The 71,040-nt window shown below is 42.8% G+C and overlaps 6 protein-coding genes across 6 annotated transcripts in view; 2 read left to right on the top strand and 4 right to left on the bottom strand.

The window, feature by feature from the left end:
• The window catches only part of LOC136945348 (solute carrier family 26 member 6-like), a 10,945-nt gene extending 5,856 nt beyond the window's left edge, over positions 1–5,089 (bottom strand). The window contains exons 1-8 of the mRNA XM_067239118.1: positions 4,922–5,089; positions 2,857–2,996; positions 2,420–2,530; positions 2,145–2,320; positions 1,816–1,980; positions 1,274–1,426; positions 796–878; positions 41–188 (exon numbers count right to left, since the gene is read on the bottom strand). Coding sequence (XP_067095219.1) covers positions 41–188; positions 796–878; positions 1,274–1,426; positions 1,816–1,980; positions 2,145–2,320; positions 2,420–2,530; positions 2,857–2,996; positions 4,922–5,055 — 1,110 coding nt within the window. The 5' untranslated portion in view covers positions 5,056–5,089. The remainder of the gene's footprint in view (positions 1–40; positions 189–795; positions 879–1,273; positions 1,427–1,815; positions 1,981–2,144; positions 2,321–2,419; positions 2,531–2,856; positions 2,997–4,921) is intronic.
• A 5,807-nt stretch (positions 5,090–10,896) lies between these two features.
• LOC136945347 (prestin-like) lies at positions 10,897–20,376 on the bottom strand. Its single transcript, XM_067239116.1, has 18 exons — positions 20,052–20,376; positions 18,325–18,464; positions 17,954–18,064; positions 17,679–17,854; positions 17,328–17,492; positions 16,798–16,950; positions 16,008–16,090; positions 15,342–15,489; positions 14,537–14,650; positions 13,630–13,707; positions 13,424–13,519; positions 13,177–13,283; positions 13,014–13,083; positions 12,799–12,891; positions 12,353–12,718; positions 11,915–11,969; positions 11,483–11,637; positions 10,897–11,366 (listed from the first exon to the last, which is right to left on the bottom strand). The coding sequence occupies exons 1-18, from the start codon at positions 20,183–20,185 to the stop codon at positions 11,340–11,342; spliced, it is 2,271 nt and encodes a 756-aa protein (XP_067095217.1). The 5' UTR covers positions 20,186–20,376; the 3' UTR covers positions 10,897–11,339.
• Positions 20,377–23,989: 3,613 nt separating this feature from the next.
• On the bottom strand, positions 23,990–33,842 carry LOC136945351 (solute carrier family 26 member 6-like). The gene is made up of 19 exons (XM_067239121.1): positions 33,675–33,842; positions 31,871–32,010; positions 31,515–31,625; positions 31,240–31,415; positions 30,888–31,052; positions 30,539–30,691; positions 30,039–30,121; positions 28,866–29,013; positions 27,709–27,822; positions 27,533–27,610; positions 27,326–27,421; positions 27,081–27,187; positions 26,918–26,987; positions 26,665–26,757; positions 26,443–26,553; positions 25,975–26,358; positions 25,491–25,545; positions 25,054–25,208; positions 23,990–24,940 (listed from the first exon to the last, which is right to left on the bottom strand). Exons 1-19 carry the CDS (start codon positions 33,806–33,808, stop codon positions 24,914–24,916), a joined length of 2,400 nt encoding a protein of 799 aa, XP_067095222.1. The 5' UTR covers positions 33,809–33,842; the 3' UTR covers positions 23,990–24,913.
• Positions 33,843–40,494: 6,652 nt separating this feature from the next.
• On the top strand, positions 40,495–46,655 carry LOC136946047 (kelch repeat and BTB domain-containing protein 12-like). The gene is given in 11 exon segments (XM_067240225.1): positions 40,495–40,633; positions 42,060–42,389; positions 42,651–42,832; positions 43,089–43,221; positions 43,336–43,569; positions 43,825–43,959; positions 43,961–44,184; positions 44,736–45,009; positions 45,268–45,418; positions 45,601–45,798; positions 46,013–46,655. Coding segments are annotated over 10 exon segments (1,851 nt in total). The 5' UTR covers positions 40,495–40,633; positions 42,060–42,218; the 3' UTR covers positions 46,162–46,655.
• Positions 46,656–47,050: 395 nt separating this feature from the next.
• Positions 47,051–57,398, top strand: LOC136946164 (NUAK family SNF1-like kinase 1). The gene is made up of 7 exons (XM_067240402.1): positions 47,051–47,539; positions 51,621–51,741; positions 51,916–52,067; positions 53,294–53,359; positions 55,166–55,285; positions 55,373–55,505; positions 55,730–57,398. The coding sequence occupies exons 1-7, from the start codon at positions 47,198–47,200 to the stop codon at positions 56,968–56,970; spliced, it is 2,175 nt and encodes a 724-aa protein (XP_067096503.1). The 5' UTR covers positions 47,051–47,197; the 3' UTR covers positions 56,971–57,398.
• Positions 57,399–61,775: 4,377 nt separating this feature from the next.
• LOC136946551 (deoxynucleoside triphosphate triphosphohydrolase SAMHD1-like) lies at positions 61,776–69,925 on the bottom strand. Its single transcript, XM_067240928.1, is given in 15 exon segments — positions 61,776–61,883; positions 62,231–62,323; positions 62,650–62,789; positions 62,976–63,091; positions 63,523–63,614; positions 63,709–63,817; positions 63,922–64,022; positions 64,130–64,282; positions 64,836–64,906; positions 66,326–66,441; positions 66,544–66,704; positions 68,358–68,430; positions 69,112–69,178; positions 69,753–69,904; positions 69,906–69,925. Coding segments are annotated over 15 exon segments (1,533 nt in total). The 3' UTR covers positions 61,776–61,814.
• Between the last annotated feature and the right edge of the window lie 1,115 nt (positions 69,926–71,040).

The following is a 71,040-nucleotide window of genomic DNA, read 5'->3' as shown; positions in this document are numbered from 1 at the left end:
TATGCATGCACCTGTGTGTGTGTCTGTGTTGAAGGCTCACCTGGTTACTGTCTACCTTGTAGCCATGTTTGAGGCCAAAGGTTTTGCCCAAAGAAATGACAATGGCATAGCCAACGACAGCTATGGCAAACGCATCGCCTATTAAGTCTGGGAAGAGACTCAAATCAGGGACCTCAGGGGCATTCATCCTGGTGGGGGAAGAGGGAAAGGAGAACATGGATGGGAGAAGGGGGGTTGGGAGACAGGAGAGATGGGCAGGGTGGAGGGGTGCAGAATATAGGTTATGTGGGTGAAAAGCAGACGTAGTAAATGGTGATGATTACAACCTCATAATTTAAACTTTTTGACTGCTTGCACTAATATACTATACCTAATATACTGCGCCATAGTGCACTGTGCTGTTATAAATATAACGTACTGATACTGAATGATACCGAGACTGACGCACACACAGACAAGCAACAGTGTATCTCTGTACATATTATCTCCATATTTTGTTTTGAGAGCGTACTCTGACCTTATATTGGGTAACCTTATGACCCATACAGACGCACACTATAAAAACACGCACTAGAACAGTAAGCTGTGTGCTGGTACGGTCTGTTTCTACCTTTCTCCAGAATAAAAAGTCCCTGTGAACTCCTACTGTCTAGATCCTTAGAGATCATTCTGACTCAGGCCTCTGTGTACCACACAGTACAGCATGATAAGGCCAGAACCTGATACTGTATCAATCAGTTTGGATCCACTGAACATATGTACACCCCACATACACACACATACACACAAACTTACCCGCTGGGTATTTCTCCTACAACACTAATATGATATTGCTCCTTCAGTTTGGTGTAGTATGATATGATTGTTGCCGCAATAACCTTTTGGACAGGCAAAAGGCAAGATGGTCTTTACATGCATGAAGTTGGCATGCAGTTGTGCGTACAAATATTAGCTCATGTAAATGTGTGTCCTTTTGGGTCTGTTTCATGAATCTCCATTTACAACACAAGATGCTTGACGTGTAGAGCAAGATAACAGGAATTCAAGTGTAAATTAAGGGCAATCATTTCCTACAGGTCATCATTTCCCCCCAAACCTGTAGATTAATGAGCAACCAAGCATCACAGAGGTTAACAGAATCCCCATGACGTTCCTTTGCACTGGATATGCAGCAACAGACAGACCGTGGCCCTTTAGTGGTCACTCAATCACAGATCATTGCAGGGAGGGAGGGAAGAGAAGTTATAGACAAAGGGAAACGTTATGGACTAACCGCTATGAGTTCTATGGGGATGGGCATTGGCAACTTTTTCCTGTAGCAGGAGTTGAGTTCTTTGACCAGAATGAGGAAGGGCAGAGCTACCAGACTGACCACAAGGGTCCCGATGTTGGTCTGAGGAAGCAGCGAACAGATATTCACCAAGCTCTGGGGAAGAAGGGAAGGAAATGGAGGAAGACACTTCAGGAGAGAGATTTCGGTCAGCACCACACACAAGACAAGCACACACTAACAACTTCTAAAACCAAATATTTTGACACAACTAGTTTAAGGCTGAACCATGATAATATTGGCTTAAATATTACCAGCCGTCAACAATAGTACAGAAAGCTAACTGTCCCTAAACTGGTTTCTCTGATCCGAACCTTTCAGGGTTTATAGCTTTCAAGTCAAAGATAATGTGAAGATGATCTTCTACCAAAGGGAGGGACAGTAACATACAAACTACAACTTTTAATTGTCCCGGTAATAATCACATTCAAGTTTTGTGTTTGTGTTTGTCCAACAAATGTGCATGAATGTGTATGCATACTCACATAAATTTGAGAGAGCGGTCCATTAAACTTAGTTTGATCAACTCCAAATATGAATTTGAGCTGTGAAAGAACCACTTGGATGGCTGCAGCGGTTGTGTAGCCACGAACCAGAGGCTCAGAGAGATATGTTGCTAAGAAGCCAAACCTCACCAAGCCCATAAGGATCTGTGTGTGTGTGTGTGTGTGTGTGTGTGTGGGGGGGGGTTGGACAGGAGAAAGGGGCAGGGTATTGGGAGGAAGACGAAGAGAAATGGCTCATTTAAATATAGCGTTCGGTATTTTGTCTGGGGCAGTAAATAGATATAAAAGGAGCTTTGAAGGAAACACACCTGGAAGATTCCCACCAGCAGACTGAGAGAGGATGCCACCTGTACCTTGTAGGCATCCTGCATCACTGTATCTAACACCGCAGTTCCATTGGTCCCATTGTAATTCATGAAGTCGCTGTTTGGTGCCATCCTTTCTGTCACACTGCCAACCATAACACTGATCACAGCAAATGTACCTTGGGGACAAACACACACATTCTAATACTATGTTTTTCATCAGTCCCGCGCCGCTCACTCTCACTCTTTCTCTCACTTCTTCCAACTCTTTCTCTTACCTATGGATATGTGTCTGGACGTGCCAAAGAAAAAGTAGACAAGAACCGGGTAGAAGGAGGTGTAGAGGCCAAACACAGGAGGAACTGATGCCAGAAGTGCATAGGCCATACCTTGAGGAGAAAGGCATGTTAATAATATATGGGATTTATAACTGGACATAAGAAGCCTTAACTAATTCATTTGACTGTTCGGGAAAAGTTTGATTTTCGTGCTAGCTCCGTTAGTGGTTAAGGAGTTGGCTAAGGCGAATGCTAGCCATTGGTTATGGCAGATCCAGAGGGGCTCTGGGCAGATCCAATAGTTTTAAACTTCAACAGAGTACCCGCCTACAAGGAAGTCAACGCTTGTCAATGGAGCAAACCCAGACTCTGTACAAATTTGTGTCCCTGTGTGTGTGTGTGTGTGTCTATGTCTGTGTGTGTGTGTACAGACGGACCCTGAGGCATGTGCATAATGCCCACACTGATGCCCGACACGATGTCTCCCATAAGATTCTCCCTGATGGGGTACAGGGGCAGCCAGGACAGGACAGGTATACAGCCCAGCACAGTGCGCTTCAACCTGGGCACTGAACATCTGACACCAGGGGGTAAGGGGTGGTGGATGGAGGAAGAGGGTGAGGAAGAGAATGAGAGAGGAGGGTTAATCAATGTTTCTATAGTCCCCGCACACTTAATTTAATTCAAGTACACTAATCCTGTCCAAACATCATTGTCAAGTTATCAGAAGATTGAATCAAGTATGTCTGTACTAGGCTGTGATGCAAGCCAGTACTCTCCTGATTCACTGAGGTAGCCAGGGTCCCATTAAAGCCGAGAGAGAGAGAGAGAGAGAGAGAGAGAGAGAGAGAGAGAGAGAGAGAGAGAGAGAGAGAGAGAGAGAGAGAGAGAGAGAGAGAGTGTGAGTGTCCATCTGTAGTTTGAGTGATAGACCAGCTGCAGCATGACCTTTATCTGCTGGCAACCCTGTGGGCTGTGTTTAACCCTACAACCCTACAATAACAAGCTCCAGATCCACAACAGGGAAGGTGACAGCGTAACCATGACACAGATATGATCAGATATGACAAATGAGGAAATTTAACATACTGTACTCTATATTCATGGTAAGAAACGTTGGCAGCAGATGAGTGTAAAACAGATTACAGTACAAAATGAAGTTATCAAGTAATGTAAACAACTATTGAGACACTTTTAAAGTTATTTTTTATGAATGAAGTCATTTTTAGTTATGTGTTATGTGTAAAAAATATTTTCTCTTCCGTCTTTGATACAGTAGTTTTTCGGTCAGGAAATTTTACACACTGGTTTCTGTTTGGTAGCTCCCCACGTCATATCACCATGAACACTATGTGAAGTGGTGGACGATGTTTCTGTCACAAGAGTGCTGCGCTGGCTCTGATCCAGAGGATTATACGCCTGACTTGAACAAATGACCTAGACGAACCTGGACATTTCTCTCTTTCATTCATAATGTCACTTCCTCTCAGCTTCCTTCCTTTCTTATCCCATCCCTATCAATGTATCTGAATTGCATAATAATATACATTCGTATGTTAATTAATAAGTACACTTCAACATCAATTGAAATGTATCCCGACTGTTAGCCCAGCCTTGCAACTAATTTAATTTTGGTAGAAAATGGAACTAGGCTACATAGGGTACCTAGTATGTTCAACCAGCCAATCATCCATAGGCTACAGGTCAAGCAGTATGCAAAGGAGCAGTGGGTTATGCTGATAGCATGCCTGTATGCACATAGTGGGACTGCAGTCTATGCCTCCCTAAAATGTTATTATTTAAAGTATAGCCTAGATAGGCAACAGTAGGCTATAACGACCAATATTGCCCAGTTCATTTCTACGACAGTTTTCACTTCCAAAAGTGCCCTCGTTGGAGATAGACTGAAAATTAAATGTCTACAGACATTAAAATCATTTAAGCTGTTAATAGGCTACTCAATGTCATTTCATTGTTGATACATAGTCTAGACATTGTCTTTCGATGTGGGTCTCGACTAGTTGAAGCAAACTAAATAAGCCACACAGTGCTAGAAATTAATTATTCCGCGGGAAGAATTATGGTTGTTATGCTGACATGACGGTCCTCATTTGATATGCTGCGATGATTGTTATACTGGCTAGCCAAATTTTTGTTTTGTTTTGGCTATCTTGGGTCAATCAGCTTCAAATGGCGCAAAACACGACAACGCAATAGGCTATTAACGGGCGATAGGCCTAAGCAAAACAAGCAGGTTAAAGATTGATACATTTTCAGTAAAACAAAAAAGCATAGGCCACAATAATGTTAAGCAGTCTATGATAGTACTAGGCTATTTATTACAATAACAAAACTTGTAACACGTTTAACAAAACCAATTCTTATAGTAGCCTGTCTGTAGTTTTATCAGTCTAATTCGTGGGAGCGACTAAACACCTCTGCTTCCCGGTATAAGAAAAGTCCCTCCCTCTCTTCCTCTCTTATCCAGCGTCCCTCTCTTACCTCATGGAATCTTTTAACCGTTGTCTCAGGGGGGGTTTGTTAGAGTGTGTCCTCTTCCGGGCTTTCTCGTCCAGACAAGGCTCATCCAGAACGTCTCTCTCCACATAAAACTCTTTAGTCCCCTGCGCCACCATGGTCAACCTGTCCTGGTTCTCCTTGACTTTGTCTATCTATAACTACAAGAAAGATTGCTGCGATGAAAGTGAACAGGTCTGTTAAGAAGCTTCTCTCTTTCACAGGTGTTTGTCCAGGTTTGTCTGAGAACAGTGAATGAACAGGTGTGACGGTCTCTCCCCTGTTCTTATGAGGGAAGACACACACACACATTTATACACCACGCCTCCCCATACAATTGTGAGTATATGTTTTTGTGTGATCTCTTGATGATTGACCTTGGGAAAACTCCAGCATGACTCAGCACACACATTTATACATAAGTGCATAGATACATACATGCATGCATGCATGCATACATACGCAAATGCAAAATTAAAACTCTCATGGACCAATTTTAAAGTCTATATATACAATGATTATATAATAAATACAGAACAAATATGTTTTGTCTCAGTTACTATGTTTTTTTATATTTGATATTGAGTTCAAGTCTTTTATTGTCAGATGCACAGAACAATACAAGGTCAGACTGGGCACTGAAATTCTTGGAACAAGACAAAGCAAAGCAACCTTGCATAACATAACATAAGTATTCAGTTTAACATAGATTACATCTATGATAAGCTAAGATATAATAAACCTCCTAAATATACAAAATAATATACAATATACAGTACCGTATACTAATCTTTAATACACATAATAACCTATACTAACCTTATAAACCTATACTAACCTAGAGACAAGTGGGGTACAATTAATGCAATAGTGCAATTTTGCCAAAAGTGCAACCAGTAGCTGAAAGTGACAGTTTGTAAAGTGGCTAGTGAGTAGTGTATCAATGTCCATTCAGAAGCCTGATGGCCCGAAAAAACTTGTCCAGTCTGCGTGTGCGTGACCGAATGCTTCGGTATTGCCTGCCAGAAGGCAACAGGGTAAAAAGACTGAAGGATGGGTGGTAACAGTCTCTTAGGATCCTGCCAGCTTTCCTGAGGCATCGTGTGTGACCCTAACCCTTCCTGCCAATGATGAACTCAGCAGACCGGACTATACTACTTCAGGCCTTGTGGTCCCTGTCTGTGCAGCTCCCATACCACACTGTGATGCCACCAGTCAGTGTGCTCTCTATAGTGCATCTGTAGAAGTTAGTGAGGATGACTGAGTCCATGCCAAACTTCTTCAGTCTCCTCAGGAAGACGAGCCGTTTCCGGGCCACTTTGACCACCTTGTCTGTGTGAGCAGACCAGTAGAGGTCATTGCTGATGTTCACCCCGAGGAACCTGAAGCAGCTGACCTTTTCCACTTCGGATCTGTTTCTTGTACCAACTTATCAAGTTGGTTTACTGTCTCACATGTATATGTACGACAATTACATTCTCACTGGCTTTCAACAATAATAAACTAAAAAGATTCAAATGAATTTAATAATTACATATATCAATAATGATACTGAAATAATTGAAAAAAAGTGAGGTCAAAATTGAAGACACAAGGAGAAACGAGAACAAATGAAGGACAAACTGTGGACAGAGAACAGTAAAGTAATACTTATCTTTCTTGTACCTGTATGGTATCTTGAAAATAACTTATACGTCCTCCAGCAATTGCAGAAAGTAATTGTTACGCAATATGGAAGATTATAATATAGAGCTGTGCTGAATTGGACAGACTGTTCAGGGCGAGTTTAGACATCCATAAACTACCTCAGCAAAACAGATCCAAAGTTTTATGCATTTTCAAACACACTAAGACACCAACTGTTGATGCACCTTTTCCAAACAATTTGTTTAACCTCTCAATTTCACATCCATTGATCACAATCTAAATACGTACCTATATATCTTTGAGAGATGTATTGTTTACTGAGGTAAAATATTTGGTGTACAGAACATTTTGTTCCGCTTTAGAATTATGTACTTTCAGTGGTGTGTGGGTTGTTGGTTTAGATGTTGCTTTGAGATGTTTGCTTTGAGAATTAAATATTTAGAAATGTTTTAATGGTCTGGATGTTGTTGGTTTAGATGTTGCTTTGAGGTGTTTGCTGTAGAATTAGAATACTTAGGAATGTTTCATTTTCAGTCAACAGGGATGGTAGGGATGTCAGCACAGAGTGTATATCCTTTCAATTGAATAAAATAAACCATGGTTTATGAAGTCTACACAAAGCAGTACTATTTGTTGTAAACAAAGATGTGGAAGATCATTTAAAAGCACTGGATGTTGGAAATGAAGGAGCTTACTCAATGAATGTAATATCTTTTTTTTTTTTTACAATTAGGATGTTACTGTTTAGGCATGCAGGTCTGGTATCTTTTTGGCAGTACATTATGAGGGGAAAGAATCTCCCCACTTGAAACTGGCCCTTATATAAATAATTATATATACATATAATACAAATTCACTTCATCATAAGTTCAAGGTCATAGTCTGTAGACAACTGTGAAACTGTGAATTTTCCGGTAACTATCCCTTTCCACTAACCACTGAAACTACTATATCTTCTCAGAATAATGATAAAGGAAATGTTAGTGCTAGGGTTGAGTCAAATATGGAATTTGCTAAGACTGGTTACCCTGTTTAGAAGCGTATAAAGAGTTCATTGGCCTTAGTTTGGACCCTCCAGACATCTCTCCCAGTCTCTGAGTAACTAGCATTCAAGGTTAGGAAACAATTCTTTCAGGAATTACCTGTTTTATTTATCCCTGGGGGATCAATAAATTACACGTTACTCTGTCCTAACATGGACTAGCTTTGATAATTGTAATGCAACTCCAAAGGGCTCCAGACCGCGACCAAACGGTCGCATTTTGCGATCAGTTTTTGAGAAAGTGTGAGCACTTTTAACAAGCACTCGCGCATGTGCAACCTTCAGATTTGGAATTAATTGGGTGTGCACAACGTCAACACACGTTAGTGTAACGGGTGGGAATCCGTGACACTCACTTCTCAAGTATATAAGAGGACAGCTGGTAGTGGTCGCGCTTGGCAAGTCAGAGGTGGCGTGTTCGAGCCCAGCGAATGGCGAACATCGGCTCGTAGACCTTGTGGCGGAGCGTGGCCAAGTCTGTTACATACCTGTCACATTAGCAACGACGCACCGACAGCGATATCAGCGAGCCCTCAGAATTAGTACCGTAGCTAAAATTCTAAGAAAGTTTAGGCTATTTTTCGCTAGGTAGCCTATACCTAGTTAAAAGTATTGGAAAGTTTAGGCTATTTTTCGCTAGGTTCCTACAAACATGTCTTAAACTGCCAGACAAGTGGGTTCCCGTTCGTTCTTTTGGTGAGCAGTCTCACGAGCCCTTCTTACCCGGCGTCATGGAGCCGAGCAGCTAAATACTTATTTAGCACTAGCTACTGTATCACTGCCTGTGTTTGCGCTGTTGCGCTGTTATACTCAGCAAGTATCGTGTCGTGGTGTAGGAGGACTGATCGAAAAGCACATCATACATTTAAGTCATTTAGCTAAGACTTGCATGTATAGTACGTAAAAAAAACTTCTGTAAAAAAACGAACCCATCTGCAACCGGGGCAAGCACACCCCACAATTTACCCAGAAATTGTACCCTCTCTAGTTACAGTAATAATTGCATTGCAGGTCGATATAAGGTGTGCCCCTAAATGGTCTGCTTGCAGATTTTCAGTCAGGGGCTATACTCTGCTTCTCGTTAAAAAAAGTCTGGAGCCCTGAAAGGCCCCTGATACCATACCCAATACTTAGAATTGGCTTTACAAGGAGACAGTGTTCACAATACACACACAAATGCTTGGTCTACATACTTTTTAACATGAGTAAGCTATGCAACAGCAGAAAGAATAAAAGGGCGAATGAAGGCTGTGTAAACAAAGCAAGATCAATAATCCCATCCATTTACCCTCGGCAGGTACTTCTCCCTAATTCCTTGTTCTACTTGTGTATATTGAATGACCTCCAGCATCATAACTCATGATTACTTGGCAGTTCTTCTCTACCTTCTTACATAAGCAGTTTGTCTATAACTTATGTTACTGTCACTACCAGTAATATATTGCTGAATGATAACTAACTTTTTAATTTGTATATGGATGATCTTTCTAGGACATTATAAGTGTGTAAGACTGGCTGTATGGTGGGGGATAGGTGTATTAATCATCTGATGTATGCAGATTACTTAGTTATTATGTCTCCATATAGTGCGGGCCAACAGCAACTGCTTAGAGTCTGCTCAAACTATGGACTACAGTATGACATCAAATTCAATATAAAAAAGAGTGTTGTAATGATTGCCAGAACTAAAGAGGACAGGAAGCTATGCCTTCCCTCTTTTTACTTGTCAGGACAAGAGCTGAATGTAGTTGCTAAAGCAAAATACCTGGGCCACATCATCAGGGATGATTTTTGTGACGATGATGACATACAGCGCCAATGCTGTAAATTATATGGACAAGCAAATATGCTGGCACGCAAATTTCATATGTGAAATGACGAAGTTAAAATATCTATTTTTAGAGCATACTGTACTCCACTGTATACAGCTCACCTATGGTGCAGCTACAGTAAACCAAAGTTACATAAGATAAAAGTGCCATACAATGATGCACTTAGAATCCTGTTGAAGTGTCCAAGATGGACCAGTGCCAGCCATTTGTTTGTGATGAATAATGTTCCCACCTTCCATGCTGTGCTGAGGAATTTTATGTACAGATTTATGTGCCGATTAACAGAGTCAAAGAATACCATTGTAACCGCCTTAACCAACCCTGCACTTAGTGATACCAGATATACCTCCCAACTCTGAAAACACTGGAACACGCATCTATACTTGTTTTAATTATTGTACATATGTATGAGCTATATGTTTGTATGTATGTATGTTTTGTACATTCCCTTTATGTAATATGTGGTAGTCAGTATGTCTGTATGTATTTATGTTTGTGTGTACCCCTCTTGTAATATGTTACGTGTACTTTTATATCTGGACCTTGAGTCTGCAAAATAAAGTTATATATACTGGCTAATTGAGCTGCCACCCAGTATTTTAAAATGTTTTTTTTGAAAGGCCCCTGTAAATTTGGTTTAGGTCAGGGGAAAGACGATCTTTAGGGGATAGTTTTGATGCTCCTCCTAATATGGAAATTCCTGCAACGGCTCAGCATCAAGTCCCGAGATCTAATACTTAAAATACATGCCGTTGTAGAATCTACACATCTCAGCTCTCCAGCGGCAGCCATGTTTGTTGAAAATGAATTCAAACCAAGCGCTCTTTGGTGACGTGGTTGATTACTTTACTGTTGATCATCTGTCCATCATCGTATAAACTCCGCCCTGACAATTTGATTGGTACGAACAGCTCTTGTTTGGGCATAGTTGCGCCCCAACGGAGCGATGCCAGACCGAACTTCCCAACCTCAAATGTTGTGGGCGGGGCTAAGTTCGGCTGGCACCCAGGCTACTGTACCAGAGGACAGTAAAATACTGTAAGGTCTGATTCTTGACCAAGTACCAACTAGTACTAATTAGTGAGTGAATTAGAGTCAAGCAATAAAAGACAAAAATAAGTACAAATCAAGTATCTTTATTTACACAAAAGTCGATCATCTTTTTTGTGTTTGTAAAAAAGAGAAATGAATAAATGTAAATAACAGCAACAGATACATGTATCTTGATATTGTACTGTACAGTATGTACGTCTTTAGTTCTTGTTTTATAGTGACAAATATTAAGACCTTATTTTATAGTGACAAATATTCAGACTTATCAAGAGAAGAGCAAACCATCTTCATGGCGAGTCGATATAAAAGTCATTTATCCATTATGTTAAAGGTAAAATGCTTCTGCCAAAAGATTGTAACTCACAAAGGTATCACTTGGCCTAAATGACAATGAAAAACATATTTTGCAAATGCCTTCCATAAACAGTTCCAGTTTCGTCCTCACAATCAACCTCTCACTTCCTCTCTACACTTCCTCCCTTGTTATAAATACAGATTTCTAGTCATCTAGTGCTACATTCTCTCTTGCTATAAATACAGATTTCTAGTCATCTCGTGCTACATTCTCTCTTGTGCTTCCCATCCCTCCCTCTCTCTCTATTTCACACATACACATGAGGAGGACTGCAGACTTGTTGTGTGATACCTCATTATTACCTCATCATAAAAAGACAGTTTCTAAAGCAATGGCTCTGTTTATCTCTATGGCAACTGACCACTGTGTCATAGTGGTGCATGCTCCTCACAAGAGATGGGGCTGAGAGGACAACCAATGCGAAGCAGGAAACGAGCAACATGAGGAAGGTGGAGGAAAGCTGACCCCTATTGGTCACATCTTGGTCCCATTAAACATATCCTAGACAAATGGGGACCATTTAGAAACTCGTGAGTGTCACTAATTTGAAAATTCTTTATTGATCCACATGTACATGTATAATAATAAACAATTACTGCTTGTGTGTGTATACTTACTGGTGGATACTCGTGGTTCTCATAGTTGTACAAGGCTGTTCCCCCCCTCAGTCTGAGGCTGTGTAACACGGCGTCGTGAATGGTGGGGAAGAGGAGACTCTTGGGAATGGACTCAGAAAACAAGCCTGCGGTTTCCAACTGCTCCACTACGCAAACTGACAACATTAGGAAACGAGGTTAGCTCATACACACACATCGATGAAAGGTCATATTAGAGGTGGAAATGTAGTAGATAATATATATATAGGTAACATGTTTTAAAGCCTGAAGTGTTAAATACGTGTGTGTAGCTTAAAAAGGTCTGGACCAGCGCTGGTCTCTGTACAAAATGGTGCTATCTAGGTCAGGAGAGACATGACCTTGATCCAGTTTACAGGCTCTACCTTTCAGAATGAGTCAGAGATTTTCTGGTATAATGGGATGATGTCTCACCTTGGCAACCTGCTATATTCATGTCAACGCCAAGCTCTCCAAAATCTCTGATTAGCTATTGGAAGAAGAAAAAGGAGATGGAGATGGAAAAAAAGATTTTATCGTTTGCCTCTCGGCCACTTTTTCCTCTCTTCTCAAATTTAGGATTCTAAATTTGCCAGACTATTCCAAGCATGAAGGCTCTTTGTATGCCTTGAGCACAACAACATTTATGAATGTGACAACATAATGTTACCTAAGGACAAAAACCAAACCAAAATAGTTTCAAATATGTTTTGGGGCTACCCTCTCTCTTACTTGCTCTTCCCCTTTTATATCTCTTTTTCTATTTGTCACATGCTCTTTGTCAATCCATTCAGATTACATATTCACCTCCCTCAGAATGTGACTCGTAGTTAATGTTTCTCAACCAACCACACACACAACCACCCCACATACGTTTTTCAGTGTTTTCACTGTTACAGTGTCTGCAAAGCTGGATGTGGAGAAGTCCAGTATGATGGTGTGTGTGTCCAGTCTCCGCCAATCCTCTCCATCTCGCTCTACTGCAGGGATGATCGTCTGGTTCATGTCCACGGTGGTCCCAGTTTCAGAGATAATGCTGTCTCTCCTGAAAGCCCAGTTGAAATGCCCGTTGGTGGGTACCCCGATAATGGACAGGGGTATTCCGTTCCCCTGGTCTGTTTGCATGTTGTCAGGCTGGTCTTTGCCACTGAACTTCTTTTCCTCGTTCTTTTTCTCACGCTCCATCACTGCTTCCTGCTGCCTCTTCATGGTCAGCATCTCCTTGACGTCAATCCCGCTCTGTAATACAAGACATCACAGTCTGCTGTCAGAGGACACCGGAGAGAGTACGATAATGAAAGGAGTCATTTTGCACACACCTTCTCTTCCAGGGCTGTCTTGTAGAATTCTTCATTAGCATAGTAGAGGGCGGTGGATGATTGGAAGATGGTGATGCCTGCTATCTTTTTAGTCTGCAGGGATAAACGGGAGATTGGCTATGGGTCATTCTAAATATTGACACACTGATTCCTTTTCCCGGTGTAATGGTATAAACTTGACAGTGACAACATAGGGGTCCGTGTCTCTCTCTCACTTCCTCATAGGTGTCCATGTCCAGGTACAGCTCTGTCCCAGGGACGTGGCCCAGGACAGAGTACCTCGGCCTGGGAGAACAGAAAGAAGGAGCAAACACTGAGGACTTGAGCAGACACAACAGCACTGTGGTGACACATGGAGGGTGGCTGGTCTAGACTCACAGTTGGCTCCTGAAGATGACAGTGAGCAGGGCAAAGATGATGGAGGCGATCAGCCCCAAACCCAGGTTTAATAGAATGGTGCACACCAGAGTTACCACCCACACCATCTACGGGAGAAGCACACAGAGAGTCTATTAGGTGTTTATTAATCAGTGGCTTAACGATGTCCTGGTGTATAATATTTCTATCTAGTCCTTCAATGTAGACCTTCTACAGGTGTAAGTAGCCTGTAATGACTGCGTCTTACCAGATCAACCTTGTTCTGTTTCCACAGAACTGGAATGTCTCTGAACTGCATGAACATGCCCTTTAGGTTTACGAACAGAATGACGGTCAGGACAGCCTATTGGACGGAGGACACACAGACAGTCAATAGTGTGTTAGTGTGTGTTTGTCAATCAACACTAACAGAAGGTACAAATGTGCGTGTGCACAGGCAGGGGGAGGAGTTACCTTGGGCAGTTCTTCAAACAGTGAGCCCACTTTCAAAATAATCACCAGTATAAGGACTGATGAGAACACGCTAGCCATCTGACGAAACACAAGCAACACGTGAACAATAACCTGTGTGTGTGTGTCTATGTGTTAATGGGTGTTTGTAAGAGTGGGTGTTGTTCATCCTCATGGAAGATGAGCTCTCCCTCACAGCCCACATTGCTGCAGTCTCCCGGTCGTGTAGATTCTCCCTCTACAACATCCGGAAGATCAGGAGATACCTGTCTGAGCATTCCACCTAGTTGCTAGTCCAAGCACTTGTCCTCTCCAAGTTGGACTACTGCAACTCGCTTCTCGCCGGTCTCCCAGCATGCGGTCTCCCAGCATGCCACTGGCTACCCATCACGGCCCGTATCAGATTCAAGACCCTGGTACTGACCTTCCGAGCAGTGAACGGGACTGCACCAGACTACATCCAGTCTCTCCTCCAGCCTTACACCCCCACCCGGCACCTACGGTCTTCTTCTGACCGTCTGGTAGTCCCACCTCTCAAGAGCGCCCGCTCCCAACCCAAGCTCTTGTCCTGTCTGGCCCCCCAATGGTGGAATCAACTCCCCACCTCCATCAGAGACACTGAGGGCCTCATGTACTAACGCTTTTGCACCCACTTCATGTGTTTTGCAATTTGCGCGTAAAAGCATGGCGAGGTATGTACAAACATGCCGCACTGAGGTAAAAGCGCAGACTCCGCTGGTTGCGGGAACTGAAAATGGCAAATTGCGCTTTTCCGTGTCATGCATATGCATTTAAAAAGTGGGAGTTTCCCATAAATAGATGGGAGGGGAAGTCGCTTTGAATAAAAGTGTCTGCTAAATGAATACATGTAAATGTAATGTAAGAGTGTATGTGTCTGTGTGTGTCTTACCTGTGTCTTTCCCCCTGTGCTCTCCTGGACCATACTGCGGGACATGGAAGAGGTCACAGCGTAGCATTGGAAGAACCCACCGACTGAGTTACTGACACCCAAAGCCACCAATTCCTATGAGGAATGGGGGGTAGGGGAGAGACATACTACAGTATATATTTGTGTACAACAGCATGACAGGACAAGTATGGCAGAAGAGATGGACCATTTTGGCTAGTAAAACCACTTGGTTTGTAATCATTTTTATTTTTTATTTGATGAAACCCTAAACTTCAAACCATAACCCACCCTACATGGTTCTAGTTCCAGTCGGTAATGAGGGTAAAGAGATAAATGAGACAGTGACAGTGGGACTAAGTGTGATGGTACATGCTAAACACAGTCTGACATAAAGGCTGGATGAGTCTGGTTGTGCTGGACCTGTACCCAGGTTACTATGAGCAGTATAAATGACGTAAATGACGTAAAGTTATGCGTATTGCAAGTTTGATCCAGATGTATATAAACTACTTCAAACACCTAGTTTATGTGGAGGGTGCATTAACAGTGCAGGAATTTCCATTTCACTGAAATCCCATTAGATGGTGCTATTTTCACTAGCACTCAAATTGTCTTTTTATGTGTATTTGACTACAAATAAAAATGTCTGTGATAATCTGCATTGTTTACTGAATGATTGTACAAGGAAAACAATAGAAAACATTTACAGTGAAAGATCATAATGGAAATCCCCATGGAGTTACCATCTCTCTGCAACATTATGCATGAACCTGTGTGTGTGTCTGTGTTTGTGTTGAAGGCTCACCTGGTTACTGTCTACCTTGTAGCCATGTTTGAGGCCAAAGGTTTTGCCCAAGGAAATGACAATGGCATAGCCAACGACAGCTATGGCTAACGCATCGCCTATTAAGTCTGGGAAGAGACTCAAATCAGGGACCACAGGGGCATTCATCCTGGTGGGGAAAGAGGGAAAGGAGAACATGGATGGGAGAAGGGAAAAAGAAAGTCAAAAAGAAACTGACTGCTTGCACTAATACTAATACTATACCTAATATACGGCACCATGGTGCACTGTGCTGTTATAAATATAATGTACTGATACTGATTGATACCAAGACTGACAAACATAGACAAGCAACAGTGTATCTCTGTACATATTATCTCCATATTTTGTTTTGAGAGCGTACTCTGACCTTATATTTGGTGACCTTATGACCCATACAGACGCACACTATAAAAACACGCACTAGAACAGTAAGCTGTGTGCTGGTACGGTCTGTTTCTACCTTTCTCCAGAATAAAGAGTCCTTGTGCACTCCTACTGTCTAGATCCTTAGAGAAAATTCTGACTCAGGCCTCTGTGTACCACACAGTACAGCATGATAAGGCCAGAACCTGATACCGTATCAATCAGTTTGGATCCACTGAACATATGTACACCCCACATACACACACATACACACAAACTTACCCGCTGGGTATTTCTCCTACAACACTAATATGATATTGCTCCTTCAGTTTGGTGTAGTATGATATGATTGTTGCCACAATAACCTTTTGGAGAGGCAAAAGGCAAGATGGTCTTCACATGCATGAAGTTGGCATGCAGTTGTGCGTACAAGTATTAGCACATGGTTGGTTGTAATGCTGACATGACGGTCCTCATTTGATATGCTGCGTTGATTGTTATACTGACTGGCCTAATTAGATTTTTTTTCCATCTGCAAGTTTTGTCTATCTTGGGTCAATCAGCTTCAAATCGCACAAAACACTACAACGCAATAGGCTAATAACCGGCAATAGGCCTAAGCAGAACAAGCAGGTTAAAGATTGATACATATTCAGTAAAACAAAAACAAAAAAGCATAGGCCACAATCATGTTGATCAGCAGTCTATGATAGCACTAGGCTACTTATTACAATACTAAACTTGCAACACGTTTAACAAAACCAAGTGTGTGTCCTTTTGGGTCTGTTTCATGAATCTCCATTTAGAACACAGGATGCTTAACACGTGTAGAGCAAGATAACAGGAATTCAAGTGTAAATTAGGGCCAATCACTTCCTACAGGTCATCATTTCCCCCCAAACCTGTAGATTAATGAGCAATCAAGCATCACAGAGGTTAACAGAATCCCCATGACGTTCCTTTGCACTGGATAACAGACAGACCGTGGCCCTTTAGTGGTCACTCAATAACAGATCATTGCAGGGAGGGAGGGAAGAGAAGTTATAGACAAAGGGAAACGTTATGGACTTACCATCATGAGTTCTATGGGGATGGGCATTGGCAACTTTTTCCTGTAGCAGGAGTTGAGTTCTTTGACCACAATGAGGATGGGCAGAACTAATAGACTGATCACAAGGGTCCCGATGTTGGTCTTAGGAAGCAGCGAACAGATATTCACCAAGGTCTGGGGAAGAAGGGAAGGAAATGGAAGAAGACACTTCAGGAGAGAGATTTTGGTCAGCACCACACACAAGACAAGCACACACTATCTAAAGCCAAATATTTTGACACAACTTGTTTAAGGCTGAACCATGATAATATTGGCTTAAATATTACCAGCAGTAAACAATAGTACAGAAAACTAACTGTCCCTAAACTGGTTTCTCTGATCCAAACCTTTCAGCGTTTAGAGTTTTCAAGTCAAAGATAATGTGAAGATAATCTTCTACCAAAGGGAGGGACAGTAACATACAAACTACAACTTTTAATTGTCCCGGTAATAATCACATTCAAGTTCTGTGTTTGTCCATCAAATGTGCATGAATGTGTATGCATACTCACATAAATTTGAGAGAGCGGTCCATTAAACTTAATTGTTTCAACTCCAAATATGAATTTGAGCTGTGAAAGAACCACTTGGATGGCTGCAGCGGTTGTGTAGCCACGAACCAGAGGCTCAGAGAGATATGTTGCTAAGAAGCCAAACCTCACCAAGCCCAGAAGGATCTGTGTGTGTGTGTGTGTGTGTGTGGGTGGGTGTGTGTGTGTGTTGGTGCATGTGGTTGGACAGGAGAAAGGGGAGGGACGGGGTATTGGGAGGAAGACAAAGAGAAATAGCTCATTTAAATATAGCGTTCGATATTTTGTCTGGGGCAGCAAATAGATATAAAAGGAGCTTTGAAGGAAACACACCTGGAAGATTCCCACCAGCAGACTGAGAGAGGATGCCACCTGTACCTTGTAGGCATCCTGCATCGCTGTATCTAACACCGCAGTTCCATTGGTCCCATTGTAATTCATGAAGTTGCTGTCTGGTGCCATCCTTTCTGTCACACTGCCAACCATAACACTGATCACAGCAAATGTACCTTGGGGACAAACACACACATTCTAATACTATGTTTTTCAACAGTCCCGTGCCGCTCACTCTCACTCTTTCTCTCCCTTATTCCAACTCTTTTTCTTACCTATGGATATGTGTCTGGACGTGCCAAAGAAAAAGTAGACCAGAACCGGGTAGAAGGAGGTGTAGAGGCCAAACACAGGAGGAACTGATGCCAGAAGTGCATAGGCCATACCTTGGGGAGAAAGGCATGTTAATAATATATGGGATTTATAACTGGACATAAGAAGCCTTAACTAATTCATTAGACTGTCTCTTAGTACACCCCACCTTAAAATACAATTGTAGATGTTTGATCATTGGGTTAGTAGAGTACCTAAAGACCCTAATTTCATTTTTAATGAAGCTATGTGTCTGGTGTGTGTATGTGTCCGTTTGTGTCACTGTGTGTGTGTGTGTGTGTGTGTGTGTCTGTGTGTGTGTGTACAGACGGACCCTGAGGCATGTGCATGATGCCCACACTGATGCCCGCGACGATGTCTCCCATGATATTCTCCCTGAAGCGGTACTGGGGGAGCCAGGACAGGACAGGTATACAGCCCAGCACAGTGCGCTTCAACCTGGGCACTGAACATCTGACACCAGGTGGTAAGGGGTGGTGGATGGAGCAAGAGGGTGAGGAAGAAAATGAGAGAGGAGAGTTAATCAATATGTTTCTATAGTCCCTGCACACTTAATTTAATTCAAGTACACTAATCCTGTCCTAACATCATTGTCAGGTTATCAGAAGATCGAATCAAGTATGTCTATGCTAGATTACAGGACAAAATTAAGTTATCAAGTAATGTAAACAACTACCTTTATATTTTGAGACACTTTTAAAGTTATTTTTTTATTAATGAAGTCATTTTAGTTATGTGATAGTGTGTAGAATTTTTTATATTTTTTAATTTTTTTAATTTTCTCTTCCGTTTTTGATACAGTAACTTTTCCAGTCAGGAAATGTTACACGCTCTGGTTTCTGTTTGGTAGCTCCCCAAGTAATATTCCCATGAACTCTATGTGAAGTGGTGGACGATGTTTCTGTCACAAGAGTGCTGCGCTGGCTCTGATCCAGAGGATCATATGCCTGACTTGAACAGTCAACCTAGACGAACCTGGACATTTCTCTCTCTCTCTCATTCATAATGTCACTTCCTCTCAGCTTCCTTCCTTTCTTATCCCATCCCTATCAATGTATCTGAATTGCATAATAATATACATTTTTATATGAATTAATAAGTACACTTCAACATCAATTGAAATGTATCCCAACTGTTAGCTCAGCCTTGAAAATCATTTAATTTTGGTAGACAATGGAACTAGGCCTACATAGGGTACCTAGTATGTTCAACCAGCCAATCATCCATAGGCTCCAGGTCAAGCAGTATGCAAAGGTGCAGTGGGTTATGCTGATAGCATGCCTGTATGCACATAGTGGGACTGCAGTCTATGCCTCCCTAAAATGTTATTATTTAAAGAATTGCCTAGATTGGCAACAGTACGTTATAACGACCAATATTGCCCAGTTCATTTCTACGACAGTTTCCACTTCCAAAAGTGCCCTAGTTGGAGATAGACTGAAAATGAAATGTCTACAGACATTAAAATCATTTAAGATGTTAAAAGGCTACTCGATGTCATTTCATTGTTGATACATAGTCTAGACATCGTCTTTTGATGTGGGTCTCGACTAGTTGAAGCAAACTAAATAAGCCACACAGTGCTAGAAATAAATTATTCTCCGGGAAGAATTATGGTTGTTATGCTGACATAACGGTCCTCATATGATATGCTGCATTAATTGTTATACCGACTTGCCTGATTAGATTTTTTTCCATCTGCAAGTCTTGGCTATCTTGGTTCAGCTTCAAATGGCGCAAAACACTACACGTAATAGGCTAATAACGGGCTATAGGTCTAACAGAACAAGCAGGTTAAAGATTGATACATTAAAACAAAAACAAAAAGCATAGGCCACAATAATGTTAAGCAGTCTATGATAGTACTAGGCTATTTATTACAATAACAAAACTTGTAACACGTTTAACAAAACCAATTCTTATAGTAGCCTGTCTGTAGTTTTATCATTCAAAATCGTGGGAGCGACTGAACACCTCTGCTTCCCGGTATAAGAAAAGTCCCTCCCTCTCTTCCTCTCTTATCCAGCGTCCCTCTCTTACCTCATGGAATCTTTTAACCGTTGTCTCAGGGGGGGTTTGTTAGAGTGTGTCCTCTTCCGGGCTCTCGTGTCCAGACAAGGCTCATCCAGAACGTCTCTCTCCACATAAAACTCTTTAGTCCCCTGCGCCACCATGGTCAACCTGTCCTGGTTCTCCTTGACTTTGTCTATCTATAACTACAAGAAAGATTGCTGCGATGAAAGTGAACAGGTCTGTTAAGAAGCTTCTCTCTTTCACAGGTGTTTGTCCAGGTTGGTTGTCTGAGAACAGTGAATGGGATGTTGAACACTGTGACTGTAGGTGTGACGGTCTCTCCCCTGTTCTTATGAGGGAAGACACACACACACATTTATACACCACGCCTCCCCATACAATTGTGAGTATATGTTTTTGTGTGATCTCTTGATGATTGACCTTGGGAAAACTCCAGCATGACTCAGCACACACACATTTATACATAAGTGCATAGATGCATACATATGCAAATTAAAACTCTTATGGACCAATTTTATTGGTCCATAAGAGTTTTAGATATTGCCTTTCTTGTCTTTTATTGTCAGATGAACAGAACAACACGGTCCGACTGGGCATTGAAATTCTTGGGACAAGACAACGCAAAGCAACTTTGCATAACATAACATAAGTATTCAGTTTAACATTGATTACATCTATGTAAGCTAAAATATAATAAACCTCCTAAATATACAAAATAATATACAATATACAGTACAGTATACTAAACCTCTAATACACATAATAACCTATACTAACCTTATAAACCTATACTAACCTAGAGACAAGTGGGGCACAATTAGTGCAATATTGCTGATTGTGCAACCAGTAGCTGAAAGTGACAGTGTGTAAAGTGGCTAGTGAGTAGTGTATCAATGTCCGTATCAGTGTCCATTCAGAAGCCTGATGGCCCTTGGAAAGAAATTGTTGTCCAGTCTGCGTGTGCGAGACCGAATGCTTCGGTATCGCCTGCCAGAAGGCAACAGGGTAAAAAGACTGAAGAATGGGTGGTAACAGTCTCTTAGGATCCTGCCAGCTTTCCTGAGGCATTGTGTGTGACAGTAGGGTGTCTTGTAGGGCTGGGAGCTTCCTTCCAATGATGAACTCAGCAGACCGGACTATACTACTTCAGGCCTTGTGGTCCCTGTCTGTGCAGCTCCCATACCACACTGTGATGCCACCAGTCAGTGTGCCCTCTATAGTGCATCTGTAGAAGTTAGTGAGGATGACTGAGTCCATGCCAAACTTCTTCAGTCTCCTCAGGAAGACGAGCCGTTTCCGGGCTGCTTGGACCACCTTGTCCATGTGAGCAGACCAGGTGAGGTCATTGCTGATGTTCACCCCGAGGAACCTGAAGCAGCTGACCTTTTCCACTTCGGATCCGTTTCTTGTACCAACTTATCAAGTTGGTTTACTGTCTTACATGTATATGTACGACAATTACATTCTTACTGTCTTTCAACAAAAATAAACTGAAAAGATTCAAATGAATTTAATAATTACATACAGTATATATCAATAATTATACTGAAATCATTGAAAAAAAGTTAGGTCAAAATGAAGACACAAGGAGAAACAAGAACAAACGAAGGACAAACTGTGGACAGAAAACAGTAAAGTAATACTTATCTTTCTTGTACCTGTATGGTACCTTGAAAATAACTTATACGTCCTCCAGCAATTGCAGAAAGTAATTGTTATGCAATATGGAAGAATATAATATGGAGCTGTGCTGAATTGGACAGACTGTTCAGGACGAGTTTAGACATACATAAACTACCTCAGCAAAACTGATCCAAAGTTGTATGCATTTTCAAACACACTAAGACACCAACTGTTGATGCACCTTCTCCAAACAATTTGTTTAACCTCTCAATTTCACATCCATTGATCACAATCTAAATACCTACCTATATATATTTGAGAGATGTATTGTTTACTGAGGTAAAATATTTGGTATACAGAACATTTTGTTCCGCTTTAGAATTAAGTACTTTCAGTGGTGTGTGGGTTGTTGATTTAGATGTTGCTTTGAGATGTTAGCTTTAGAATTAAATATTTAGAAATGTTTTAATGGTCTGGATGTTGTTGGTTTAGATGTTGCTTTGAGGTGTTTGCTGTAGAATTAGAATACTTTGAAATGTTTCATTTTCTGTCAACAGGGATGGTAGGGATGTCAGCACAGAGTGTATATCCTTTCAATTGAATAAAATAAACCATGGTTTATGAAGTCTACACAAAGCACTACTATTTGTTGTAAACAAAGATGTGGAAGATAATTTAAAAGCACTGGATGTTCGAAATGAAGGAGCTTACTCAATATAAATGTAATATAATTTTTTTTTGACAATAAGGATGTTACTATTTAGGCATGCCGGTCTGGTATCTTTTTGACAGTACATTATCAGGGGAAAGAATCTCCCCACTTGAAACTGGCCCCCAAATATGGAATTTGCTAAGACTGGTTACCCTGTTTAGAAGCATATAAAGAGTTAATTGGCCTTAGTTTAGACCCTCCAAACATCTCTCCCAGTCTCTGAGTAACTAGCATTCAAGGTTAGGAAACAATTCTTTCAGGAATTACCTGTTTTATTTAGCCCTGGGGTATCAATAAATTACACTTTACTCTGTCCTAACATGAACTAGTTTTGATACTTGTATTAATGCAACGCCAAAGGCCCCCGATACTATCTCCCATACTTAGAATTGGCGTTAAAAGGAGACAGTGTTCACAATACACACACACTTGTTTGGTCTACATACTTTTTAACATGAGTAAGCTATGCAACAGTAAAGATAATAAAAGGGCAAATGAAGGCTGTGTAAACAAAGCAAGATCAATAATCCCATCTACTTACCCTTGGCAAGTACTTCTCCCTAATTCCTTGTTCTACCTGTGTATATTTATCTACCTCCAGCATCATAACTCATGATTACTTGGCAGTTCTTCTGTAACGTCGAACTTACGCAGTTTGTCTATAACTTACTGTCGCTACCAGTAATATTACATTACATTTAGCAGATGCTCTTATCCAGAGCGACTTACAGTAAGTACAGGGACATTCTCCCCTAGGCAAGTAGGGTGAAGTGCCTTGCCCAAGGACACAACGTAATTTAGCACTGCTGACAATCGAACCGGCAACCTTTTGATTAATAGCCCGACTCCCTAACCGCTCAGCCATCTGACCCCCTATATTCCCTATATCGCTGAATGATAACTATACTGGCTAATTGAGCTGCCACCCAATATTTTAAAATGTTTTTTTTAAAGCCTCCTGTAAATCTGGTTTATGTCAGGGGAAAGACGATCTTTAGGGGATAGTTTTGATGCTCCTCCAATATGGAAATTCCTGCAACGGCTCAGCATCAAGTCCCGAGATCTAATCCTTAAAATCCAAGCCATGGTATCCAGCACAGTAGCCATTTTAGGGACCTAAAGTTCACATATCCTGTTACATCGTCAGGCATCATTCATCCCAGGTGCATCTCTGCCCAAAGGCCGTAGCCATGGAGTCAACATTGGGGGGGACGAAATCTCCTGGGGAGTCTGAGGGTCTTGGGTCTGAAACTCCCGGGCTGAAAAGTGGCCCCACTCCGGCCCTGCCTGGCTTCCTTTGCAGTGGCTCACAGTGTCGCTAAACAGATAATCAGTGACATGACAGGCGCGTTGGCTTTGGCTGGATTCGAAACTCTTACGTTGCCCTTGCCAGAATACCAACTCATCGTAGTGAGCTATTCTCAGTGCTGGAAATGACTGTGTTCAGTTGATGTGTAAAAATATAAGCATTTTTTCTTGTTGCGAGTGTCAGATTTGGCCCAAGTTTAAACAGCTGTAATTCAGTCATATTTTGACATGTCAAGGTGATGTGGTCTGAAGATAACCTGTGCCAAGTTTGGTGAATATTGGATACATTTTGTAGGAGGAGTAGGGAACAAACATTTTATTCAGTCATTCAAAATGGCGGCCGCATCAATTCGGCTGGTATCACAAATGAACATGTGTCAGATACGGGATCTCCTAAGATATCACGAGGCAAAGGATTAACTTAAATAAGATCAACAAATCAACAGTTATTGGTCAAAACACAATTATGCCTATTGTAGCGCCCCTAGAGGTCAAATGAAACGACTTGTTTCAGACCACAGCAGCTTCGCTGCTTGGCCACCAATCAAGTATATTTATTTACACAAACCCCATCAATATAACTTCCTAAGATATATTTACATCTGTATTGAAAGTCGATCATCTTTTTTGTTTGTAAAAAAGATAAATTAATAAATGTAAATAACAGCAACAGATACATGTATCTTATTGATATGATTTTGTGATGCTGTACAGTATGTACGTCTTTAGTTCTTTATATTGACAAATATTCAGACTTATCCAGAGAAGAGCAAACCATCTTCATGGTAAGACTGATCATTTATCCATTGCGTTAAAGGTAAAATGCTTCTGCCAAAAGATCGTCACACACAAAGGTATCACTTGGCCTAAATGACAATGAAAAACATCTTTCGGAAATGCCTTCCATAAACAGTCCCAGTTTTGTCCTCACAGTCAACCTCTCACTCCCTCTCTACTCTTCCTCCCTTGCTATAAATACTGATTTCTAGTCGTCTAGTGCTACATTCTCTCTTGTGCTTCCCCTCCCGAGACTTGTTGTGTGATACCTCATTATTACCTCATCATAAAAAGACAGTTTCTATAGCAATGGCTCTGTTTCTCTCTATGGCAACTGACCACTGTGTCATAGTGGTGCATGCTCCTCACAAGAGGGGGGGCAGAGAAGACAATGGGAAGCAGGAAACCAGCAACATGAGGAAGGTGGAGGAAAGCTGACCCCTATTGGTCACATCTTGGTCACACAGTTCATGTCCTAATAAAAATAGAACGGTACAGCAGGAATGTTAGTGTTAGTTGGTTGTGGTTATTTATTCAACTGTCAATTGCACATTTTTATAAACAATTACTGTGTGTATGAATACCCACCAGTGGATACTCGTGGTTCTCATAGTTGTACAAGTCTGTTCCCCCCCTCAGTCTGAGGCTGTGTAACACGGCGTCGTGAATGGTGGGGAAGAGGAGACTCTTGGGGAGGGACTCAGAAAACAAGCCTCCAGTTTCCAACTGCTCCACTACGCATACTGACAACATTAGGAAACGAGGTTAGCACATACACACACATCGATGAAAGGCCATATTGGGTAGGGGAGGCAATATAAAACATAATTTAAAGCATAAAGGGTTATGTTTATGTGTTTAGCTTAATATGGGTCGATGGTCTTAGTGTACAAAATGGTGCAATAGAGGCCAGGAGAGACATGACCTTGACCCAGTTGTCAGCTTTAGTTGGTGATTCTATGGCTTTACCTTTCAGAATGAGTTATTCTCTGGTATTAGTGGATGAAGATATGTGTAAGTCTCACCTTGGCAACCTGATACATATATGTCCACACCAATTTCCCCCAAATCTCTGAAAATCTGTAGAGGAAGAACAAGTGGAAGCGGGGAAATGAATGCTTGAAACGGGGGTAAAATAGAATTTAAATAATTTACTTTACTTTCACTTTTTTACCTCCAGTCTATTCCAAGCTCACAGAATCTTTGTTTGCTTTCGTGCAAGGCCATTTATGAATGTGACAACACAATGTTACATAGGGACAAAGACAGGATCACAATACTCTAAAAATAGGGAGTTGGGAGGAAAAGTTGGCGGTAGGGAATTCTCCTGGCCTGCCCTTTCTCTTAATACCATTACTTATCGACCTTTCCCTATCTCTTTGTTTTCTATTTGTCACCTGTTCTTTCCAAAGACTTACAGATGACACATTCACCTCCCTTCTAAAGAATGTGACTCGTAGTCAATGCTTCTCAACCAACCAACCACACACACACAACCAGCCCACGTACGTTTTTCAGTGTTTTCACTGTGACAGTGTCTGCAAAACTAGATTTGGAGAAGTCCAGTATAATGGTGTGTGTGTCTCGGCTCCGCCACTCCCCTCCATCGTCCTCCTCCCTTCCAGTGCTGGAAGTCTCGTTGGTCTCCGCGTCGCCATGATCATCAGTTCCTGAGTCAGAGTCAGAGCCAATGCCATCCCTGTTGCAGGCCCAGTTGACCTGCCCGTTGATCTCAATTGGGGACAGGGTCATTCCATTCCCCTGGCCAAGGTATGAGATCCCTGGGGAGGCCTTGCATTCATTCATGCCCTTCCAGTGGTTCTTCTCAGCTTGAATGTCATCAGGCTGGTGTGTTTTACTGGATTGGTAGCCATTTATGCCATTTGAGCCATTCTACAGACCAGAGAGATAAGGAGTGAGTTATTCTGTGCAATTGACCTTTTTGTGATTGTGTGTGTATTTGGGTGTGTCTCCCACCAGTTTTTTGGCCATCTTTTTGATTTTTCTTTTCTCCTTCTCATTCTTGCGCTTCATCTTTGTTTCTTGCTGCTTCTTCATGGTCAACAGCTTTTCAGTGTCAATTCCGCACTATATGAATATGAGAGTGAAATACAATTGCAATTTTTACATGTACTAGACCAGAGAAAGAACAGATATTCAAGAGAAAGAGAAGTCACAAATCCCTTTGCGCACACACACCTTCTCCTCCAGGGCCTCATTGTAGAGTTCAGCATTCGCATAGTAGACTGTGGTGGAGCACTGGAAAATGGTGATGCCTGGTATCTTTCTAGCCTACAGGGATAAACAAGGGCACAGCTATGAGTCATCAAAAATGCTGTGTGAACCAAACAGTATGAAGCATGTTTTGTCATCTGCAGACGTGTACGCATAAACGTTGACAGAAATGTATAGGTCGGCAAACAAAGGTTTTCTGTGTGTGTCTCTCTCTCACTTCCTCATAGGTGTCCATGTCCAGGTACAGCTCTGTCCCGGGGACGTGGCCCAGGACAGAGTACAACGGCCTGGGAGAACAGAAAGAAGGAGCAAACACTGAGGACTTGAGCAGACACAACAGCACTGTGTTGACACATGGAGGGTGGCTGGTCTAGACTCACAGTTGGCTCCTGAAGATGACAGTGACCAGGGCAAAGACGATAGAGGCGAGCAGGCCCAAATCCAGGTTTAATAGAATGGTGCACACCAGAGTTACCACCCACACCATCTACGGGAGAAGCACACAGAGTCTATTAGGTGTTTATTAATCAGTGGCTTAACTATGTCCTGGTGTATAATATTTCTATCTAGTCCTTCAATGTAGACCTTCTACAGATGTAAGTAGCCTGTAATGACTGTGTCTTACCAGATCAACCTTGTTCTGTTTCCACAGAACTGGAATGTCTCCGAACTGCATGAACATGCCCTTTAGGTTTACAAACACAATGACGGACAGGACAGCCTATTGGACGGAGGACACAGACAGTCAATAGTGTGTTAGTGTGTGTTTGTCAATCAACACTAACAGCAGGGAAAACATGTGCATGTGTGCACGGGCAGGGGGAGGAGTTACCTTGGGCAGTTCTTCAAACAGTGAGCCAAGTTTCAAAATAATCACCAGTATAAGGACTGAAGAGAACACGCCAGCCACCTGACGAAACACAAGCAACACGTGAACCATAACCTGTGTGTGTGTGTGTGTGTCTATGTGTTAATGGATGTTTGTAAGAGTGTATGTGTGTGTCTTACCTGTGTCTTTCCCCCTGTGCTCTCCTGAACCAGACTGCGGGACATGGAAGAGGTCACAGCGTAGCATTGGAAGAACCCCCCGACTGAGTTACTGACACCCAAAGCCACCAATTCCTATGGGGAATGGGGGGTAGGGGAGAGACATACTACAGTATATATTTGTGTGCAACAGCATGACAGGACAACAAGTATGGCAGAAGAGATGGACCATTTTGGTTAGTAAAACCACTTGGTTTGTAATCATTTTTGATAAATTTGATGAAACTCTAAACTGCAAACCATAGCCCAATACATGGTTCTAACAGAGAGACAGAGGGAGAAAGTTCCAGTAGGTAATGAGGGTAAAGAGATAAATGAGCGAGAGAGGCAGAAGCGTATGCTGCATGGGGTTGTGAAGTTTGTGTGAGACTCAGTCTGTATGTGTCAGCACAGTATTTCCCGGAGTGGTAGGATGTCACCCCACAGTGACAGTGTGACTAAGTGTGATGGTACTTGCTAAACATGGTCTGACATAAAGGCTGGATGAGTCTGGCTGTGCTGGACCTGTACCCAGGTTACTATGAGCCGTATACATGGCCATGAGTCATGCAATGCTTAGTCATGGTACTGTACAATTATTTTGCAAATGTACAGCATGTGTGTGTATTCTGTGTGTGTCTGTGTATGTATGTATGTGCAAGTGTTCAAGGAAAAGGTTCTGTGGGAAAAACTTAAGCTAAACTAAAATGATATCTGTGGTTCCAAATTTAGAATTTGTTTTCAGTTTTTGTTTTAGATATCCTATTAAAGTTTCACAAAGACATACTTTTGTAAACGTAAAGTTATGTGTATTGCAAGTTTGATCCAGGTGTATATAATCTACACCAAACACCTAGTTTATGTGGAGGGTGCATGCACAGAGCAGGAATTTCCATTTCACTGAATTCCCGTTAGATGGGGCTATTTTCACTAGCATTCAAATTGTCTTTTTATGTGTATTTGACTACAAATAAAAATGTCTGTGATAATCTGCATTGTTTACTGAATGATTGTACAATGAATACAATAGAAAACATTTATAGTGTAAGGAACATTTTTCAAATGAAAGTTTGAAAAAGTTTCCATCCCTCTGCAACCCTATGCATGCACCTGTGTGTGTGTCTGTGTTGAAGGCTCACCTGGTTACTGTCTACCTTGTAGCCATGTTTGAGGCCAAAGGTTTTGCCCAAAGAAATGACAATGGCATAGCCAACGACAGCTATGGCAAACGCATCGCCTATTAAGTCTGGGAAGAGACTCAAATCAGGGACCTCAGGGGCATTCATCCTGGTGGGGAAAGAGGGAAAGGAGAACATGGATGGGAGAAGGGGGGTTGGGAGACAGGAGAGATGGGCAGGGTGGAGGGGTGCAGAATAAATGGTGATGATTACAACCTCCTTGTGTCCTTGGGCAAGGCACTTCACCCTACTTGCCTTGGGGGGAATGTCCCTGTACTTACTGTAAGTCGCTCTGGATAAGAGTGTCTGCTAAATGACTAAATGTAAATGTAACTTCATAATTTAAACTTTTTTGACCGCTTGCACTAATATACTATACCTAACATACTGCACCATAGTGCACTGTGCTGTCATAAATATAATGTACTGATACTGAATGATACAGAAACTGCCGCACACACAGACAAGCAACAGTGTATCTCTGTACATTTTATCTCCATGTTTTGTTTTGAGAGCGTACTCTGACCTTATATTTGGTGGCTTTAATAACCTTATGACCCATACAGACACACACTATAAATTCATGCCCTAGAACAGTACGCTGTGTGCTGGTACGGTCTGTATATATCTTTCTCCAGAATGAATATACGGAGAATATACATTACGTGGGTGAAAGGTAGATCAGGATGGTCACGACTATGACCTCATCATTGTCACTTCTTGACTCCTTGCGTTTACACATATACATATCACAGCAACGTGCTGTTAAATGACATAATGGAAATGATACAGAACAAGTATGCATGCACTGACAAGCCTCTTACAGTTCCTTTTCATCTGTTGTTTTACACCAAGTGGTGGCTTTAGTGGTCTAAAGACCTACAGTATACTGACACACACTAGAACACACACAGAGTACACAGAGTACACCTCTTCCTAGTATGATCTGTTTCTACCTTTCTCCAGAATAAAGAGTCCTTGTGCACTCCTACTGTCTAGTTCCTTAGAGATCATTCTGACTCAGGCCTCTGTACAACACAGTACAGCATGATAAGGCCAGAGCCTGATACTGTATCAATCAGTTTGGATCCACTGAACACATGAATACAAAGACACAAACACACACAAACTTACCCGCTGGGTATTTCTCCTACAACACTAATATGATATTGCTCGTTCAGTTTGGTGTAGTATGATATGATTGTTGCCGCAATAACCTGTTGGAGATGCAAAAGGCAAGATGGTCTTCACATGCGTGAGAGAGTTGGCTTGCAGCTGTGTGTACATATATTATTACATATATTATTAGCACATATAAGTGTATGTGTCCTTTTGGGTCTGTTTCATGAATCTCCATTTCCAACACAAGATGCTTGACACGTGTAGAGCAAGATAACAGGAATTCAAGCGTAAATTAGGGCTAATCATTTCCTACAGGTCATCATTTCCCCCCAAACCTGTAGATTAATGAGCAACCAAGCATCACAGAGGTTAACAGAATCCCCATGACGTTCCTTTGCACTGGATATGCAGCAACAGACAGACCGTGGCCCTTTAGTGGTCACTCAATAACAGATCATTGCAGGGAGGGAGGGAAGAGAAGTTATAGACAAAGGGAAACGTTATGGACTTACCGCTATGAGTTCTATGGGGATGGGCATTGGCAACTTTTTCCTGTAGCGGGAGTTGAGTTCTTTGACCAGAATGAGGATGGGCAGAGCTACCAGACTGACCACAAGGGTCCCGATGTTGGTCTGAGGAAGCAGCGAACAGATATTCACCAAGCTCTGGGGAAGAAGGGAAGGAAATGGAGGAAGACACTTCAGGAGAGAGATTTTGGTCAGCACCACACACAAACAACATCTAAAACCAAATATTTTGACACAACTAGTTTACTAGGTTAATTGTTCCGGTAATAATCACGTTCAAGTTCTGTGTTTGTTTTTGTCCATCAAATGTGCATGAATGTGTATGCATACTCACATAAATTTGAGAGAGCGGTCCATTAAACTTAATTTGATCAACTCCAAATATGTATTTGAGCTGTGAAAGAACCACTTGGATGGCTGCAGCGGTTGTGTAGCCACGAACCAGAGGCTCAGAGAGATATGTTGCTAAGAAGCCAAACCTCACCAAGCCCAGAAGGATCTGTGTGTGTGTGTGTGTGTGTGTGTGTGGGTGTGTGTGTGTGTGTGTGTTGGTGCGTGTGGTTGGACAGGAGAAAGGGGTGGGGTATTGGAAGGAAGACAAATAGAAATAGCTCATTTAAATATAGCGTTCAATATTTTGTCTGGGGCAGCAAATAGATATAAAAGGAGCTTTGATGAAAACACACCTGGAAGATTCCCACCAGCAGACTGAGAGAGGATGCCACCTGTACCCTGTAGGCATCCTGCATCACTGTATCTAACACCGCAGTTCCATTGGTCCCATTGTAATTCATGAAGTTGCTGTCTGGTGCCATCTTTTCTGTCACACTGCCAACCATAACACTGATCACAGCAAATGTACCTTGGGGACAAACACACACATTCTAATACTATGTTTTTCATCAGTCCCGTGCCGCTCACTCTCACTCTTTCTCTCCCTTCTTCCAACTCTTTCTCTTACCTATGGATATGTGTCTGGACGTGCCAAAGAAAAAGTAGACCAGAACCGGGTAGAAGGAGGTGTAGAGGCCAAACACAGGAGGAACTGATGCCAGAAGTGCATAGGCCATACCTTGAGGAGAAAGGCATGTTAATAATTTATGCGATTTATAACTGGACATAAGAAGCCTTAACTAATTCATTTGACTGTCTCTTAGTACACCCCACCTTAAAATACAATTGTAGATGTCTGCTCATTGGGTTAGTAGAGTACCTAAGCACCCTAATTTAATTTTTCATAAAGCTTAGTGTGTGTGTGTGTCCGTTTGTGTCCCTGTGTGTGTGTGTGTGTGTCTGTGTGTGTGTGTACAGACGGACCCTGAGGCAGGTGCATGATGCCCACACTGATGCCCGAGACGATGTCTCCCATGAGATTCTCCCTGAAGCGGTACTGGGGGAGCCAGGACAGGACAGGTATACAGCCCAGCACAATGCGCTTCAACCTGGGCCCTGAACATCTGACACCAGGTGGTAAGGGGTGGTGGATGGAGCAAGAGGGTGAGGAAGAAAATGAGAGAGGAGAGTTAATCAATATGTTTCTATAGTCCCCGAACACTTAATTTAATTCAAGTACACTAATCCTGTCCTGGCATCATTGTCAGGTTATCAGAAGATCGAATCAAGTATGTCTATGCTAGGCTGTGATGCAAGCCAGTACTCTCCTGATCCACAGAGGTAGCCAGGGTCCCATTAAACCGGATAGAAAAAGAGAGAGAGAGACAGAGAGAGAGAGAGAGAGAGAGAGAGAGAGAGAGAGAGAGAGAGAGAGAGAGAGAGAGAGAGAGAGAGAGAGAGAGAGAGAGTGTGAGTGTCCATCTGTAGTTTGAGTGATAGACCAGCTGCAGCATGACCTTTATCTGCTGGCAACCCTGTGGGCTGTGTTGAAACCCTACAATAACAAGCTCCAGACCCAGAACAGGGAAGGTGACTGTGTAACCATGACACAGATATGATCAGATATGACAAATGAGGAAATGTAACATACTGTACTCATATTCATGGTAAGAAACTTTGGCAGCAGATGAGTGTAAAACAGATTAGGCTACAGGACAAAATGAAGTTATCAAGTAATGTACCAACCTAGACGAACCTGGCCATTTCTCTCTCTCATTCATAATGTCACTTCCTCTCAGCTTCCTTCCTTTCTTATCCCATCCCTATCAATGTATCTGAATTGCATAATAATATACATTTTTATATTAATTAATAAGTACACTTCAACATCAATTGAAATGTATCCCAACTGTTAGCTCAGCCTTGCAAATCATTTAATTTTGGTAGAAAATGGAACTAGGCCTACATAGGGTACCTAGTATGTTCAACCAGCCAATCATCCATAGGCTACAGGTCAAGCAGTATGCAAAGGAGCAGTGGGTTATGCTGATAGCATGCCTGTATGCACATAGTGGGACTGTTGTCTATGCCTCCCTAAAATGTTATTATTTAAAGAATTGCCTAGATAACGACCAATATTGCCCAGTTCATTTATACGACAGTTTTCACTTCCAGAAGTGCCCTAGTTGGAGATAGACTGAAAATGAAATGTCTACAGACATTAAAATCATTTAAGATGTTAAAAGGCTACTCGATGTCATTTCATTGTTGATACATAGTCTAGACATTGTCTTTTGATGTGGGTCTCGACTAGTTGAAGCAAACTAAATAAGCCACACAGTGCTAGAAATAAATTATTCTCCGGGAAGAATTATGGTTGTTATGCTGACATAACGGTCCTCATATGATATGCTGCATTAATTGTTATACCGACTTGCCTGATTAGATTTTTTTCTTCTTGGTTCAGCTTCAGCTTCAAATGGCGCAAAACACTACACGTAATAGGCTAATAACGGGCTATAGGTCTAACAGAACAAGCAGGTTAAAGATTGATACATTAAAACAAAAACAAAAAGCATAGGCCACAATAATGTTAAGCAGTCTATGATAGTACTAGGCTATTTATTACAATAACAAAACTTGTAACACGTTTAACAAAACCAATTCTTATCGTAGCCTGTCTGTAGTTTTATCAGTCAAATTCGTGGGAGCGACTAAACACCTCTGCTTTCCGGTATAAGAAAAGTCCCTCCCTCTCTTCCTCTCTTATCCAGCGTCCCTCTCTTACCTCATGGAATCTTTTAACCGTTGTCCCAGGGGGGGTTTGTTAGAGTGTGTCCTCTTCCGGGCTCTCGTGTCCAGACAAGGCTCATCCAGAACGTCTCTCTCCACATAAAACTCTTTAGTCCCCTGCGCCACCATGGTCAACCTGTCCTGGTTCTCCTTGACTTTGTCTATCTATAACTACAAGAAAGATTCTACAATGTAAAAGAATAGATATGATAAGAAGCTTCTGGGTTTTACAGTTGGTTGTCTCTGGGAACAGTGGGTGGGATGTTGAAGATTGGCTGTGACTGTGGGTGTGACAGTCGCTCTCCTGTCCTTATGAGGGGAGACACACACACACACACACGCACCCTGCCTTCCCATTCAGTCACCTAGGAAACTCTTTGCCTATTTGTGTGTTTGTAATCTATTGATGGTTGGACCTTGGGAAAACTATCCCACTGCACAGCTGGAAAACTATACACATACGTATACATACCAAATACAATTTTGCACAAACACTACACATTCTTCAGACACTTACATTCCAACAGGTAAAATTCTTAAGACTCTTTTTTTTGTTCTACATTCAGAACAGTCAGTGTGTAATTTTTCTTCTAAAGTTAGTTTATATAGTCTTACATACATGTACTGTATACACAGAATAATTAAATGATTACTCACTGGCTGTCAGCAGTGATAAACCTATAAGGCAAAAATGAAATGATGTATAAACATAATTAAAGTATATGAGAATTGTAGTAAGGTACCTTTCACTAACTGTCTCTGGAGGAGGGATCCCTCACTGAATTGCTCCTCCCAAGGTTTCTTTCATTTGTTCTCCCCTAGAGTTTTTATGGGAGTTTTCCTTGTCTTCCTTGAGGGTTTATGTTGGTTGATGGGCAGTTCTATGGGCGTATGAAGCCCTCTGTGACATTGCTTGTAAAAAGCGCTATACAAATACATTTTGATTTGATTTGGTACCTTGAAAATACCCTGAACATATGCCAATTTCACAGTACACAGTAAAATGACGAAATGTAAGTGTTAATTATCAATAGTCTTTATAGTATGGAACAATGCTCAACTGGACAGACTGTTCAGGGCAGGTTTAGGTATCATGATGGCTAGACATCCATAAACTACCTCAACAAAACTGATCCAAAGTTCAGAGGCAACAAAGATGTGTGATACTAGAGCTGTGTTTTAAGTTTGACACCAAATGTTGATGCACATATTCCAGACCTTTTAGACAATTGTTTAACCCCTCAACAGAAGTCTTGCAAAACCAAACTAGTTTTTAGCAAATTACAATACAGAGTCTGGGGTCTCTGCAGGTAAGGTAAGACAAATCGACAGAACAAGGAGTTGGTGTTGTGAGTACTTGTTTGTACGTTTTGTACCTTTCAAAACTCACTAGTTGGCAACTATTATAACAACAAATGTACAAATTATTATTAGGTTACAACAGTTTCAAGGTTTGAGTGAACCTCCCACAGCGTGCCCAACTTATAAGCCTATCCCCGCAAAAAATTGCGAGCCAATAAATAATTTGATATCAGTTGTCCTAACATTTGATCCTATCAGATTGTTCTACCAGGGCTTCCCTGCACACACATGCGCACAGCAAGGTTATGGTTACGGTTAGTCTTATGCTTTTCTGCAACGGTAGGAAAAAAATGACAAGGTAAGACAAATAGACAGAACACCCTTTCACTCATAATGTCTTTTCCCATTCAGGAGTGAAATGCACAGTGTGGTGGTAATGGGAGGTGACACTTCCTTAATTGGGAGCACACAGAGGAATGTATGAGTCTTAGGCTTGAATAGAAGCCACGTTGCTAGTGTTCCTTAACCCTTGTGTTATCTTCGGTTCATTCTGACCCATCACTCATTGTGACCCACCGTCGTATTGCGACAACTTTACCGCATACAAAAACAAAGTGAAGCATTTTCTTTTAACCGTCGGACTATCTCAGACCCCCACATTGCGAAGGTTAAAAGAAAATAAATTTTATTTGTTTTTGTATTGGGTAAAATTGGGTAAACACAACGATGGTTCGTTATGAACCTTTGGGTCATGTGACCTGAAGGCAGCACGAGGGACTATTCACACCTCTAAGAGCCATCAAGTTATTAGTCAAACTCCTGACCCCTTTCAAAACAAAGGACCAAGGTCACGTCTTCCTGCAGTTTGATTCCTATTATTAACATTGTAAATCTCAAACCTTTTTTTCAAAATGCCATTTGTCATGTTGTGTTTGTTTCCTAGTTCCCCAGCCTCTTGTCTGCTTGAACACACCCCTGCTGATGGCCTCGGAGCTCGTAGATGGGCTTGTAGATCTGCTGTGTCACTGGTTGAAAGGGTGCTTCCTCTTCCAAATGTAATAGATGACTAGCTTGGGATGCACGTACAGGATGTCTGTCCTGTCCCCCCCCCCCCCCCCCCCCGATTGCTAACACACATTAACATCCTTCTCTCACACACAGCGAGAACACAGACAACACAATGAGAACACTCAGGTCCCAAAGCCGTCCAGGGGTCAGACACTAATGTCAGAGTACTTTTATGAATTTAACTTGTGAATAGAATAGAACAGATATAAGTACGTGATACACATGCAACAGCACATACACAACACAATCCACAACTTGTGAAAGGAAGATGCATTGAACATAAACACATGTACTTTTTCTGAAGATATATTTTTGGATATTTTTCATACTTTCATACTTTTCATATTATTTCAGCAAAGTGTGACAGGAAAAGCAGGAAGAGAGAGAGAGAAAGAGAGAGGAAGACATGCAGCAATGGACCAGGGCCAGATTCGAACCCAGGTCACTTTGATAAGGCCTCATATGTGCACATTTATCAACCAAATGCACATTTAACTCACACATTCCAAATCCCAGCGGTATTAGTTGTTTGGAAATAATTGACTTGGTTGTTTTTTCACAAACATATACCAACATGATTATGTATAGAAGCCAGCATCTTGAATACTATTTTTGATGAGATGAGAGAGTCAGATGGCTGAGCGGTTAGGGAGTCGGGCTAGTAATCTGAAGGTTGCCAGTTCGATTCCCCGGCCGTGCCAAATGACGTTGTGTCCTTGGGCAAGGCACTTCACCCTACTTGCTTCGGGGGGAATGTCCCTGTACTTACTGTAAGTCGCTCTGGATAAGAGCGTCTGCTAAATGACTAAATGTAAATGATGATGAAGATTCATTTTGATTTGTTGTAATACTGTCAATGCCTTTTCTCCATGTATAAGTACTCAGAATACAATATTCTTCTTCTTCACTTGCCTTTTTGTAAGATTTGGTTGGCTGGGTCTACACAACTACTGGTTTCAGTTTATAAAAAAAGGAATTGCACTTGGTCACAAACTGGTACTTCTGGTACTTATCATTGTGAGTTCCATTGGAGCGTCTGCAATACTTTTGTAATTAGGAAATAACAGCAGTGCATATAATATATTCTGGAAGGAAATTACCATCATACTTAACATCACCAAGGACTGGCTGACCGTTGAAGTTCCCTTTTTAACCCTTGTGCTACCTTCGGGTCACAATGACCCGAAGGTTCACACGTCGTTGTGCTGCAACAACTTTACCCAGTACAAAAACAAATAAAACACATTTTATTTTAACCTTCGCGCTGTGGGGGGTGTGAGACAGCCCGACGGTTAAAAGAAAATGCTTCACTTTATTTTTGTATGAGGTAAAGTTGTCGCAACACGTGGGGGGGGGGGTCACAATGACTGAAGGATCACAATGACCCGAAGATAACTATTAAGTGTTTATAGGGACCTAAGTGAAACATCTTCCATTTTATATGCAACATATTTGGTTCCATGGTGTTGTTTTAATGTTACCGAGTTAAAATGGTTAAGCTCACTCCTCAGAGTTCGTGTATTCCTCAAAATTCACAACACTGAGTTTGATATTTTGTTTGCCTTGTCACTGTGAGTGTCTGCAATCAGGTGCATGTAAACTTATGTGAATACAAGTTTAGCTTCCTAACTTAAAAAAGTAGCTGTTTGTTTTAGTTATAAATGTGTTACTACTCAATGTAGTAAAACAATAATCAAGGTACTTTAAAGGTAATGTGTTACAAAGGATTTAAGATGCAGAATGCACACGTCCCCATCAATTACATCATAGAACAATTTAAACTCATAGGTACACGTGAGTCCACACACATACAAACGCTCTCTCTCTCTCTCTCTCTCTCTCTCTCTCTCTCTCTCTCTCTCTCTCTCTCTCTCTCTCTCTCACACACACACACACACACACACACACACACACACACACACACACACACTTACTTGCATTACTATATGATAGGTTCTATATGCAGCCTTGCTCTTAGTAACTGATTCATCTCAAGGTATGTTTTGCAGAGAATGACCTCAACACACTTTTGTTAAACAGAACAGAACCAACTACAGCTAAACATCCAGAGGGTCACTGGACTGAAACTAGAGCCTCAAAATAGAACAGTACAGTTAGATAATCCTGTCAAATTCAGTCACTCATTAGTACAGTAAATTGAGATTGAGAGAATAAAGTTTCCCACAACATGCAATTGGCCTTGTGAATTTTATTGTATGTATTTAAAATGTATATTTTTTAATTTAGCTGATATTTTTATCCAAAGCCACATATGTGCAAACTACAAACTACTTATTTTTATACACAAATGTACATTAAATGAACACATAGATAAGTGGGCAAGAATAGAAAAGCACATTTTGAATGAATATTAATGTTGTGATTGTAAGTCAATGAGGTCCAGCCTACTCTTACTGTGTTGTGTCCCACTGATCACTAACGTTGCCAACCAATAACTTGTAGTAATGATGACTGGAGTTTAATTTTTTTCTATTTCATACAGTCAAATGGAAAAACATATTTGTTTTCCTGAATGAGAATCCAAGGTAAGTAAATTAAATAGTAACAGAGCACTACAGCGTACTAATAAATGATGCATCCTCAGTTTGTGTGGATGTGTGTGTGTGTACACCTTCAATGTTTGTACACGTAAACATGTGTATGTATGCATGTGTGCATCGTGAGACTGAGTGCTTATTTGTGAACTTTTCATGTACACTAAAACCCAGTGAGAGCGAAGCTCATAAAAACTAGTTATGAAAGTGGGAAATGATTGTTTATGGATTTGGCAGATGGTCTCTGGGCAAAGGTTTATGGAGAAGTGTTGAGGTATGTTGAAAATGGAAACATAAATACAGGCATAGACCACAGTGCTTTGGCTGGTGATGGAGAAACAGTTTCTGCTGATGAACAACTTCCTGACACAATGAGCTGCACTACTTGTTAAAAATTTGTGAAGCATAACGTGATGACTGTCCTAAAGTGGTCCAGTCGACACCTGTTTCATGAAGTTTGCTGCCTCTTCAAATTCACCAGGCATTTGAACAGAAAGCATTTAATTTAAAGAACAAAATCGACAAGTTCAGGCATAAGAGTGAACTGTCAAAACTAGAAGTAGAAAGTTTGTAAAGACCAATCCCAATATACCTGAAGGTATACCTGCTGACAAAGTTAAATTAATATCAACTGTAACTATGGTGTGAAGACTGTGGTGTCCAGGTTCCAGTTCCACATGGATTTTTCATAAAAAACAAACTTGATGGGAGAATGTTCAGTCCTCCACGCAACCCATGCGTAGGCCTATGCACATTTTGGAGACAGTGGTAATTGGCGATGCAGATGACCGTACTGTAGTCAGACTGCAGAAAGTAAAGAATGATCACTGAGTGATCATTGTTCCATAAACACCTTGTACAATCCAACTCAAATCTTTTATCAAAATTCACAGCTGTCTCACCATCAGATTGTCCACTACGGGACTGCAGGAGGGGAGATGCCCCGACTGCATGGAATACAGGATAACATCACATATCCTACCTTTAGATGCAAAAACACAGTGTAGCCTATAACTAAATATATTTCTTTAATACTGTGCATATCATCATATGTCAAAAACTGGAAATACAGCCGTTAAGCTCCTGTGCAATTGCTACACTATGTCCTCGTTATCAGTCCAAACTTTAATTAACTTTAAAACTTTGTTCATAACAAAACCGGCATGAAGAAACGTGTGTTTACGGATACGCTTTTGTTTTTAAGTTGTTACCTCGCATTGTTTTTTTAATTTATTGGTGATCCCGCTGCTGTGGCCACCAAATAGGCCTCATGTGTTTTTTCGCTCCTCCACCTCGCCTATGTAGGCCTACTGTATGTCAATGTCAGTGTCTGAGAAGTTGCGCCTTTTCGTTCTTTTCCCTCCTGACGCCATGATTGAACGTAACGTAATGTAAGAACAATCGTACGCACGGTTTTAGAAATCTGATTTTTTTGTGGCGTACGCCATTTTAGGCTTTTGGGCGTACGTACACTTTTAGTAAGAATCCTACGCACAGTTTTAAAAATGAGACCCCAGGGCTTTGGTGGTTAACATGGTGGTGAATATGGTGGTGAATATGGTGGTGAACATGGTGGTTAACATGGTGGTTAACATGATTACAATTAAGTTACATTGAGTGGGTGGAATTACTCCACGGGAATAGAGTTGATGGTGAATGGCCACACTGCCACATCACATGATGTCATTTATTATCTCACTATAGAAGCCAAATCCATGTAGAGCCTGATTCAGCTCCAGGAGAGCAACTGATACCTATCCATCCTACTGATCTATTTAAAACCTGTTTACACTGTGTGTGTGTGTGTGTGTGTGTGTGTGTGTGTGTGTGTGTGTGTGTGTGTGTGTGTGTTTGCCACCGGACCACACAGCATGGAGGACAGCTCAGAAACAACTGCAACTATGTTACAGCTGGAGTGTTTTTGAAAGTTCACATTGCACAGGAAGTGACATGATAGAGATTGAGAAAGTTCTGCCGGTGTGATCCAACGGGGGAAGAGCATCAGAAGCCTGGGAAGGTTCTGGCACTGGTACAGTATAGCAGTTCTCTCTGAGTGTGCTAATGCCATGCTATAATACCCAGCACGCTCTTATACCAAGCTCTGCGTGTGCATGTCTGCCTTGGGTCTGCCTTGGTGTAATGTTACAGTTTTAACTTTAGAACACAAAGACACCCCTTTCTGTTCTCTGTCCCACTTTTATTAACACCAACTATAAGTTGTTAGCATTTGTCTGTTTCAAATTATTTTTCTTATTGGTGTTGCGCTTGTGACTTCTGTATCAATCCAGGCACTAGCTTACGTTCTGAAAAACACTGTTTTTGCAAAGTCATAAATGTTGTGCGGCGGGGGGGGGGGGGGGGGGGGGGGGGGGGGGGGGGGGGGGGGTGCTCAGTGTCCTCATAAAAGTCATGTCCTCAGTAAAGAGTCTGAGGACATGTTTTGATGTTTTGACAAACTAAAGTTACCTTTAATTGTGTAACTTGAGTGAGGAGCAGAGTCCAACAAGGAGCACCTCTCTCCTCACAGTGAACCCAGGCGAGTCTTCCCGTGAGATCACCCCCCCCCCCCCCCCCGGAACTCCGGCCAATGGGTTCGTTACAATGTCACATGCTTAGCTCCAGCCACAGCACAATGAAACATCAGCACTGAGGGGAGAGAGGCACACCTAACTCCCACAGAATGTAAACGAATGTAAAAAAAAAAAAAAAGGATAGGAAGTGACTGTGAAGCTGCTCCGACAAACAATTGGATGTGATGTGGCAAAGCTAGTTCAGACATGGCACTCGGGCTGAAATTCACAGAATCAGCTGATATCATTCACATTACATTTAGTCATTTAGCAGACGCTCTTATCCAGAGCGACTTACAATAAGTACAGGGACATTCCACGAGGCAAGTAGGGTGAAGTGCCTTGCCCAAGGACACAACGTCATTTGGCAACGTCGAACCGGCAAGCTTTGTGTTTAATAGTCCGATTCCCTAACCGCTCAGTCATCTGACCCAACCCTATAAGCTATGTTTTGTGAAATGTATTTATTTAATCTATTGGAAAAAGCGAGTCCAGTCTGCATCATTAGCCATCTCTCTTGAGGAGATCCCTCAGTGAACTGCTCCTCCTGAGGTTCTTTCATTTTTCTCTGAAGTTTGTCCTTTCCTTTCTTTTCTTAGGGGATAGCATACCACAGTACAATAACAAGGCAGGGTGCAGCATTTCAATTCTCCAGTGGACAGGAAATAAAATCTAACTGAGTGCATAGCCATACATATCAGCACTGATAACCAAGCTGGCTGCTCCAAGGCAGGGAGCTTTCCATTGCAACAAATGATTAAAGTAATACGTGGGTGCCTTGGCTGAACCGTAGTAAAGGAATGTTAGACATTAGCCTTCACATAAAAAAGTGAAATATCCTTTTAAATTGTGTATTTAACACATATATATAATATTTTGTTTTAGGGTTGACTTTTGGTGGAGCTGGATGATGCTGTTGAGAGATCTCTGAAGTGCCCCGGATCACAGTCAGATAAGATCGACATCCTCCATCTGTACTCCCAGTAAGTGGAAAGTCTTGTTGTGGCACAAACACAGAGCAGGTTTGACCCTCCAGGCTGGTGGATGGACACCCTCGTGCCGGACACGTATCAGGCCAGACATGGCCTAGCTTTGCTGGGGCAACTGGAGAGGATGAGGGCGGTTGGGGAGCTCACAGACGTGGTTCTCCTGGCCGAGGGCATTCCTTTTTCATGCCACCGGGTGGTGCTGTCTGCTTTTAGTCCCTACTTCCAGGTAAGCCTTTGACAATGAGTAAGAATCCCAAAAAGGATGTTAACACATCTCAAAGTGGCTACAGCATCACAGGTTCATAAGCAAAGACAATAAAAAAGGTCTCACATTGCTCTGAAAGCAATTTTTACTGTACAGAACTGTAATAAAACAAGTATGTAAGCGTGGTCATGTCTTCTTATTTTAAATATAAATTTGAAACATGCCCTTCAGTATTATTCAACATCATTCCATATTGTTTCCACCCCCCTCCTCCTCTCCCAGGCCATGTTCACGTGTGGCCTGAGAGAGACCCGTGAAGGAGAGGTGCCTCTCAGGGACACCTCTGCCCAGAGTCTGGAGCTGCTCCTGGGCTACATGTATCGCTCTGAGCTGCCTCTCACCAACCACAACATCCAGGGTGTGGCAGCCGCCGCCTTCCTGCTACACATAGAGGGGGCTTTCAGGTGGGCAAAGGTAGCGGTCTGGCAGCACGGGCATGAGTGTTCTAACCCTCCTGTCAACCTTAAGGAACAGCAATGTTCCCGGGTCAAATTGACCCGGTGCCTGTTTAACCATCCAAAAGTAGTAAGATTATCATAAATATTATCTTTAGCTCATCTACTATCGATGTAATCAATATTTTGTATAATAACGTTATTCACCCCTTACAGACCATGGTTTATCTGAGATGGTTCACTCGTTTTTCCTTAACTGTATCAGGCTGTGCCAGAGTCACATGGAAGCCAGTATGGACCCTTCCAACTGTGTTGGACTGTACCACTGGGCCAGAGACCTGGGGGCCTCTGACCTTGCTGACAGTGCCTGGAGATACCTATGCCGTAATTTTTCTCAGGTGGGACCATCCAGTTGATACATTTACTGTTTATCTTTTTTGGGGGGTGTAACAGCTGTCTTGCTTATTTATAGGAGACAATGTACTCACTCTTCACATAACTCCATCACCCAGGTGTGTGAAGAGGAAGAGGTCCTGGACCTGGATGTTCAGAGTCTGGGGGCTCTGCTCGGCTCAGATGACCTCAACGTGTCCCAGGAGGAGAGAGTGCTGGAGCTGGTGCTCCGCTGGGTGGAGAGGCGCAGGGGAGACTCCCAGAGCGAAGCCCAGGCTGTGGAGCTCCTCAGGCGGGTCCGCCTGGAGCTGGTGGAACCTGGCTTCCTCAGGAGAGCCAGGAGGAGAAACCCGGTGGGGTGAGGGGGAGAGAGAGAGAGAGAGAGAGAGAGAGAGAGAGAGAGAGAGAGAGAGAGAGAGAGAGAGAGAGAGAGAGAGAGAGAGAGAGAGAGAGAGAGAGAGAGAGAGAGAGAGAGAGAGAGAAAGGGAAGGAGGGAGGAAACTGATAGAGAAAAAAGAGATACAGAATAAAAGAGAAACTTGTTGGGAGAAAAAGGAGAGAACCTGGTAACAGAATGTTGAATCTAATCTGTGTCCTCCTCATACTAGGTATTACTCAGAGATGCAGAGTGCTTTGGGATGATCGACGCAGCCCTCCAGACCTCAGGTCTCTCGGTGATGACGGCCCCCCCTCGGCCAGCTCTCCGTTATGGGATGGAGACCACCGACCTGCTACTCTGCCTGGGGGGGGATCGATGAGGAGGGGGTCCCAGCCAGGCGGGGAGGTCAGGCTGACCTCAGCTTCTGTTATGCCCCCCAGGCCAGACGGGTGTATTTCCTCCCCTCTCCTCTGAGGGCTACTGGAGGTGCTGGGGCGATTACGGCTGGAGGGGTGACGCAGGGCAACAACATAGTGGTGGCCATAGAGAAAGAGGACGAACACAGGACCAAGAGGGTGGAGATGTACAGGTGTGTTTTGGGTCTCTCTCTCTGTATGTCTCTCTCTCTGTGTCTGTCTCTCTCTCTCAGTCTGTCTCTCTCTCTCTGTGTCTCTCTCTCTGTCTCTCTCTCTGTCTCTCTCTCTCTGTCTCTCTCTGTGTCTGTCTGTCTGTCTCTCTCTCTCTCTCTCTCTCTCTCTCTCTCTCTCTCTCTCTCTCTCTCTCTCTCTCTCTCTCTCTCTCTCTCTCTGACTCTCTCTCTTTCTGTCTCTCTCTCTCTGTGTCTCTCTCTGTGTCTGTCTCTCTCTCTCTGTCTCTCTCTCTCTCTGTCTCTCTCTGTGTCTATCTGTCTGTCTGTCTGTCTGTCTCTCTCTCTCTCTCTCTCTCTCTCTCTCTCTCTCTCTCTCTGTGTCTGTGTCTCTCTCTGTGTCTCTCTCTCTCTCTTTCTGTGTCTCTCTCTGTGGAGGTGCCGATCCAGACTCAGTACTTGTGTCTTTGATATTTGATCCCTTAATGACAAAAAGCCATGCCCATCTTTCTGTTGTCCTTGACATGAATGACCGAATGACGTGTCCCTGTCAGGTATGACCGCTCAGTGGAAGGCAGTTGGGAGAAGCTTTGCTGCACAGGGTACAGGGATATGTATGCCTTGGGGTTGCTTGGTGATGCTCTGTACCTGATTGGAGGGCAGATGAAGGTTAGGAACCATTACATCATCACTGACAGTGTTGAAAGGTGGTCCCTCAAAAGAGGAGGTTCCTGGCTAAGCTTCGCTCCTCTGCCACTCCCATTGGCCTGTCACTGTGCTGTTGGCCTGAAGGACTGCCTCTATGTGCTAGGGGGCTGGACTCCACAGGTAAACATGCTCTTTTAGTCATTTACCCCCTTCATGAATCACCATTTATACAATTGTTACAATGTACCTCATTTTCTTCCAACTGGTGTCAGTCCAGCTGCTGGTTTATTGTCACTCTTCAGTTCTCCACCCTAATTCTCCACCTTTCTCCTCCTCCATCATCACCCCGTCCTCCTCTCCCTATATTACCCCTTCACCTCCTTCTTTATGTCCTTTGAAACCCTCCCTCACCCCTCGACCACCCCCGCCGTCCTCCAGTCAGAACGACCGGATGAGGAGCCGGACAGGCTGAATAGCCGAGTGTTTCAGCTCGACCCGGGCAAGGACACCTGGACGGAGTGTGCCAACATGAGGTACTCCAGGTACCGCTGTGGCGTCTCCACACTCAACGGAGAGATCTACATACTAGGTTAGACCACGCTCCCCATCCCTAGCGACACAGAATGGACCGTTCTGTGTTCTGGTGTAAACATGTTTCACTTGTAACGGGTTTTTTTCTCTCTCTTGGGAGTGTGCCTGCCTGAATGCTTCCTTGTGTGTGTGTATGTGTTTGTGTGTGTGCGTTTCTGTGTGTGTGTGTGTGATCTTCAGGGGGTATCGGGTGTGAGGGTGAGGATCGTGGTCAGTCTCGGCGCTGTCTGAGCTCAGTGGAGATCTATAACCCTAACACAAATACCTGGAGAGCAGGGCCAACCTTACCCATGGCCTTCCTTTCCCTCCGAAGCAACGCCTCTAACATCGGAGTGGTGGACGGCAAACTGTTCCTCTGCGGATACTATAAGGGAGCAGGTAACCTTGAACGCCATCTGCGTACGCATGCTTGTTTATCCGTTAAAAAGTTATAAGTTAACTGCCGGTCATTTCTGGGGGTCATTAAGAAACGTGGTAAAAAAAAGTGTGTGTGTGATGTCATGAACATACACGAGTACAAGCTACTGTTTGTAACAGCAAAAAAACGTTCAAATAATAGGTAAAGGACATTTGCTTTGGCTCTCTTTGACAGGTCGCCATGAGATCATTACCAAAGAAATCCTGGTGTTGGATCCTAAAGACAATGTGTGGTCCGTGGTGGAGAGACGAGCAGCCATGCACGACAGCTACGATGTCTGTCTGGTGGCCAACCTCAATCCCCGTGACCTCTTAACTTTGTGATTTTTCCTATTGCCCATACTCATTTTCTGTCTGTTCACACGGTGGAACAATAATATGATGGCAAATGAGAATATATTGAAATGCGACATGCTAGTATGCAGTTGGAATTTATGTTCAATAGCCCCTGTCTGACACAGGTTTAATCCAAAACCTTGGGAATGAAGGACCCATTCACATCAAAGGATTATCCTTATTTTCATGCCGTAAAAGGTGGTATCCACTGTATTCCTCCAGAGGAACAGATGCAGTCAGTAGCCAACAGGCTTTCAAAACCCTCTCTGTATTCTTTCTCGGGGAAACAAGCATATGAAGCAGATCTGGCCCTAAATCAGAACGCGAGGACCCTGGCCAATCATGTGTCCTCCATATTCTGTGTCCGTTTTACAAATTCCATTCATTGTTATTTTTTATGTACAGTTTGGCCTTTTGGATTGAAATGCTGTCATTTAATGAATGTTGTTAATTTGTTCATAATAAACAAATATAAATGAATAAAGCACTATAGGATTATACTCCATCCAACTATGTCACTCATCAACAAGGAAGTCAGAATTGATTCCATCAGGAGGAATGTCTGACTTGATGTATAAATGTCTGTACATTCCTTGGTTCTGCTGTTTGCGCAGAGAAAACAGGCTGACGGAAATGTCTGAGTAGGCTACATCCAAATAGTGTGACGCCTTTGCCTGTTGCTATTCCAGTTACATCGCTAGACTATGGGGCGGCGCCGGCCCACCCCATCGCTTGGGACCATGTGGTCCTCAGTGTTTTTAGAGGAAGAGAGGGGAGAGCTTAGACAGTGAACCATTCATTGGAGCACAATTATGATATCGGACGCTAAAGACACGTGCGACTGACAAAGACAGGCGCAAGTAGGCTATTTTAATTGTAAAGGTCTGACAGCGCTCTACTTAACCACTGATCTTGTCCACAAGAGCGGTCAAGTCTAGTTTCTAATCAGAGCAAAACTGTTGTCTTTTGCAGATTTCTTTGTGTACAATTGTAGTCGCAGTAGTTAGCGCGGTGCGCAGGGAGTATGGGTAGAAGGGAAGCCCAAGGCGACAGCAGGAGCGTCATGAACACCGACGAGAGGTCTGGGCTGGAAAGTCTGCAGGATATCGCTGCTTCAGGCAACGACACCGGTGATGAGTTGCCGAGCTATGAGAGCCGTTGTTTTCGGGGTAGGGACAAACGCCGCCGCCACGCCGATGAGAACGTTTTGGGCCCAATAGAGAACCAGAGCCAGACGTCCCCGGTGGCGGTGAAAACGCATCAACACAAACACAACCTAAAACACCGGTTCGAAGTGATGGAGACACTGGGAAAGGGCACATATGGGAAAGTGAAGAGGGCAATGGAGAGAGCAAGCTTAAAGATGGTGAGTTTTGCTTTCCCTGTTAGGTTGTTCACATAATTTTCAAATCTGTTATTTTCTATTCTGTGGTTATATGGTTTTACTAGCCTGGGCATTCTGAGAATTTGTATATATTTTTGTATATATATTTATTTCCTTTTATACAATCCACTGCATGTGTTCTATCTCCTGTCTTGAGAAATTCCACTTCTCAGATCAGAATCAGAATTCTCAATCTCGCTATAAAAAACAAATGACAACATATGAAAACACTTCATTTTGTCTGAGATCCCCTTCTCCTTGGCTTCTGGGTGATCTAAGCGAACTGGACTTTATTGTTACTCTGACTGTGTGTGTGTTTTGTCCAGTAAGTGAGTTGCCAGGGCCCCGATACCTTCAGACAGACGTCCACCTGATGGAAGTGCATAAAAGGCTCTGTACCCTTCAGCACACACACATACACATCTGAAAATCATAGACTACAGATATTATTTACTACTATTCATTTAGTTGTAATACAGTAATATACCCACAACATTTTGTGCCCCCCCAAAATTGGTATTTATTTTGTTAATATGTCTATATTTGTAGGTCAGGGTTTAGTACACAGAATATGAAGATAACAGTGTACTGTAGCGGCCATGTGAGCCTCTAACTCCTCTCCGTGTTTTAGTAAACAAACCCAGTATTATGTGGGATAATCTAACGGGGCAACCAGATTAGCACGGAGAGGGACTGTAGCCGAATCCGCTCACTGATGACCACTTAACACAGAGACCTGCATTCCCATATTTAAAGGAGAAAGAGCAGGAAAGAGTATCTACGAGAGAGAGAGAGAGAGAGAGAGAGAGAGAGAGAGAGAGAGAGAGAGAGAGAGAGAGAGAGAGAGAAGGGGAGGAGGGTGAGAGTCGGAGTGGAGAGGTGGGCCAGAGAGGTGGTGAGAGAGGGAAGTTGTATTCCCGATGCCAGCGACCTGCATACTGAGGATTCTTTGAAACAAAACAGACATTTATTTTTGGAAACAGTGGCAAGGGCTGTCTTAGGGGGAGGAAAACCTTTGAGTAGGGAAGGAAATGGGTGGTGACTTGGTTAACCCCCAGAGAAAGCAGAGCTGGTGTGTGTGTGCGTGTGTACGTGTGTTTGTGTGTGTGTAAGGCTTACCAGGCAGGGAACCAAAGACTGTCTAAGAGTCTGTGTAATTCTGCTGTTTAATAAACCACAATTATGGAACCACGATTAAGCAGGGGCCGACAGTTTTTGTTAAGGGACTCTCCCCTTGTGTAGAGGGTGGATTGAAATGTGTGTGTGTACGTTTGTGCGTGATGGGGGGGGGGGGTGCTCTGCAATTTAGGAATCTGTATCTAAAGTAAGCTTGTTTTTCCACCACACAAGATTGCTCACACACTCACACACTATTGAGAGAACACACTACTTAAGTTTGTGCATCACCCTCATCCTCTATGCATTCAGTCCCCTCAGGGTGGGCATCCGATTATTCCATCCAGCAAGGAATCTTGTGTGTAAAGGAACTAAATATTTCAGAGCTCATGTACATTCCGAGAGCCGGAAGTCCACACACACACATACTTTCACACACACAGCCTTTATGTAGCATGCGCGTGACCTCTAAGGAATGCTCTCATGCCATTAGGGGAAAACAATACCAAGAGTGCCTTTCTCTGTGCTCGGCTAGTCAGGTCTGAGCGACCCAGGAAGTACCAGTGGAATGCCAACGGTATGCCCTGACAGCCCAAAGTGGCACACAGTGACACCATTCACTAAACAGACACTACAGAGGAAAATAGCCTCTTGGCTAACTCTGGCACATTTATAGCAATGTTTATCAATGTGCACTCTCCGTGTTAAATAAACCAGAAGATAAAATGTAATAAACATTCCTTCCTGCAAGTCTGACCCTGCCTCATGGCAGGGTCAGACTTGAATTGTACCATAAGTACCATTCATCAGATAGGTCTTTGCCGACATTTCGGTGGTGTAGCTGGTCAAAGCAGTGTTTATGGAAGGTGGTCATTGCATGTGTGTCAGAGGACCCGAGATTGAACCCTGGACTGGGCAAGTGAGGGAGATAGCGATGCTGTCCCACCTCCCCACCCTGTACTTTTGCCGTTTATTTGCCCTCTTCTTTTCCTCCCATCCACTGCCTCCCTCGACCAGTTGGTATGTAGGTCACCATAACACAAGACCAGAGTGTCTGTCACCTGCGGTGTCTGGAGGCCTCCCAGGTTGGTGGGTGTTACAACATGGCCTACCAACGTTTTGTTGTGTAGAACTGTGGGCCAAGGCAAAGAGCAAAACGGCTGAACCGGAATGTCTGTGATTGCAGTCTCTGTGAGAATAATCCAATGTTTTGTTTGAGAATGTACGAACATTTATGTGTCAGTGACATTTCTAATAAAAGATTATGTTTCAGGTGGCCTTTCTACTTTAAATATTTTGTCAAACAGGGCTATGTTTAGCTGGCTTAGCTGGCCATGTCTGTTTACAAAAGTTGTCTAACCCTTCGAGACTAACTGTAATGGCAAGTATTTCTGATACGGACTTGTAGTCACATGGCTAGGTACAGCTTCAACAATAAGAGTGATCTGCACACTGGGAGTGTGGCCAACCCTACACAGGCTGTATACAGCAGGAGCATCAGAGATTCCATTCCTTTGCTCTTTGTGACGGAACATAATTCCGCTAACTCACAGAGACCCAGACAATCTCATCTAATTCACAACAGAATGAAGAGCCCTTGGAGTCTGTGTGTTTATGCAGGTTTGTTGTGTAACCATGGCGTCCCAGGGAGCATGTGAATCTTTTTCTCTGATGTCCCAGACGTCTTTCAAGCAGCTGAGAATTCGAGAACTTCGACCGGATGGAAAGGACCCCTGGCCCTGAGAGACTGAAAGTGGTTTCCAGACTCCAGAGCTGCTCAGCACCACAGGGCCAGGGCTTCAACCCCACGCAGCAGTTATCCCTCACGGGACATGTGGCCCTCTCCTCCGTCCATGATTGGGTGATATTTCGATGAGCATGAAGTTCGTTTCTTAGTATTCTGAAAGAACGTTCTCCTTTTTCGTCGTACCTTTAATTTTTTTATCGTCAATCTGTACCGTCGATCTCACGTTCATATACAGTATATGAGAGAGAAAAACATCTCTCTCAGATTGATTGTCGAGTAACAGGATCTCTGGAGGGGCTTGGGGCTCGTTCGGGGTCGCGTGTGCATCAGGTTGTGGTGGATTCTGGGGGGGCTTTGGTGGGTACAGTGCGTGAGATTAGGTGAACAGGGTGTGAACAGATCAGCTGTCGGCCCTCTGCCTCTGGCTGAAGGCAGATCACAGGAGAGCCTCTATGGCACCATTCAGCTCCCTAAACTCCTATAACCACCAGTAAGTCCACTAACACTGAGTGTGGATTTGTAAGTAGTGACTGTGTGAATGAGCATGTCTGTATCGTTTTCAGTGTACAAATCCTCCATTTTTTCTTTATTGTTTTTGTGTGTGTGTGTGTGTGGGTGGGGGGGGGGGGGCAGCAGTACCAGCGTGTATTGGGCTTTGTGCTCGTGATTAGAAATGGTGTTGCGATTAGTAAATGAGGCGCATTAGTGCGAGAGAGATAAGGGTAGATTGGGTTAAGCGGTGAGTGTTTGCGGCTGTTGAGGATTTAGGGATTGAGGAGTCTGTTGTTGCTGGAAGCGAATCCTAGCAGAGGGAAGAGACGCGGACAAACAACAACAGGGGCAAACAAAGCATCACCACGGCTACGGCTGACCGTGATGGACGGTGGTTGTGAATCTCGAATCAGCGAAAGTATTTTATTTTCCTCATCCTTCCTCTCATTTTCCTCTCTCTCTCTCTCTCTCTCTCTCTCTCTCTCTCTCTCTCTCTCTCTCTCTCTCTCTCTCTCTCTCTCTCTCTCTGTCTTGAAACGGTGTGTTTGTGCATTGTCTCACAATCACTAGTTCTTTATATATTGTCTTACAGAACAGGGCCAGCACTCTCTACAGTTGGACACCCTCCTGCTGTTGGGGAAGTCAGGGTTTGGGTGGAGGGCCTTTCTCACAGCCGTTTCACTGTATACATGCCCTGTGTTTTCCCAGGTGGCCATTAAATCCATCCGTAAGGAACGAATCACCGATGACCTGGACAAAGTGCACATCCAGAGAGAGATAGAAATCACCTCCTCCCTGAAACATCCCAACATCATCCGGATCCATGAAGGTGAGAGCACACACACACTCAACGTACCGCGATGTGCCATCGGCCGCACCCGTGCGTGAACACGCAAGCGCGCACGCATCCAGCACACGACGGATACCCACATACCCTCGCTCGAATGACACGCGTGGCCCCACGCACGTAACCCCACAGCTGCTTTCTGTCCTCTCCCTGCAGTGTTTGAGAGTCGGGATAAGATAGTGATAGTGATGGAGTACGCCAGTCGAGGAGAGCTGTACGACTACGTCCACGAGCGGAGGAGGCTGCCAGAGACAGAGGCCAGAGATGTCTTCAGACAGATCACTTCAGCTGTGCACTATTGCCATAAGGTAAACAAATATGCCCACCCACGACACCAAAACATGAATAACGCCCGCACACACGTAGCATAATGCAGTCCAATCCGGTCTGAATCCAGTTCTTCCTATGTGCTGGGAGTGAAAATACATATTTATATGCATTTATAAATGCTTACATATAATGAAACACTATATACAATTGTACTCAGGGCAAATATTTCAGTGGCTGGCTGTTTATTAATGAAAAAATTCCTTTGACATTTGATACTAAGAGAAGGTGTCACATTCACAATGATATCAGTAACCCAGAGCCATCAGAAATCCACTCCATCAGACCCTAAATTGCGGAGTGTGTTTGCCAATGAATTTGAGGAACCTTAGACTTGCTCGTGCTGCAGTTGCTTTGTACACAGTAGTGTGAGAGGCAAACACGGTATGGCTAAGCCTGGTCAATCTGCAATCTGCAATGCTGCAGAACAACTTGACTTCAATTTTCAGGTCTCTTTAGATTAGCATTACCTTTCACAATCAGATACTGACACAAATGAACAAGTTGCCTTAACATACATTTTTTTAATTTAATGGGGGGAAAACATGATTTGGCCCCTTTGGCTTCACAGCTGGATTGAGTGGGGAGTTCTGTGTAACAGTTTTAAAATAGACATGAAAGTTCTGGGGTGTATGAAATATTCAGAAGGTTACGAGGTATGTTGTTACACAAGCCAAGTCTTCACGCCTCAACAGGGAAAAGGAAGGACTATTCTGCCATGACTCTACACTACCCTGAACATTCTACCCTCTCTAACTTCATTTGTTTGGAAATAAACCGCTAATAATACCTGTTGAAACAATCAAACGTTATCTTTCTTGCCTTCTTTTGTTTCTGTTTTTTTTTATATGGTCCACATGGAAACAAAAACACAATAATCACACGTTTCTCAGCTAAATAAACCCACCACCATATTCACAGACGACTCCAGGAAACACACATCGTATTAGTGGAATGTTTTCCATCATCTCAAACTCCTAACCCTCATGAGTACTTCAAGCCATACCAATGGCTATGAATGAATGATGGAGGAATAACAGAACATAGCTACAGCATGCTGTCAAAACATAAAGGCTGTGACTAACAATAGACTGGCAAACACACGCTGTGGTTAAGCCCACGGTTGAGCTTTTACCCCCCAGACAAATAGCTGTGTCATTTCTAAAGTAGAGCTTATACAATACTAATGTTCCCTTCTCTCTTTCAGAATGGTGTTGTCCACCGTGACCTTAAACTGGAGAATATCCTGTTGGATCAAGACATGAATGTCAAAGTGAGAGCAATACACAAACACAGACACACACGCACACATTGATTTAGCCACAATATCTGTACCGACATACCAGTTTTTAACGAGAATGTGGACTCGTATAATTTTATAATCCCAAAAATTACGAATTTTGGCATTTCTACCATAGAAACTAGAGCCAATCACACACATTCAATACATTTAAAAAAAAACTCAGACCACAAACATTTAATGTGTTGCCAAGGCTTGTGCTTAGAACTGGTATATAAACACTGTGCCAGTTCTTATAACAAAACCCTTGGGTCATTCCTTGCCTAATATGGGCATTCTGCTCCTTATATGGGCGCTGTGCACAGCCCAGTGGAATGCACGGAATCCACAGGCAATTGGACCAATCGTAGAGTTTTATTACCAGTCGGCTTTGTCTGTCCATCAAAAAAAAAACAGACTGTGCACCTCTTGGGAGTTTCATTCCAGACCTCAGTCCAGTGGAATGCACAGGGTACTGTATGTCTGCACTGTGTGCTCCCATAGGAAGGATGGAGGCGTTCATTGTTTTCCTACAGACTAATGGCTGTGTGCATGATGAGGGTACCACTGTGCTTATTTCGGTCAAGCATTCTATAGAGACAGTCACACACTGCAGGCTAGCATCCATTTTGAACCAAAGTTGTATTTAGAGTAGTTGTATATTTGCATGCTGTAAACTGTTTATACACTAAGATTGAATGGATTTAACTATTAATACTTGGGTGTGTTCTTACACAGAACATACTAGACTAAAGCAAATTTAGATGTGGAGGGGATGTCAGTCAGGGGATTTAGAGATTAGGATTTGAGTTTTTTTTATCACTTTAATAATGTCACAACAACCAGTATTTCTGAGCCTGTTTCTCCACTGAAAGTTGTGTGAGGAGAGAAGGGAGCTGGACATTAGGCAGAGGTCTCTAATATTAGTTCAGCTAATCCCACGGCATGTTCCGAGAGATATGATTAGGAGAGAATCAGAATGTGTGTCTGTACTGTATATGTGTGTATAAACAGATGGCTACTGTAGGCTGGTTCACAGTGAAGATGTGCCTCTCAACAAGAATCCATGAACATAAACAGAGCTAAACCACCAGACTACTGTGCTTGATCGGCATTATTGCCCAAAACAATGTACACACACACATTATCAAAACGACCAGCACACACACATGATGTCTAGCATAACAAGCCTATGCAACGTTCACGTCCTGTGGGGTCACCACATTTGTACACACGTTTTGGGTATAGACAAGCATCACTCTGTACAGGTTATAAATAGTTGGATTAGCATTATAAAATCATTGAATTATATTCTCTTCTGCTACTTTGTCGGCGGTCCATTCACCGTTTATATTTTGTTTCACAGCAGAGATGGAGCGACTCAGAAAGAGTAGAGAGAGAGTATGTGTGTGTGTACTTGCAAGTGTGTACAGTATGTGTTAGAATTCATTTCAGATAGCGAGGAGCCTCAGTCTGGCTATCTGGGAGCCTTCCTGCCATGAGTGCTTGTTCCGTTACGTGACTGTTTAGTTGGGCCATGCTCTCCTCGCCGGCGCTTGCATTGGCCAAACATGACCACACTTCTATTTTTGGCTATTGCTAATCTCTGTTTTTATTGTTTTTGGTCATGGTGGACAACACACTAAAATGTCATTTGTTATTATTATGTGTGTTGTATGCCTGTGGGTGTGATTCCCCTTATACGGCGCAATACTGGTTCACTTAGAAAAATACGATTGATGAATTGTTCCCTTCAAGTTTACGTATTTATTTATTTTCTCCATCTCTCTTACATCGCAGCTGGCTGATTTTGGTCTGTCCAACAATTTCCAAAAGAACAGCTTGCTGAAGACATACTGCGGGAGTCCACTCTACGCCTCGCCTGAGATAGTCAGAGGACTGCCCTATGTGGGCCCTGAGGTGAGGGCAGCACACGCGTGTCAAATGTCAAACCTGGGACATTGAATTTGTCATGTATGTTAAAGAAACTATGTGTGTGTGTGCTAGGTGGATTGCTGGGCATTGGGAGTGCTGTTGTACACCTTGGTATATGGCAGTATGCCGTTCGACGGAGCGAGCTACTCCACCCTGACAGAGCAGATCCGTCAAGGACGCTACCGCAGACCCAACCCCCCCTCAGGTAAACCTGGCAACCCTGTAGATCACACACATACAACTGGATTGACTTGTTAAAATTAGCCCAATGGTAATAACTAATATGAATAAATGATAAAACGATGTACATTATATAACGTTGGATTTGCTTTGGATTAAAGCTTCTGAGAAACGAATGATAAACCGTTTGATAATGTGATGACGCTGAATCTGTGTGTGTGTGTGTGTTTGTCTGTGTCTTCCAAACAGATGCATGTGCTCTGATAGACTGGCTGCTGAAGGTACGCGTGGATGAGAGGGCTACCGTTGAGGACGTTGCCAGCCACTGGTGGGTCAACTGGGGCTATGAGGAGAGCGTGTGCAACTGCCCCATGACACCCCACCAGGATTGCCCCTCCCCCCTTCTTGCCCGCTACATTGACTTGCAGAACCAGATGGCAGCTACAAACAATCTTCCCATCGATCCCATCTGCCCGTCCTCTGACCCCTCCCTCCCTCACCTGTCTCACCCTTCTCCTCACCCATTCTACTTCAGTTACCCCCTCAAGGGCGACCGGGGAGGGGGGGGGAAGGTACGTGGTGGAGCGTCAAGCGTGAGGAAGTCTCGCAAGGAGAACACCATCCCCCAGAATGAAACGGGAGCTTGTAGTTCCGTTTGCACTACAACTCCCACCGCCGCCGCCTCTCCTTGTTCCGCCTCCACAGGCTCCGGGGAGAGGAAGAAACCAAAGGGGATCCTGAAACCCCAGAGAAGTTTCGATTCGGTTTTTCTACCCCATCACACTGGGAGAGCGGAGTCCTCTTCCACCCAGGCGTGCAACGCACCGCCCCCATTTCACCGAGCACACTCACACACGCACCAGGAAGTCCTGTCCACCAGCATGCCTACCCCCTCCACATTCAGCCAACCATCCTCCAAGATGCCTAAGAAGGGGATCCTAAAGAACCTATACGGAGTGGAGTCAGGCTACTCCTCCTTCCCAGAGAGAAGGGGCTCTGGGGCGGGGGAAGGCGTGGGGAGGAGAGGTGGTGGTGGTCCGGAGGCTCTGACGGACTCTTCTGATCTCCACCTCCGCACCCCCAGCGCAGACGGCAGTCTCACCATGCGCACCGAAGCCTTGAGGAGAAGAAAGGGGATTCTGAAACGCAACGGCAAGTTCTCACGCAGTCTCGACTTGCCCGACGACCACCGTTCATCGTCATCCTCCTCCTCTTCCGTTCCTCTGCGGTTCCCCCAGTCCTTGCAGCAGCTTCTCCAGGACACCGGGGGCAACGGCAGTCCTCAGGAAAGGTTGAGTCGGCCCCCTAGCGTGGTGAGCGAGGACAGCATCCTCTCCTCCGATTCGTTTGACCTCTTGGACCTCAGCGCCCAATCGCGTCGCAGACTCTTCTGCAGAAGTGTCCGACGAAGTACCTGTAGCTCTGAGGAGGACCTCGACACCCTCTGCTCAGAGGTAGGAAGAGGAGAGGGCCAGGGCGAGGACGGTTAAGGGTGAACAGTGAAGACTTTCCGAAAATACAGTCACTAAGAGTGATGCACATTTGACTGACTACCACTGGAGACTGATGATGAACATTCTGATGAAATGTCTTGACATATGGCCTTTGATAGAAGAGACTGTTGCCAAGACATGAATGAAAATAAATCTTATCTTTATGAAATAATAAATATGTTCAATCAACTGAAATACACATTATTTCTAACATTTTGAGAATATGGTTTCTGTAGAATATGAAAGATCTAAGATCTAAACATCTATGCAAGCCTGTGTTTGCATTTGTACATGAAGTCAGGTATTGAGAGGAAATATACAATTGTAGGTTGTGGTGAAACTGGTTCAGTTGCCTGGGTTGACTCCCATTTGTCATGGGAGTCATGTTAACATTGAATGTGACGTTAATGCCCATAGAAATTAGTTCAATAGATCATATTGTAATGTCTTGCAGATGCTGTCATTAATTAATGAAAAACAAAAAATATAATTGTTAAAAAGACTGTGCTCAAACCGTACAGACTTCTTTATAGTCGAGGTTACTATTTATTCAGTCTGGGATATGAGAATCTTTTTACTCCAAATGAGCCTCAAAGATTTGTTCCTGGAAACTTGTGTTTGCAGAATGTTTGAAGTCCTGCAAGTTGTACCCTGATAGGAAAAGTACTCCAGCGGACGGCCTATATGCTATTACTTGGGTGGTATTTTATTCAGGTTTTATACAGTACATTATACTGTCAACACACTCAGTTTTCCCTGGTGCTGATATTGTAATTAGAATGTACTACCTGAGGGATGTGCCAGAATTAACTTTATTATATTATCAACTGCTGTATTGTAACTACCCTAATCAAAGTTTGTTCATTTAGCCTTTACATTAACACATTTCACTTCTTCTAAATATGTATAGGTTCTGGGGGCAGTCCTTGGGTAGAATACACATATCTTTAAGCTCTGTTCCATTATAGCACTGATCACAATTCCATATTTCAATGGCAATAAAGAAATTCATGGAGAGTGAAAACAAACAAAGATCAATTTGTGTAGTTCAGAGACATTGTCACGATAAGTGCAGGATTGGGATCAGGACAGTTATGTCTATGGCCGGTGTACATAAGTGTGGAGAAAGTGCTGGCAGTTAGACGGCCATCTTGGATACATTCAAATAATGTTTCACCATATGGCCGTGAGTACACAGGTGAGTACACAGGTGAGTACACGGGTGAGTACACAGGTGAGTACATATACTATCCACCTGGAACACAGTATGACTGGCAGAAGGACCTGCTTTTCTTCCTAACATGTAGATTGCAAACAGAATATATCTGATCTTTCACCTTGCATTTCTGACTAGTCATACGCACTTAACCCTGACCCTGTGCTTCTTTTAGGTTCAAGTTCTAATTCTAAATATGTTATTTTCTCTAATTTGTACCCCAAATAGCTCTACTTTCTGAATAGCAGAGGTCACTTTCCTCTATGTGTCCTTCATTTTGTTCATAGTGTAGGTGATTATGAAAGATGCAGAGTGGGTTTATGATATGCAAGTCATCATTGTCTTGAAAATCTGCAGATCCAATACTCTTATCTTGCAACATAATGACATCAGATTATTGATCGTAAAGTGACGGTGAGAAAACACCTAAAGCCTCTTTGTTCCTCTAAAATCTACAAAAGAAATAGATGACCACTCGATCAACTGAGGCAATAAACATGTGTTTATGGCAGATAGTGTCCAGAACACGTTGGGACATGGCCACTAAGTTGCATAACCACTGTCTTGGAACTTAATGGAAGTTAATGTGCATTACATATACAAGGAGGAAAGAGGGACCAGTGGAACTATGTGCCTCCAAACTCATATTTCAATTCACCTGAAGCAGATGTAAGGAAAATAGATGAAACACAAGCATTTCCACATATCTTTTCTTCCAAAGAATAAAAGGATTTCAACTGCTCAATTTGATTAATTAGGAATTGGGGAAAGAAAAAAAAGGTTAATAGAAAATCCCATCTCAATGTCAACCATATTCATACCAGGGCCTGTGAGATGATAGCAACAACATTTTCAGGTGATGCTAATGTAAGTCCTAATTGGAAAATGCCAACAGACAAATGCCAATTGTTTGGGCACACCATTGTTTTACTTCTGGCTAATCTTGCCAGGCCCCTGTTGTGTGTGCCAGAACATATACTATAGGCACAGTCCACTATGTGAGCAGTGTGTTTTACTTTTCAAGCTTCAGATATTTGACAGTTTGTTTATTTACTATAATAACTAATAATGACAACTTTAGTTGGTACCTCCAACACACTAGGTCACTGCAACCAAATACTATCTCAAATAGAACCATGGGTATCCATTATTTAGTAGCATAGACCTATCAATTGTTTATGGTTTCAATAACATGAGTATTTAGCTAAGTAGCTCAAACAAGCATGTACATCATTAACAAAAAGCAACAAAAAAAAATCAAAGAGGAATGTAGTCTTAATGCTACAGGGGCCTCTTGTCATTTAAAAATGTGTCATGGTCTGTTTCCTGATTCCGTTAAGTAGTATTTAATGGTATAGAAGGATACTAAAGATGCTGAAATATGCCAATGGTCTGGCATTGCTGATTCATACCGGCGGACCAGTTTAACTCATAATCCTAAAGCCAAGAGGCTTTTCTCCCTGGTCCTTCACGTGTGCTCAAAAGGCCCTGTAGAATGAGCAAAAAGCACACAGTTCTCAAGGGTACTTACCAACTCTCAGGGGTTTGGGAACAGAAGTATTAGGGCTGTGAAATCCTTGATAAATCACCAGTTCTGAGGCATAACATTCGGTCCTGTGTGTGTGGCCCGTTAAAGTCTTAGCTACTTGCCCAGTGACCATTGCACACACTTTTGGGACATTCATTAATTGTTCCAATATTAATCCCCTTTAACTTTGCAGGACTCTGGTGTTGGATTTGATAAATACATCTATTGGATACAAGTGCAAGATCAAGTATTTGTGACCTGCACACACACCAGTGACTTCTGTATTGTGTGTAGTTTCAAAGTATGTCCGTAGTGTAAAAGATTCACCGAATTTGGTTTAACTAAGGTGAAACCTTGAGATGTAGCTTGTCAATTTCCTTTTTTCATAATCCCATAATCCCTCCATGACAAATACATGGAAAGGTTAATGGCTCCCTCTCCTGGAAGAAACATCCCATCTACAGCTTTTCTTTAATCAGCATATGTACACAAGCATATACACTCATCAGCAGACCACTACAGGCTCTTTTTTTCCCCTCACTTGACTTCTCCAACGTTTTCTTCTCCATCCTCTTGTTCCTATATGACACACCCTCTGATGTGGTCACTGTTCGCACTTCAGGTCAAGGAAAGCCGGCGTTTTTGGGGGTATCGGCTTGGATCCAACTTTTCGGGTTTAGAACAATGTGTTTTTGGTCAAAATGCTCAGAACAGTTCAGAATTGGGTGCGTCGAATGGAACGGAACCCTGTCCGTGGTAGGGGGGGGGTCAGATGTCTCCGGTTAATTTTCTACCTGTCCAATCAGCAAACAGATCAGAGTGGCTGAGAACGATGACGATGATGTCGTGCGCTAGTTTGTGTTGTAGTTCCGTAATGGCGGCGGAGAAAGATTCGAGCCAAGCCATTCGGTCCGTTGTGGCAACGCTGCCGAATATCCAGAAGTTAAAGCCGGAACAAGAATAATCTTTGATCCCCACGGGGTTCGTTTGATTTTCCAGCTAGCTCCGTTAGTCGTGAATGAGTTGGCTAAGGCGAACGCTAGCGATTGGTTATGGCAGATCAGATTTGCTCTGGGCAGATCCAATAGTTTTAAACTTCAACAGAGTACCCGCCTTAAAAGGAAGATAACGCTTGTCAATGGAGCGAGCCCAGACTCTCTGTACAAATGAAATGTACGAGAGTCTGGTTAGGACCAATCTACTTGCTATGGCCTACCGAATAAATGCACAATTTCTAAAACAAAATGACTAATTATTATTATTGTTAAGCCATTTTACTATGATTATGGTTACGATTATGTTATTATTAAGCTATTATTATTGGGTGTGCTTTGCCTTCGGCAAGGGCACAACCTTTGTTCTCTCACATATATATTATTATTATTTTTATTCTTTTTGCCCCCCTAAAACTCAGTCAATATTTGGCCTACATAGACAACGTAGGTGTCAAAAGTTTCGTCTTGGTAGCGATTGAGTTGCTTCTATTGGAATTTACGTTCCGTTGCATGGTTTAAGTGGAAATTAAGTGTTTGTGGCGAAAAGTGAAGCTAACGGTGGCTAATTTGCTAGCCACAGTCAATGACGCTACTTACGTCACTAACGTCACGAAAACACGCGTGACTACCTTTGCCAGAACATTCGTTTCACATCTGTTAACTTGGGGGATAGCTAGGCTAACTATAGCTTTACTGCAAGGCAGCTGCAGAAACGCCACAAGAAAAGAGGCCAGGGTGATAACTATTTACTCATTTTACTTTGTGATATGACACACAATTGTGATGTGTAATGTACAATATAAGCTGCTATTATTAAGGAAGTACATCTACTTTCGGAAACAGTAGTCTACTATTTCACTGAAGTATTAGCATCATGACATTAGCCTGTGTTTCCCGGGCAACACATACTACAGTGGTCTATGATGTAGCGTTATCTGTTTTCAATCGTTAAAATAAACATTCCTCACATATACATTTTCGTTGTAGGATTTATTCTGACATTAGAAAACGATTTGTTGGTGAAATTACCATTACCTGTGGTTTCAAACCAGTGTAGCTCACTGCAACGCTGTAGCTTACGCGAGACACACTACAAAAACATCTAGCTACAGACTGTAGCTAGATGTTTTTGTGTGTTCTTCTCCTTCATCCCATAGTCCATGTTGATGACCTGACACAGAAGAAGGGCGTTATATATTGGAATGGACTTCTGTCTGTGGATTGATTTGATTGGACATGGTTCTTCAGAGTAAATGATCAGAACTGTGTCCATAGCAACAATTTGTCATTCATAGCGGTGGTCTGCAATTCAGAAATAACAGACCGGAGAAAGCCATAATGGACCAATCAGAATTCAGTATTCAACAAAAGCTGTGTAATAAGCTAGCATGACAGCCGTCCAAGAACATCACTTCCACCAATCCAAATGCAAACTGGGTACCTGTGTTGAATACACTGCTGTGAAGCTGATAGATTGGTCTGCTTTAAAAACTTGACACACAAAGACTGGACACTCACATTAACTACAAAGTCCTCTGGTTGCAGACCAGCAGCTGGGTCCATCTGAGGCCTGGATCTTGCCACCTGGTCAGCCCACTTCAGGAGGACTTCCTGACAGACAGAAGTGGGTGACTTTCGTAGGCAAAATATTTTGCTGGATGGTCTCATAATATACATAATTGGTTACACCTCTTGACTTCCCAGTTTTACAGTCGTAGATATGGGATCATGACAAGTAAAGTTTGTCTGGCTAAAGAAATGTAATGTGTAAAAAAATATAAAAAAAATCTTACCTACTTGAAAAATTTGGAAAACAAAAATGTAAACAAATATTTGTAACTTTCTTACTTTTGACAGTGTGTTTAATTTGAAATGAGGTATTTCAGCTCAACGGGGATTCTAAACATCTGTGCGACCAGCTATACAGTCACACACACCTGTGAGATCTCCAGGTGTTTCTCAGCCTGAGTCTGGCCCACACACTTGTAGAGACGTCGGCAGGTGATGTTCTCGAGAATCTCTCTTGCCTCAGCCAGCTCAGGAGGGGAGGAGTAGAGGATCTGCTCAAACACATGGTCTACATGAGGAGAGAGAGAAAGAAAGAAAGAGGGGGCAAAAAAGAAAGCCAGCATAAAACAGGGGGAGGGGAATATGACATCCTAATCAAAATACTCCGCCAAGGGCAACAAATCATGCAGTTTTCCTTAAACTGTGGGTTTCTTTGATTAAAACATTTGGAGAGAAAAAAACTCACTGAGCCTACCTGTAAGTTTAGAATAGGCCTCCATATCGTCTATGGCTGTGGAGATGGTGAATAGCTGTCCACCCGAGCCTTTAACCTGGATGTGTGGGTCTGCTTTGATGAAGGCCTCCGTGATCCTGAACAAACACACACGCTTGTCTCCTCAACACAAGCAAATGTCTCTTGAGCACTCTGGAAAGACGTCAGGTACTGAGTCGAAGCTGGTTTCATGGTATTATGGAGAGCCTTTCCTTAGGCAGGACAAACGGTTGAAGGGATTGTGGAGGAAGACAATATTTGGACTGAGTCGTCCTGGTCTTTGGAGGAGAACACATCGTAACACAGCTGTTGCTCAAAGGCCAGTGCATTCCATCATAGTCAAAAGAAAAGGAGGCTGACTACTAGAAGAGAAAGATCGTCCTTTTAAGTCTTCATGCATGTGGGACATGTACCACCTCAGGGAATCTATCCTTGCAAATTATTATATTATTTTCAAATGTGCTTTATTTGTTTTTTTACACACATCTTCCCGTTTATCCTGGTAGGCATTTACAGATCCAGTACTCACATAGTCTCAATGATGTTGCCCACTTTGTGCTGGTAGGCCCGTCTGTGCAGGCAGTTCCTGGTGTGGAACATGTCATACAGGTTACCTACTTCCTGTTGAAGGAGAAACATCAAGGGTACAGTTAACAAACTTTAAATAGGTTGTCATAATCAGTTTGAAGGTTGAGGGTTAGCCAGGCTACAGCACCTTATCTCTGGTACAGATGTGCTTCTTCCCGTCCACCTCACACACTCGGGCAAACTTCAGAAAGCGGTGGTAGTCAAAGTTATTTTGAATGCCCAGGTGGTAGCAGTCCCTGTGTGTATGTGTGTGTGTGTCAGAAAGAGAAAGAGAGGAAAATGTGTTACAGCATGGTTAATTATGCTGAAGAACAGTTATTTTGTTTGTGGTTGAACTTACCGGGCAAAGTAGTCCCATTTGTCAACATCGATGCCGTTTCTCTTGTTGGCTACAATCTCATAAAGGAAGGATTTCTCTTCTTGTCTACCTTTGTAAGGCCACTGGGAATGGGAGTCGAAATGCATAAGGAGCTTCCATAACAACGAGCATAAAAACAAGTTTTTAATCAGCTTTTAAGTCAACCTTGGATGTTTTCATTGGATCTCACCGATGCCCCTGTGGTTTTGTCTGTCGGTCCAGCGATTTGTTCCTTGATGAAGTCCAGGTCTTCAGGCAGAACCAGACCATGCTGCTCCATCACTTCAGCCAGTTCATTCTTGTGCACCAGGTGGTCGAACATGGCCAGGGAAGCCATCTCATGCTGCAGAGAACGACAACAATAAAAAAAAAAAGTACAGGTACACTGCCCCACCCTCAAACTTACATAAAAAGGCAATCATTCTTTTCTCAAGTGCCCTACACAATCTTTATTTATTTAATAATGTGAGTCACATATGTCGTACATGTGATCGTAACTCATGTTTATCTACCTCTTATCACCAAGGGCTGTAATAATGACTCCATATTTCCAATAGAGTTATTGCTGCTGTTCTGCACCTGTACATATTTGCAGACTATACCATTATGCCATTGTCCCAGTCTAACTTGGTGGGAATATACATTATGGAAGGAAAAATATAAAATGTTGTATACACAGTATATATTATCTTGGAAACAGTGGACTCTGAAAGCTATGGAGTTTACAAAGCATGTTTGTACAAAGGCCAGGACACCATGTCATAATGGGTGTTGAGGAATGCTTGCCCTCAATTGTTTGTATTTGTCTGTGTGTGCTTTCTGAATGAAAGTATTGTGGGGGGAAAAAACACACCGAATGTTGCTTTTCAGAGTCTTAACGGACAAAATCCCTTTACCTTCCATTTGGTTTCTGGACGGACTTTGGGGATGAACATCCCGTCGAACATGTGGGAGAATGGGCCATGTCCTGTATATGCATAAAAGAAAAAGGTTAGGCTGGGATGTCAAAACAAAGAAAGGGGGGGGCGGCGTAATTCAGTCCCAATTGAGTTTTTATTTTTTATGTTTGTTTTATATTCTGTCTTTTTTGATTTGACAAAAAACAATAAGGTATTTGCAGACGATTAGCTTAAATTTAGGTAATTCCCTTCGCATCAGCTGAACCACATGGCAATTCAAGCACCTTTACACACATTCTTATATATATTACCCATATTCCAGGCTATTTGTTGAGTTGAGAATGTCAATATTAGGCTGCAGGTGTATTCAATTGTGTTGTTAAGGCTTATAGTATACCTTGTGTCTAGTCCTGATTCAAGGCTTTGTTTTTGCCATGGTGACATGAAGTGATATAACAACATGGGAAACACAGCATGATGATACAAATTCATAATACTCAGTCATAAAGTCATACAACTCAAATAAAAGCTATAAAAGCACTCTTGCATAAGTCCAGACTCAACCCATTTCAACAGGTTCAGCAAAACAATCACCGGTGAGCTCAATTATGGAAAACAATCCAACTGTCCAAGAACTTTGGAATCCTAACATGGGGCACATGTTATAATTTACAGTTCATCCAAAACAGTCTGAACTTGAACCATATGGTAATTATATTCTTTTGACCTCAAATACAGAGTACAGGACCAAGATAAGCATTCAATCCTATGCTTTTACTTTCTGAATGAGCACTTGCAGAAATGTATCCTGTCCATCTCTCACCACAGCACTGCTTGTGGGGGAAGTGGGAGTCAGCCCTTCCTACCACGGACAGGGTTCCGTTCCATTCGACGCACCCAATTCTGAACTGTTCTGAGCATTTTGACCAAAAACACATTGTTCTAAACCCGAAAAGTTGGATCCAAGTCGATACCCCCAAAAACGCCGGCTTTCCTTGACCTGAAGTGCGAACAGTGACCACATCAGAGGGTGTGTCATATAGGAACAAGAGGATGGAGAAGAAAACGTTGGAGAAGTCAAGTGAGGGGAAAAAAAGAGCCTGTAGTGGTCTGCTGATGAGCCCCAATGCTTGGTGACATGTTGGTCATCTCTCCTGAAGATCAGGAGCCGCCAGGAAGCACCAAGGGTGAGCTGCGTGCCAAACTAGTCGACGAGTTGGCCGAAGTTGGGTTCACTCAAACGCAAAAACAAATGCCAAACAAATGCCAAGCAAAACAAATGCTCCACACACCATCGATGACGCATCCTTGATTACGATGGTTCAGCTCAATACGGGTGGAAAAGTGGGCGGGCTCACTAAGCACCAAGGTTCCGAAAATCCTGAACGGAACCGGTTAAGGAACCAGAGCCAACTTGTTTGGGGGGTTTGAGTGTTGTCATTACAGTTCATAGAGGGTGAACAAGGTTGAGTGTGTGTTTCCCTCACCCAGGTCGTGGCAGAGGCCAGCGATCTGCACACAGAGGATGTCTCTGCGAGAGATGAGAAGTTCTGGCTGTCGATCATTCAGCTCCTGGACCAGTCGCCCTGCCAGGTGGCCCACTCTAGACCGACACAAACACACACACAACCAGTTAACAGTAAGCACACAGCAACCATTGAACTAAATCAAATACACATTTCAAAACAAATGAACTCCTTCCTACCCTATGGAGTGCTCAAAGCGGTTGTGGGTCGCCCCGGGAAAGACAAAGTAGGTCCCCCCAAGCTGCTTGATGAAGCGAAGTCTCTGGAACTGGGGTGTGTCAATGATGCGGACCAGCAGAGGGTGCATCTCCACATGCCCATGTATGGGATCATTGAACACCTGAAGGTTGAAACAGGTCGGGAATAAGAAATCACTACTACTACAACCACTAAGGTTGGGCAATTCATCAAATTCCTGATCTGAGCTAACAACTTTGAAATCCCAGAAAACTAAGATTTTAGCTTTGCATTAGTTCATATAATAAATGTATTGAACGAACGGAATCAGTGACAAATGGATTACGCCTGTGCATGACGTCTCTCTTTGAGATGGACCTGTTAGAAATCAGCACGGGTACAGGTAACAGGAGGTGAAATACCTGATAGGGCTGGGCAATTATTACAGCTTCGCCCAGCATGTGAGATGACTAAAATCAGCTGCCAGCAGTGAACACTCCTCCAGCTCACCTGGTTGCTTAACTGGAAAGATGGCTTTTTGTGGTCTAATTTTATGAACATGTATTAAGAGGATATATCATACTAAATACCCACTATTACTCGGAAGAGCACGAATTAGGTCTTTTTAGGGGCTTGAATCTACGCTATTGTCTTTGCCCAGTGGCGAGTACATGGTGTAAGGCTGGGTGTCAACCTGCACCCACCTCTCATATGATAAAATCTGGAGTTGCTTGACAGGGTCTCAACTTGATGGCTCTCACACCCCATTGTGTAACTTACTGTAGCATTGCTAGTCATATGTTGATAAGTAAGGGTCAAGATTTGGTCTGATTGGTTGTTCTTGTGTATAAAAGGAATTGCAAAGCATTGTTCCGTGGATTCTTGATCTCCTGAGGGCTTCTCCTCAGCTCTGGCTTGTCCTTGTACTCCTTCCTCACATCTTGCTTTCTATCTCTGGTTTACAATAATCATGGTAGTGTAGGTAAGAGTTAACCTTCATTTTGTTACATGTTTGCCTTGTAATTGATTTCATTAATTTGCAATGTTATTTACATTTACATTTAGTCATTTAGCAGACGCTCTTATCCAGAGCGACTTACAGTACAGGGACATTTCCCCCGAGGCAAGTAGGGTGAAGTGCCTTGCCCAAGGACACAACGTCATTTGACACGGCCTGGAATCGAACTGGCAACCTTCATATTACTAGCCTGATTCCCTAACTGCTCAGCCACCGGAATCCCTCTTATTATTATGGTTATTTTATTTAACCTTACTTTGACCATTCTTGCTCTGATTTAACCCAGTCAAATAACTGTACGTCCACTGCTATTATCATTTGGTTCATACTAATACACTGTTCAGTTTCCCATCTTCCTTTAAACCATAGGGGAATTAGTTTTGGTTGTTTGGCCAATAACGGTTGAAGCACAGTCCATCATCATATTTACAGTGCTTCAGTAGTCCTGCACCTATAAAGGTGCAGTGAGCTGGAAAATTTTTGTTAGTCGTCATGCCTATAATTTTAGCTTGACACATCAACAGCTCCAGGGCACGACTAAACAATAGACAGAGACAACAGAGAAACAACACACACATCATGATGAGCGTCTTCCCTGTTTGTGTGCATCTTTGACCTTGGTGATTCACCCTCAAAAACACCCTTTCTATTGTTCCTACCACCAACTGGTACAGGTACACTGCCCCTCCCTCCCTCCCCTCCCCTCCCCTCCCCTCCCTCCCTCCCTCCCTCCCTCCCTCCCTCCCTCCCTCCCTCCGGCCTTGAAAGAGGAAGCAGAATGAAAGTGTGTGGTGTTACCTTGATAGTCTCGGCTACTATCTGCCAGAGCTTCCGCAGGCTGTGCAGGACCTGCAGTCTGGTGCCAAGGGGTCTAAGGGAGGCAATGCCCCACAAGAGATATGAGAAGTAGACCTAAACACAGTGAAACTAAGCTTAAACATCCTTGACATACAGATAAAGACTATTTTGTTTGTGTGAGAACCCGGTCTGACTGTCCAGCAAGTGCACTGCAATCCAACAATTCAAAAGACTTTGGCTTTGACAGTACATGTACAGCTGTTTTTCTTATAGACTGAACACTTGTGGCATACCACTGCCTTGCCATCCATTAAAGTGGCTTACCAACCACAACCCCCCTGGGAAACAGTGGTGCGCACGCACGCACGCACACACACACGCACACACACAACATGATTCAGGGCTCTCTGAGATTTGATCATCCAATTATTGAAACATGTTAGGCTGTGCAGGAGCACAAACTGCATAGATCACTGAAGTATTGAGGTTTGCGACTTGATATGGGTGTCCCAAAACTAACCTCTACAATCCTCAGATTTGTACTGTAGTTGTAAAAGGGCATTTATTTTCAGTTATGCAAGTTATCTTAATTAATCAAATGCATACATCCAGAGGAAGTATTTAGCATAAACAGTTTGGCGTTTCTTTTCTGTTGAATTTGTATTGCTGCTGTGGTGATATAAATTAGGCCTAGTGAAAGTGCTAATGACAGGAATTGCATGTTTAATTGAGCCAAACAAAAACACACACTTACTCTATCCCCATCTTCTCCAGCTGTGTTTCAGTAATGTAGCGTAGCCCTACTCCTGTGATCTTCTCCTCTATGGAAACAAACGAAGAAGAAAATGTAAGGATACCACTTTTTTTAAGAAAAGAGATTGGACCAGAGTTGTGTTTCACCTTCCAGGCAGTCGTTTAAGTGATCAAATGAGCGTAGAACAGTTTAGAGGAAGTTATGAAAGGGGTTTTGAATTACATATTGAAATAGGGGTCTCCCTCCTGCCCATTTAAATTAGATAGTCACACTCGTTTTAGATTTGCCAGGTGAAAACTGAAAGGCAGCTTTTTCTGCCTTTCCAGACTTCATAATATAACGCTAAGTCGTAAGCAGGCTACAAAGTATTAAATGTCATGGACGTACACGAGACACTTTTAGCGAGGTTAACCCTGCTAGCACTTAGTTGGGATGACAACCATTAGTATGGTATATAGAGTCCAAAAAAGAAAGAGGGCAAAATGATGTTCCTTCTACAACACTCAAATTGTATAGCATGACCAAATAGTTGGTAGAGGCAGACACCGCTAGGCTAGGCTGTATGTGCTAGCTAGCCACCTACACATGTAAAAAGCGTGTAAGCTAATAGATATGCTGGCTAGGTAGAATCAGAAACCAACCTCTGAACCTCTCTTCCAATGACCCGAGTCCTTCCTGACACATGTATCGGCAAGTGTCTTCAACATCCCACTGCATGAAGTCCCTGTTTCGCCTAACGACCGAGACTCGTTTCTCTGGTGTTTTGAAATGATTAGCCACCGGCAAATCCTCTCGGACGTTTTCGACTATCCATTTTGATTGTCTACTCAACCCGATTATCTATGATTAGAGTAATCTGATAGCAATGTTGAAGATGACTTCTAGATTTCGCGCCAAATAGTTTGATCGTACTGTACTGCTTGCAGTGAATTTCAAAAAAAAAAATGCCGACGTCAAGCCGGCATTTATAGCCTAGGTTCTGACGTAGGCCTATGGGTAGCCTGGATGGGCGGGCTGTAGTAGCACAAGACAGTTCATTCTGGTCCATGCCTGGTATGGTTCTTGTAAATATGCAATATTATATAAAGGTCTCAGGTCACTAAAGTAGTTTTTGTCTGTGAATTACACTTTTTAATTTAAATGTTTTAGTTTTTACTTATCGTGGCGTTATTCTGCAGGTCAAGTGCTATGGCCTTCCCATAATAATAATAATAATGATAACTAGAGAGGGTACAATTTCTGGGGAAATTGTAGGGTGTGCTTGCTTGCGTCGGTTGCACAGGGGTCTGTATATTTTATATAAAAATGCATCGGGCCTACTTATTATTTATAAAGATTACATAGATTTAAAAGCATCTTTTTTTTGCTGCTCATTTACAACTCAAAATACGAGTGAAGTGTCGAATGAAATATGATGTCTTCTCATTTCCCCTGCAAGAGGCAGCTGACAGGCTGAATCAAAACGAATACATTTGGCAGACCGGTGTAAAAATTGACCTAATCTCTATGACTTAAACGTCCTTTTAAGTTGTCCCTTCTCGTGATATTTTCAGGCATTTAGCCTACTCATATTGCATTCATTCATTAATAAAGAACCCCCTTTGAAGATTATTCTACGACTTTACCGGCAGAAGATAGAATCGCGATTCAAACAGTACCATCTGCTAACTGAAAATATGCCCCCAAAAACGTAAATAAGCTTGACATTTATTTAGTAGAAAATCGCTCATTCATAAAAAGCTCACTGGTAGCGATCATTGTCAGTAACAACGCAAAATGCGATATAGCCCTGTGTGGAGAAGCTGCCCCGGTAAATTATACTACTACAGTACAGTACTAGACTACTGCTGTGTTGGTCTTGGTAGCGATTGCGTTGGTTGAATTCGATTTAACGTACGGTTAAGGCTGAAATTAATTATTTTCATGAAC

The sequence above is a fragment of the Osmerus mordax genome, chromosome 7 (genome assembly GCF_038355195.1).
Source record: "Osmerus mordax isolate fOsmMor3 chromosome 7, fOsmMor3.pri, whole genome shotgun sequence".
NCBI classification, from domain to species: Eukaryota; Metazoa; Chordata; class Actinopteri; order Osmeriformes; family Osmeridae; genus Osmerus; species Osmerus mordax.
This window is presented reverse-complemented; position numbering and strand designations above follow the sequence as displayed.

Coding starts and splice junctions, on each gene's coding strand:
- LOC136945347 (XM_067239116.1), bottom strand. CDS start 20,185: ATGGTGGCGCAGGGGACTAAAGAGTTTTATGTGGAGAGAGACGTTCTG. Junction 11,970..12,352: donor CAGTGAAAACACTGAAAAAC/GTATGTGGGGTG, acceptor TTCTTCCAATAG/CTAATCAGAGATTTTGGAGA. Junction 11,367..11,482: donor AGAACCACGAGTATCCACCA/GTAAGTATACAC, acceptor CCATTTGTCTAG/GATATGTTTAATGGGACCAA.
- LOC136945351 (XM_067239121.1), bottom strand. CDS start 33,808: ATGGTGGCGCAGGGGACTAAAGAGTTTTATGTGGAGAGAGACGTTCTG. Junction 31,416..31,514: donor GTCCAGACACATATCCATAG/GTAAGAGAAAGA, acceptor TTTGTCCCCAAG/GTACATTTGCTGTGATCAGT. Junction 27,422..27,532: donor TGTTTGAAGAACTGCCCAAG/GTAACTCCTCCC, acceptor TCCGTCCAATAG/GCTGTCCTGTCCGTCATTGT.
- LOC136946164 (XM_067240402.1), top strand. CDS start 47,198: ATGGGTAGAAGGGAAGCCCAAGGCGACAGCAGGAGCGTCATGAACACC. Junction 51,742..51,915: donor CATCATCCGGATCCATGAAG/GTGAGAGCACAC, acceptor CTCTCCCTGCAG/TGTTTGAGAGTCGGGATAAG. Junction 55,506..55,729: donor CAGACCCAACCCCCCCTCAG/GTAAACCTGGCA, acceptor TCTTCCAAACAG/ATGCATGTGCTCTGATAGAC.